Source organism: Miscanthus floridulus, chromosome 1 (genome assembly GCF_019320115.1).
Source record: "Miscanthus floridulus cultivar M001 chromosome 1, ASM1932011v1, whole genome shotgun sequence".
Taxonomy (NCBI): Eukaryota; Viridiplantae; Streptophyta; class Magnoliopsida; order Poales; family Poaceae; genus Miscanthus; species Miscanthus floridulus.
The window spans coordinates 35168165-35239798 of NC_089580.1; the positions used below are offsets into that span (position 1 = coordinate 35168165).

At 44.3% G+C, this 71634-nt stretch overlaps 2 protein-coding genes, 1 long non-coding RNA gene and 1 pseudogene across 3 annotated transcripts; 2 read left to right on the forward strand and 2 right to left on the reverse strand.

Moving 5' to 3' along the window:
- Positions 1-3043: 3043 nt before the first annotated feature.
- On the forward strand, positions 3044-11973 carry LOC136479928 (uncharacterized). Its single transcript, XM_066477654.1, has 17 exons — positions 3044-3478; positions 4638-4740; positions 5769-5838; positions 5930-5968; positions 6075-6192; positions 6275-6332; positions 6421-6485; positions 6592-6598; positions 6682-6742; positions 8791-8850; positions 8943-8962; positions 9059-9124; positions 9316-9483; positions 9563-9820; positions 10258-10470; positions 11004-11275; positions 11353-11973. The coding sequence occupies exons 1-17, from the start codon at positions 3357-3359 to the stop codon at positions 11495-11497; spliced, it is 1845 nt and encodes a 614-aa protein (XP_066333751.1). The 5' UTR covers positions 3044-3356; the 3' UTR covers positions 11498-11973.
- A 216-nt stretch (positions 11974-12189) lies between these two features.
- Positions 12190-26739, reverse strand: LOC136479836 (bZIP transcription factor RISBZ2-like). Its single transcript, XM_066477592.1, has 6 exons — positions 26175-26739; positions 25362-25455; positions 24691-24889; positions 24339-24414; positions 24117-24242; positions 12190-12710 (listed from the first exon to the last, which is right to left on the reverse strand). Exons 1-6 carry the CDS (start codon positions 26547-26549, stop codon positions 12354-12356), a joined length of 1227 nt encoding a protein of 408 aa, XP_066333689.1. The 5' UTR covers positions 26550-26739; the 3' UTR covers positions 12190-12353.
- Positions 26740-30028: 3289 nt separating this feature from the next.
- On the reverse strand, positions 30029-52887 carry LOC136478505 (tryptophan synthase alpha chain, chloroplastic-like; annotated as a pseudogene).
- Positions 52888-61290: 8403 nt separating this feature from the next.
- On the forward strand, positions 61291-63071 carry LOC136478512 (uncharacterized). The gene is made up of 3 exons (XR_010764267.1): positions 61291-61423; positions 61723-62028; positions 62650-63071. It is a non-coding gene; the product is annotated as an uncharacterized lncRNA (long non-coding RNA).
- The last annotated feature ends 8563 nt before the right edge of the window (positions 63072-71634 follow it).

The following is a 71634-nucleotide window of genomic DNA, read 5'->3' on the forward strand; positions in this document are numbered from 1 at the left end:
CCTGTTCCGTTTCCTGATGCATCAAGGAACATAAATACTCACGAATCAACGGCTCAGTGTCCTGTTCCGTTTCCTATGCATCAATTGGTGAGAGGAGTCGGCGTCGATGTCTCTTCTGATTTGGATTTCGAGGAGTCTTGACTCGACAGGGAGAGAAGGGCTAATAAAGTTTGATGACATGGCTTCACCAAATTGCTGAAAAATAAGTTAGTGGGATTCTCCTATTTAGGTATATATAAGTAGATAGTAGATGACGTGGGAAGGCGTCCTGACGGCGGTTGGGTTTGCGGCCATGATAGTTCTCCTCTTCCTTTTTCTTGCACGCGTCTATTCGTCAGAAAAGCACTAGAAGTATGTTTGTTCGTTCATCATACATCGGACAGGAGCCGAGTTTTGTATTCGTTTCTTGCATTATGGCCCTACCAATGCAGTGGCCATATATAATAATACTTCTACTAGTTCTAGTTGTGAGTTTCATTCTATACAGAGTAATAATTATTAGTTAATCTTTTTTATTATACACAAATTAAATATAATATCGAGATTGACCTATGCATATGGGCATGGCCTCTCTGCTCAATCACACGCACGCACACCACGCGCACTTGGATCCGATTCTGCGGTCGTAAATCCGTGATATCCACGTAATATATGCTAGCTATTTAACCCCGCGCAAGCGCAGCAGCAGCAGCTTGATGGTGTCGGTGACCATGAATCACGACCCCGGCCCTAACGTAACACGCAGAATCACACAATCCCTAACGTAAACAGTAGGGTTAAAAGTGGGGTCTAAACTTTAGTCCATCCCTTTTTTCTACTAGAGCAACTCAAAAAAACTTGGTAAAATTAAATGCTAAATTGTGAGATTTAGCCATTATGTAAAATAGAAAGCTTATCTAAAATATAGAGTTTTTGAACAGCTTAGCTAAATTGAAAAATATAGATAGTAAGCAAGACTCGCTTGGGAAATATGGCCAGCGAGAATGGTGGGATAACCAGCTGAAAAAATAGAAAACAATATGAAGAAGCTGTTGGAATGTTTTTTTTAGCACAATAGCTATAAATAACTTCATGAATACATTTACCCAATCTATTGGAGTTGCTCTATATCCCTTCAAGGTGGGCTAAAGATAGCTAAAAATGGTCCTGTAGGCCAAAAGAAGTAAATATACCCCACCCATTCCTATGCATGGCTGTGCAAGGGTATTAGTTAAGGGCAAATGAGTCATAATAGGGTTAATGACTAATCTTTAGTCCCTGGATTCCAACAGCTCCATAACTTTAGACCCTCAATTCTAAAGTATAATCTTTAGCTTTGGGCTAAAATTTAGCCCGGTGAATCTAATCAGCGACTTAGTAATTACCCAACATGCATGTTGGCATACTATATCAAGCTTTCACACACATAGCTAGCGTAACGTACGTACATGTTTACGTGACAACATCTAACTGGACTTGTGTGTATGTAACCTATGAATTCCGAGGGGAAAAAAGGCACCCAATCTTTGTAGCCACAACCACCATCAAACAATGCGCAACCTGACCAGCATTTGTTCAGCCTATTTGTTTCGGCTGAAACGATCGTGGATTATTACTGCTGGCTGGTTTGATATGAGAGAAAAATACTATTCTAACTTATAATCCACGATCGTTTACGACCAAACGAACAGACAGGTGAAATCTCTTTCGTCAATGCAAGCATTCCTTTCTATAGGGTCCGGGGGTTTTGCTACTTTGCCACTTTCGGGTCACAAGTGCGCTTGTGTTGTTGGTGCCCCAGAATCGACATGTCTCTAATGATCAAGCTTTTGCGCATTACTCCAAGCTAACGTGGTCCTCAAAAGAAAGATGATTGAATAAGATATTAGTATTTCATCCATTCTTAGAATTTTGTCAAATTTAAAGTAATTGGAGGATTGGACAAGTTTTTAGGAATGACAAGATTTGAGGAATGGGTGACGTAATTTGACAGGCTTTTAGGAATGGATGAGGTAATACTTGTATATATATTTGGTCAAATATAAAGTGCAATTTCTTAGAAGAAAGTTAGAATTGTATTCTTTGAGGGAGTAACTAACGGGATGATCTGAAAATACCACATTTGTTCTAAAAACTTACCATTCTATAAAAATTTAGAAAGATTAGAGCGGAACTCCAATGGACATAGTTCCCCTGTTTTGTTAAACCATTTCCCATAAAAAAGATTTGTTGTTCTACGTGTGACTTGAATAATTGTGCATGTGGTTATAGCTTAAGAGCCTGCCTGGAGTCATACGATGAGATTGGACAATAGAGGAAAGATGCATGGTTAAGTTGGACCCTAGTAGGTATTTAAAGCCACAATGCTATAAAATTTGAATCCCAGAATGATATGCACGGAGAGAGGACAACATTTTTTCTGGCTTGAAAAGTGCCCTCTACACTACATTACTCCCTTCATTCTTTTTATATGTAATATTAGCTTTGTCATAGGTTATATATTTTTAACTTTAACCATTAACTTTTTAAAAATGAACATGCTAACAACGTAAGATTTATGTTTTTAGATTGACTATAACAAATAATTTCATAAGATATAATTTACATGTTATGAAATTACATAGATTTTGAAAATAGATGACTAAAGATGAAAATATTTGACTTAGGACAAAAAAAAACGATATGTAAAAAAGAACGGATGAAATATTATTATGAGTATTTTATTGAGCACATCGGACGGCGCACGGGCGAGGGGCGACCGACGCTCGAAGCATTGCCAGCAGCTGAGCAGCACCAGATCTTCTGTTTCTATTGGTCGCAGTCACCGCCACGTGGGCCCTGCAAACGTGTCCGCTCTCCCATCCCCAGGGAGCACCCCACAAGTCCACATGCTCGCATCCAAGTCGTGGCTCCCACCACGGCCAGTCCTCAGCTCCCACTGCCATGCGGGCCCACGGAACCCTTAAGTCGACGTGATTAGCGACATTTATTGATAGTAGACGCTATAATGAAGCGCTAAACAATTTCCCGCTTAAATACGGAAGCGGGCTTCTCGCTGCTCGCATCACCCTCCCTGCTCCGTGGCCCCCACCCCGATTTTTTTCCTCTCCTCTTCCGAGTTCCGACCTCGTCGCCCCGCGCCTCCAGAGCTCTTCCCATTCATTCCCTCGCGCCGAAGCAACCCCCGAATCCGCCTGCGCACCAAAACTCTAGCCCCAGATCCCGCGCCTCGCCGCCCGGTGCCCAAGCGGCGGCGGCGTCCGCGCCCGCGCCGGCCATTGCCTTTCGCCGCATTGGGGCGCTTACAGGCGTCGCCTCCGCTCCCGGGGCAGAGATCTGCGTCGAGGAGACCTGGTTGGCTGTGGGCGGCGTAGGGGATGGGCCGGGGGCGGGGGCGGTGGGCCCCGGGGATCTGCGCGGCGGCGCTGATCCTGCTCGCGGTCGCGGCTGCGGCCGGAGCCGCCGCGGGGGATCCCGATCCCGACGAGCTCGAGCGCGCGTAAGTGTCTCCGCTCTACTCCGCGTATCCGTATGGCTGGTCGGTGCTGTGGCGCCATTCCCGTTGCTTGTGTTGGGGCGTCGAACCGAATTTCGCGTTGGATTGCGCGAATGTCGCGTTGCGTCTTTGGCCAGCATTGCTCGTGCTCGTGCGTGCGTTGACTGGTGGAAGCATGCGCCGTCCGCGCCGTGCATGCCCACGCGATGATGAGGTGTTGTAGCGTAAAGGAGCTAAAGCGCTCTGCTTGACTGCTTACCTGTACGATTCTGGTTAAATTTCTCATCTCCCAATCCCGACATCTCCTGTATCGTGTGTCATGAGTTTCTCATGCCGCGCTTGTGCGAAGTTGGTAGAACAAGTTAGGTGAGATGTCAAGGAATAACAGGTGGTTGGTACTTCATGCCTTGTAAATGGAGAAGGCCAAGAGGAATGGTGTTTTTTTGGCATTTTGGTAGTGAATTACTATGTTGTGGGCGCAATTGTTTCAGCTTTCAAGCAGTGTTGAAATTGGGACTACTTTGTCTGCCCTATGGCAGATTGGGTGCAGTATTGTTTTGCAAATGTTTGTGTTTGAATATTTGTGGGTGCTTTTGCGTAAACTGATAATTTGAATAGCTTAAAACATTGTTAAGTCCCAAGCCTTTCAATTGAATGAACGCCCATTTGTCATATATGAGTAATGAGTACCCTATCCAAAGTATATGCTTGTTTCGTAGGTTCTAGTAAAAGTTGCTTCTCGAAATCTTTTTTTCCTTTTTTTTCGACTTCTGCAAATTTTATGTAAAGTTTGTCTAAGCTTATGTTCCCACATATATACAGAAGCTGGTTAGTTTTTGTTTTTTCCTCAAGATTTCTAAATGTTAATAACGCAGTACCTTTCTCTAGAGTGAATATGGGCACTGAATATATGTGACCTCATTGCACACTGATGTATGTGGTATTTAGTTATTGAGTGAGACTGCTTGCTTCTGCCCCCTCATGAAATCTGGCTTCCAGAAAAAAGAGACTATTGTCTGTTACTGTTTTTTTGAACTTTTGATTGGAAATATCTAATATTCATGTTTGTTATTCATGCTTCTGATGGAAGCATTTAATGGGTCATATGATGGAAGATCATTGTGTTAGCCTACCATCAACTATTGACTGTATGTACCTACAGGTTTCCAATAGTGGAGCCAGACCATGGACACACTAAACTTCGCCTCTCAGAACAAGGTCTAGAAGCAATTCGAAGGATCGAAACTCCTATTGCTGTTGTTGGTGTAAGTTTGAACTTGTAGTTCGTAAGAGTTGTATTGTGTTTGGTGTAAGTTTGAACTTGTAGTTCGTAAAAGTTGTATTGTGTTTGTCAATTTTTTTTTTTGAAACGAATACAGCAGGGGAAACCCCCACTGTAATTTTTTTTTATTAAATAAAAAGAGGAAAAAAAGAACAAGTCTGTACAACTATACAACAGCCACCAAAACAGAAAGAGCAACAGGTCTAAGGATGACGGAAGAAGAAACTAAGCTAGGGAGTCTATACAAAGAGAAAGCCGGTCGTTTAGCATCACTGAATCTCAAAGCTTGCAGTTTAGCTTCCTCTATGAACAGCCTCTTCCAAGAACTAAAGGAGGGACGTCCTCTATCAAAAATGTAGTCATTTCTTTGCTTCCAAATTTGCCAGGCTGCGATGGTGAAGATCTCCATGAAAAAAGGGCTCTGAAAGTGCTGCTTTGCCTGTAATAGCATTTGAAAGAATTCATTTGCATAGTTCCACTGGATACCCAAATACTGCCAACACTCTTTACTGAAAGGGCAACTAAAGAACAAATGAAAAGCAGTTTCTTCCACATTATTAGTGCAAAGAACACAATTGTAGTTGTTCCCTTCCAACTTATGTTTTTTCCTCTTTAGAATGTTTCTTGTGTTCAACCTATCCATGAATAGAAGCCATGAGAAAACTCTCAGCTTATTGCAACACTTGGAACCCCAAATCCAAACAAAAGGGGCTGGGGGCTGAGTGTTTTTGTAAGGAAAATTGTAGAAACTAGACGATGTATAGCTGTTGCTTCCCCAGATATATCGCCAAGAATCTTTTGAGTCCTGCTGTACTTGGATTGTTTGAATGTATTCTTGGAGGCTTTGAAATTCCTGATAGGCTTGCTCAGAGAGGGGGAGATGAAACTGAGAGTCCAGGCTGTGTTTGTCATTTTAGTGTATCATGCATTATTGAACAAGACCAATCATGATCTGAAGGATTGCTTATTGCAATATTTGACACCTCAATGACTAACTGCTTGTTAACTCAGGTCATTGGTCCGTATCGATCTGGAAAATCTTTTCTCCTCAACCAGCTTCTCTCCTTATCTTGTGATAAAGGTAGTTAGATGTTGCTTCTGATATTATAAACATGGATTTGCTAGTTTGCATACTAGAACTATCTGAGAATGTGACAATCTTGGCAATGCAGGTTTTGGTGTTGGTCATATGCGAGATACTAAAACTAAAGGTGAGGTTGTTTCCCAATGTCCTGAAACTTTGTATCTTTGTTGCTTGTCTATCTGCTTAATAGAGCTTATGAAGAATTTATTGTACCTTTTCCTATTATATTGCAGGTATTTGGATTTGGGGTACACCTGTTGAGATGGATGTTGATGGTTCCAAAGTTTCTGTCCTTTATCTAGACACTGAAGGGTTTGAAAGTGTTGGGAAATCAAATGTGTATGATGATAGGTATGTGCCTACAAATGAGCCCATTCTGATTTACTTTTCCTAGGATGGAGAATTAACTATTAGAATGATTTTTCTTTGGTAGGATATTTGCTTTGGCGACTGTCTTAAGTTCGGTCCTTATCTACAACCTTCCTGAGACGGTGCTCTATCTCCCCCCCTCTTCCTCTCTTTCTCTCCCTCTCCCCTCAATGGCTATTGGTTGGTTAATTAAATTGTGTGCCATTGCAGGTACGCGAAGCTGATATATCTAGGCTTTCATTTGCCGTTGAAATTGCTGAAGAATTCTATGGAAGGTTTGTTCATTTCTTTTGCACCTTTCCATTTTCATATAATCATTTTGATCTGGAACACTAACATTTATCCTTTTTGTTTTGTTATATGCTGCATGTTTGTGAGCAGAGTGAAGGTAATGATCCATTTTCATGAATTATAAACCTGTAAAATAAGAATATGGATAGTTTTTTTTAATGGAAATGCTTGTTTCTTCAGGGGCAAGATGTTGCTTTTGAGCCAGCAAAGCTTCTCTGGCTTATCCAGAGGGATTTCCTGCGTAAGTTGCTTCAAGAATGGTTCTCCCTATTAAGATGATTTGAATCAGTTCCATTTTGTTTGAGAATGCAAAAGGTCAACCTTTTTACTGGCGTCCTTTATGAATGTTGAAATTTTTTTTGCAATCTGCACAGCATGTAATCTCAACCACATAGAATAGCACGTAATTGATTCCGTTGGGCCTCCCAATGTGTGTTTGTCATTAACACAAAGTAGCTTGCAACATGTGCCGTAGAAAGTAAGAGAGATGGTAGCATGAATAACTTTTAAGGTCTGTAGTTCTTGCTACCTCAGTTTTTGTGTGATCACCTCACCTTTCATTCGTCATAAACATGGCTTCATTCTGCACCTTAACCAATGTTTTTTTAGGCGCTAGGCGGTGACCCATCGCCTAGCGCCTAGGCGTGCCTAGGCGCGCCTAGGCGTTTTCTAGGCGTACAGAGCAGGAAGATAGAAAGGAGTAGCCGAGCAGAGGAGAGAGGAGCAGGGGGCGGGCGGACCTCACCTTGGGGTTCCCGAGAGGTGGGGCGAGGGGCAGCGAGGCAGGTGAGGCGTGGAGCTCACCAGCAGTGGCGGCCCGGCGAGGAGGGGGCGCACGGGAGCTCCAGGGTCGGCGGACGGAGGCGGCGCGAGGAGGCCTGCACGGAGGGAGAAGATGGCCGGTGATGCGGAAAACGGGTCCACGGCGTCAAGTACAAGCTTCGCGCACGACGAATCGGCCGGAGACGTACCGTGGCCGGCGAATCGATCCTTCCCGCGCCGCCGCTTTCTTTCCCGTGCAGCCGCCCGCTCGCGCGCACGCTCTCCTGCCTGCCAAAACGCGCGCGCATCCCGCCCAGGCGCCGCCTCCTCCGCAAACGCGCGCGCCCACCGCCTAGATGCCGCCTCACCCCCTAGGCCCCGCGGGAGGCCTCCGCCCAGCGCCTAGTCGCGCCTAGGCCAGCGCGGAATCGCGCCTTGTTTTTCACTGACCTTAACTGTTTTTTATGAACTGAAAACTAGTGTTTGGTTTGAGGAATGGGGTGGTCCATCATCTGCTCACTCACTTTTTTGTTTGATTTGTGGAATGGAATGGATTCATCACCACCCCATCTGTGACGTGGAGGCACCAGTACCAAGGGCGTCCCAGGGCTCGAGATGCAGCCAGGGCGGTAATCCAGGAGGTGCCAACACAGCAGCCAGTTGTAATCAATGAGAGTTAGTGTTATGGTTGAGAGATTAGAGTTAATGAGAGTTAATGTTGGGGAGAGAAACAAGGAGCCAGAGGCTGGGCGCCTAGGGGCTGAGCTCCTCTATTTATACCCTGTAACCAGTTGAGATTGAATCAAGCAATGAACAACAAACAATCCAGTTACCCCCAAATATTCTAGTCTCCCTCCACGCTGACTTTGCCCGGCCTTCCTCTTGGCAATGGTTATCCTCCCTATCCCCGATATGAACTAAGGTTCATAACACCATCCCTCACAAGCTTATAATTAGTATAATCATTAGTGATGGAGTTGGAGTCGTTCCTCTAAAATTCGTGGGGGTGAACTCATGAAGGATGATCTCGTCTAGGATGGGTTGGTTCCTCAAACTAAACACCCCCTTAATTTGTGTGAAGATAGAACCAATTTCTAAACTGCTTATTTGTCCTAGGTATCTGTTGGAAAAGACGTGTGAAAGGGCAACATGATTATTTCAATAGCTACTGCTACTATATCCAAACTTTGATGTGCTATATTAATGTTTGAACTGTTTGTTAGACTATGTTGCACTAACTTAACCACAGTGGCTGCTAAATCAATGGGCTTGTTAGTCAATAACTGCTGCTTGTTACACTACGTTGATATTTGTTATGTATATAGTTTCTACTTTATTATAATGCGTAATCATCTGTATGTAGATTAAATACATCGTAACATGATGTATTTGTTCTAAATATAAGTTCTTATTTCATTGGAGTCGTGCCCTTATTCTCTATCACTCTCTTATAATTGTTGAGCTATATTTACCTCTGCTTAATACGAAAATTTTCTCTAAGAGTGGTGACTTTGACATTGGTAACAGAAGGAAAATCTGTTCAACAAATGGTCAATGAAGCCCTCCAACGGGTGCCTAATGATGATGGTCAGCTCAAGCAACACTACAGACTTGCTAGTTTTGTGTTATTTGAGCATCTACTAGAAAGGTCTCACTCTTTTTTGTATTTATTTCTGCAGGTGATAAATATATTGATGAGGTATAGTTTGTGCATGAAATCTAGTAATATACACTTTTGAGCCAAAAGTTGTTAGTTCCAAGCTCAGTTACAAAATTTCTTTCTGTGTGTTTTTAGGTCAATCAAATACGAGATTCTTTGGCAGTTATGGGCAACAACAGCACTGCTTTTAGCTTGCCCCAGGTGCATTTCTGATAATTTCCTTGCAACGTCTAACTTGCAGTTATTTAATTTGTCTTTGACTGCTCAACAGAACATTATATATAGTTATGTAGCTGCTACAATTTTTCCTGTACGGTGCCGATTAACGTTGATGCTTTTGGATTGTGCTGTGTAACCTGCAAACCATATGAACACTGATTTTGTTTATGCAGCCACATCTTCAAAGAACAAAATTATGTGATATGGAGGACAAAGAGCTTGAACCCTTATATGTAAAACGGCGGGAGCAATTAAAGCAGCTTGTTTCGTCCATTGTAAAACCAAAAATTGTGCAGGGTAGAACTCTAAATGGGAAGGACTTTGTGTCTTTCTTGCAGCAGGTAAAATACTTAATCTTGTGGTTGCTGATATGTATCTGATCAGTTAGAATTATTAGTAACTTTTCCTCCTGTGTTTCAGATTCTTGAGGCTTTGAATAAAGGAGAAATTCCATCAACGGGATCTTTGGTTGAAATTTTTAACAAAGCCATTCTTGATCGCTGTCTGAAGGTGTACAGGGAGAAAATGGATGGCTTAGGCCTACCAGTACCGGTAGACGAACTGCAGAAACTTCATGAGATGGCAAATGGTGAAGCTAGAATTCTCTTTGATAAGCAGCACTTTGGCAAACATCATGCTGCTCAGTCGGCCCTCAAGCTTGAAGATGAGATTAAAAAGGTTTGTTAATATTTTTTTACTCTTTTTGAATGACCATTTAAGGTTCAGTCTAGCAGTAATGCAGTATCAATGTTTTGGGTTGCATTTCACATTTAAAAACGAAATCCACATGATATGTAAGTTGTTGCATGACAGTAATACTGTGATCGCATCTATGTATGTTCACATGATAAATTATTGTTCTATTTGTTGTTCTGTACCTTGTTATAGAATTACAATTATAATTCCATTACTACAGTTTGAATTTTTTGTGGCATGCTGTGAATAATGTTTTGGTATCCTATATCCTTGATGTGGCTCCTATCTTTCTTTACATTGGAGTTGGAACACCACTGAAACTTTCTGTGGCATCTCTTACATGCCTTGAACCCAACTTACACCTTCTGTCACCTTTAGAAGATAATATGTTTTACATACTTACAGGATGTACTTTGTAGGTGTACAGAAACTTCCTTCTAGCTAATGAATATCAATCGTCAAAGCTGTGTGAAGCTCGCTTTTCTGAGTGTGAAGATAAGATGGATCACCTTCAAGTCTTGAAACTTCCTTCAATGGCAAAATTCAATGCAGGCTTTACTCACTGCAATCAAAGTTTCGTAAAGGACTGCGTGGGACCTGCAAAAGAAAGCTATGAACGTAGAATGTCAAAGGTTTGCCTGTTAATTCTGAATAGAGTTTTTCATGTCAATCATCAAAGGTTTGCCTGTTATTATGCATACATTTTGCAGCCTAGTTGCCCACGACAAACCAGCCTTTTATTCTTATTTTTGGTTGCTGTCATCCCACGACAAACCAGCCTTTTATTCTTATTTTTGGTTGCTGTCATCTTACATTTCATTTCATGTCTACAACTCTACATGATGAAATTCGGTTATTTTTATATTGTTAGTACATCTTCCCCTGTAGAATGATAGATTTGTTTTGGTACCTGATGGCGCTAAGATAATTTTTTATCTGTGAATATTAAATAAACATATAAACTAGTAAAAGATGCACAAACAGTAAGATAATAAGAACCATGTTTGGTGTGGAGGGAACCCATGTTGTAGTTATCCTGTGCATTGATATCTTCTATGGTTCTGCGGTTTCTACTCAAGTCTGTAGGCTGCTTTTACTCTTTATAAAAACTTGTTATGGTTTGCATGGAGCCATGGACTAAGCTCCAGTTTGGTGTTGTGTTCAGATGCTTGCCAAGTCTCGTGCTCTTTTTATCAAGGAGTACAATAACAAGCTTTTCAATTGGCTGGTGACCTTCTCTTTGGTCATGGTGGTCATCGGGCGGTTTGTCATCAAGTTCTTCTTACTTGAGATTGTCGCTTGGGTGATGTTCATCTTCCTAGAGACGTACACGAGAATGTTCTGGTCAGCGGAATCACTTTACTATAATCCAGCTTGGCACATCATTGTTTCTTCCTGGGAAATCATTGTGTACAGCCCTATTCTTGATCTGGACAGGTAGCCTCTTTACTCCATTTAATTGAGTATATATTGGCATGCTAGTCTGTCTGACTTACATGCAATTCTTTGCAAAGATGGGCCATCCCAATTGTCATAATGCTGTCATTTGGGGTTCTTTACTGGAGATGCTTCGGTGGAAGAAGGAAGCGGGGAAGGGGTTCGCTCCTCCCATTGTACAAGAATTCTTACAAGAACTCGAGTCGCCCGAGATCAGACTAGTTATTGGCAAAGCATAAGTTTTCTTTTAAAGAATGGTACAAAATATCTACTTATACAAGAGGCTAAACTGCCCGTTGTGGATCATCTGCCCGTGCTTTTGGATGGGCATATTTTGATGGTGCCCTGCCTATGTATCGCCAATTATTTTTGGTGGATGAAGAGAGGCAGTGAAGCTGCTAGCGATGGGGCACCTGCACAAGCCTCTGTTGTAACTCGTACCAGAGTTCTTTTCTGTCTTCTGTAGCTAGGCTATCCTTACATGTCACGGTCCCAATTCATTGATTGTTGTTCACATCCACCACAATTTTTGCAAGGATTTTGTTTGTAACAAATCATATACAAGGTAGTTGTTAGAGCCCTTACCGTGACAGTCATGTTCAAAATTATAATCTGGTGGTGGAATTTGGAAAAGTGCCTTGTTTATACTGTTATTATACAGTTGATGTCCTCATATATGCTATCCTTTTGGCCAGGAGCTGTGTTTTTGTTTTGCATTGAACGAGTGTGGCACTCAAAAACCTAGTGGTGGCCCGGTGGTGGTCGCTAAGTCGCTGACATACCTTCGACCATTCATTACTGAACTAGCGAAAGGCACTGGGCGTGCTCGTCGATGGAAACTGAATTTGTTCTGCTCACTGCAATGAGCAGCAGATAGCCGTTAGCACACAGGCACCAGAGAGCAGAGATCCACATGAAGAATGCAAAATAAGTCAATAGCACTTGACCCATAAGTCCACAAGGAACGAATGCGCATCGCAGGATTAGCAATGTCCACTACAAAGTATGCTGAAATTGTTAATTTATCATTCTTGCCGTTAGGCATCAGGGTCTTTTTCATATCCAGTGGAGGGGAAACCTAGGAGGTCGACCCGGATGAAGCCGGCCCTCCGCACATCCACTTCTGGAGGTGCTCCAGGCTTGCCACCCGCTGCAGCGGGGCTGTTCTGCCCATCTTGCCCGCAGCCCCATTGACAAAATTGTCGTCCTCTTGAGCCGAGGAAGCTATATCTGGCATGTAATTGTTGTTGCCTCCAATTTCGCTTGGATTGGCGAAGTAACTGTTCGGGTCATCTTGAATGGGGACGCCGGCATCAGAGGCGGAGTCAGAAGGGGAGCCATTGAATGGCATGCTGAGGGACGACATATCAGACACAGCTGGGAACAATGCATTCATGCCTGTTACCCGCTTCACTGAGTCCTCTGCCATCTTCACCTGAAAACATGATGCAGTCCCACATTACATCAGAATGACCAAGTGAAAGTGCATCTAGCTCTTTTGTGGGTTTTGGATGATTGAATAACAACGTGATTAAAGGACTAACCCGTTTGCTAAGTGTAAACAGGTAATAGGTTATCTCACAGGTACTTAATGGAAGCCAAAATGATGTGTTGTTGTATAAACAATCTAGTTCAAGCACAAGACAACAATGCAAATGGAATTCATGTGAAGGCTTATTTATTGTGGGATTTCCATTTACTATGTGAAAGCAAGCTTGTGATTATTAGTTAATGAGACATGAGGGATTGCATATGGAATGGTCTCATATTTGAAGCTTGCTAAATTAAAATGAAAAAGATAACAATACATATGAATGGATGATTCAACACAAGATGTGACTTGATGGCTTGAGATGGTGAAGATAGCAAGGAAAGGCTTCGAGGTACTAAGCAAGGGTGAAGGGCAAGCGACGGCTTGGCGGCCGAAGAACCTAGCTAGGGTGAAGAAGAAAGTACTTGCATTTAGTTGAGGTACTAATCAAGCTTAGATGGTCATATTGATGTGAAGGATCAAATCTATAATGAAGTATTTGATGGAAGTGACTTGATACATTTGGGATTATTCAAACTTGATGAATGGAATCAAGTCACATGCTCAAGATGGCTATGCTCAAGTGAAAAGATCAACATCAACATGTTAGCACCCTTACTTGATGAAGATTGGAAGGGACGGCATCAATTCAAAAGAACAACTCAAGTGGTACAAATTCATATTTCTGTTTATCTTGAGTTTAATAGGTATGCCGTACTATTAAGAGGGATGCATCATGTTGATAGATAATGTTTCATAAGTGCTCAAGCCAACCCATGTGAGTTTTGAGAATTTGAGCGACAAAAGAGCTAACTGATTTGTTGCTGGTCTGGCAATACCGGACATGTCCGGTATTCATACCGGATGTGTCCGGTATTTGTCCAGCAGCTGTAAAATTGTTGTTCTCGGGTTGGTTTGTCGGGAGTTCCGACGTAGGTCGGGAGTTCCGACGATCGGGAGTCCCGGCATAGGTCGGGAGTTCCGACGTGTCGCACTTTAACAGACCTGGAGGGATCACTGTCCTGGTCATACCGGACATGTCCGGTATGCATACCGGACGTGTCCGGTATGGATGACCAGAAGCCAACGGCTAGTTTTCAAAAGCCGTGAGGGTCGGGAGTTCCGACGTATGTCGGGAGTTCCGACGGTCGGGAGTTCCGACATATGTCGGGAGTTCCGACACCTCACTAACTTTAACTCAGTTACATGTTTTTCAAAATTACTGAGGGTCGGGGGTTCCGACTTGAGTCAGGAGTTCCGACGGTCGGAAGTCCCGGCTTTCTTCGGGAGTTCCGATGCCTCACAACTTCACTGTAACTTAGTTACCGTTGGCGCAGTGTGAGTCATACCGGACGTGTCCGGTATTGCAACGGCTATAAAACGGCTAGTTTTTCAAGGGGGCTATAAATACCCCCAAGCCTCCACCTTTGGAGGCTGCTGATTCTGCTGAGTAAGACACACGTTTTTGAGCCTTGCCAACCCTCTCTTAGTGAGTGTGTGATCCAAATTGCAAAATCAATTTGTGGGTTAAGAGAGAATTTGAAAAAGAGAGCAAGCCACCACTTGAGCACTTGTGCATATTGTCAATCTCGTGATTCGCATTTGTTACTCTTGGACTCTTCGGTCCTAGACGGCTAGGCGTCGCCGGAGAGCAACCGAGAGATTGTGGTTGCTTCGGAAAGTTTGTAACGGCCGATTCCGCCGCCTCGGAATCATTTAGTGGAAGGAGGAAAAGGAGTTGGAAAAGACTCCGGCTAGAGTGACCTTCGTGGTACCCTCTAGGGCTGACCTTCGCTGGGTCGCCCGCAGCCACCTCAACGGAGAGTAGGACTCGAACGAGTCCGAACTTCGGTAAAACAAATATCGTGTCTTAATTCACATTCCATTTGATATTTGTGTTGCTCTAGCTGTGCTGCAGGTTCTCTGTGTATATTGTCATCTCTATTAGGTACCTGCAGTTTGGTTTGAAGATAGAAAACGAAAGGAGCAAGTTCGGGGCTGATCTGCAGAAATCGTGTATACCGGACACGTCCGGTATTCATACCGGACACGTCCGGTATTTCCTGCCTGCACTGAAAATATTTATTCTCTGTTCTAACTTGGTGTTGCAGGGTTGTAGCTTCTAGATATATTCTTTATACCTTGTTTACTTTGTGGCTAACTTGTGAGGGGTGGTAGTACTCTTAATTTGGAGTTTCCATTTTGGAAACTCCCCTTTCTAATTGTTTCCGCATTTAAAGGTGTTAATTTTCAGAAACGCCTATTCACCCCCCCTCTAGGCGGCATCCTAGGTCCTTTCAATTGGTATCAGAGCTAGGTTCTCACCTAAAGCTTCACCGCCGTGAGAAAAGGATGTCGACGCCTATCAAGTCGGAACCGGTGCTTCTCCAAAATGATGGTTCAAACTTTCTACCTTGGTCAATTCATGTACTCAATGCTTTTAGACATATTAGTCCTATTGTTGAGCATATTGTGTTTGCAAGCATACCTCTTTCTATAGTTGATTGGAACAACTATAAGAATTTATCGAAAGAGGAAGAGATATGCGTGCAACTCAATGCTCAAGCTATTAATATCATTTTGAGTACATTGAGTGCAGAGGTTCAAGATGAGGCAATATTCAATGGACAACCACCTCCGAAAAGTGCACATCTCATTTGGACCAAACTCGTTGAGTTATATGGAGAATCCAAATGCGATGATGCACTTGAGGTCGAGTCAATGGAAAGTATGTCCATTGTGTCTTCATGCAGCAAAGAAGCCTCACAAGACCTCACGAGCACCGAGCCGGAGCAAGAAGTGCAAGCAGCACATGACGTGATGTCTGCCTGCACATACCGAACGTGTCCGGTATTCCTACCGGACGTGTCCGGTATGGCCGAGGCAGCAGACCAGCAGGCAGCTGTTTGCAGCGATGCTCAAGCCCGATGGCGACCAAGTGATGAGTCAACCTCAGTATCCCATGATACTCATCAGTTGTGTCTCATGGCCAAGAAAAGCAAGAAGAAGAATAACAAGAAAGATCAAGAAAAGGAGAAAGCACAAATAGATGATCAAGATAAGAGTGATGTTGAAGTTGAAGACAACTACAACCTTGATCATCTCAACCATAAAGACAAGTTCATCATCATAAAGATAGTTGAAAAGAATGATGAGCTTGAAGAAGAGATTGAGAAGCAAGAGCAATCGCTTCAAAATCAAGAAAAGTTTCTCATCTCCAAATTGCAAGAGCTAAAGGCAATAAATGAGAGGTATGAAAAATTGTCAATTGAGCATGCTTTAGTTACTAACTCCTCTTCTAGTGTTTCACAACTAGAGAAGGAAAACTTTGAGCTCAAGGCAAGGCTCGATGAACTATCAAGCAAGTATAATGAGCTACAAGCAAATTATGTTCATCTAAAGTGCTCTCATGAGGAAGTAGTAGAATCAAGCATCATGCTTGAGGTGGCTCATGAGGTTGTGATTACATCGGTAAAGTTCTCTCAACCTCTCATACATCCGCTCACTAGTACACCATCTCAATTAAATATTTCTTGTACTAATGAATGTGCTACTCAAGCAAGCCAATCTTCGATTGAGCTAAATCTTATAGAAAACATAGAGCTCAAAGAAGAAGTGCAAAGATTAAAGAAAGATGTGATTCGGTTGAAGGGTAAGGAGAAAGCACAACCTTCTCAAGATAACCGTGATAACATGGTGAAGAAGCTTGAGAAGGGTTCAAACCTTGCTTCCTCCAAAGCCCAACAAAAGAATCACATCTCAAGCAAGGCCAACACAACCAAGAGCAAGAAACATAAAAAAAGGATGTGCTATGGTTGTGGATTGTATGGACATGAGTGGGCTATGTGTCCACACAAGAGTTGGGCCGACAAAGTTGAAGCCGCCAATCAAAAGGCTTCTACCAAGAAATGCCCAATGTACAAAGAAGCAAGAAAGGAAGCCCAAGTTGCAACTAGAAGATGCTATGGGTGCAATGAGATGGGCCACAAGGTTGATAGATGTCCATACAAGCAAATCAAGCATAGAGCACACAAAGGCCGCATATGCTATGCTTGTAGAATAAAGAGGCATCTAAGCTATGAATGCCCAAATGGTAAAACTCCTAAGCCAAACACATTTGTTTATAATGATATGCTTAGGAAGACCACAAATGGAGTTAGCACTAGTAAGGTGATGTGTTCACCACAAACTAATGCTAAAGCCATTTGGGTACCTAAGCACTTGTTGACTAACTCAAAAGGACCCAACAAGAGTTGGGTACCAAAGTGTGCTTAGGTTAATGAAATAGGTACTTGGTGATGAGATGAAGCTATCGGGGTGGTTGAGCAAGCAAATTGACAATATTCACTCAATCTATCAACCAATTCTCATCATAATCTCTTATATGGTTGACCCGAAGATAATTCAATGAACATATCATAGATTTCATCCTCACCATTGGTAACAAGTACCTAAACCTTGTAGGATAGCCACTTTATTTGTTTCGTGTTCTATAGTTCACAAATAGGTACATTTGTGAAATAATGAAAGTGGCTAATTAATTTCACTTGAGATTTATCATGTTTGCCATATGATGCTTTTGATCGTTTTCTAGTAGAGTATTTTATCTGTTGAGATGCTAGTATACAATAAATAATAAAGCTAAACAAAAAAATTACATGCAGTGAATTAATTGGTTCTGTCCTGAACCTATCGGACGTGTCCGGTATTACTTCCGGACGTGTCCGGTATGGCCAGGGACAGAAAGGCAGTGTTTCTGTTCTGTGTATTCCGGACGTGTCCGGTATACTACCGGACATGTCCGGTATTGCATGGACCAGAACACTAATTGTGGTGCAACTGAGTATTCGATCCATACATTTCTTCATATATCCCTAACATACTCAGAAGCTTGTGTTTTATCAAATCTGAGTGGTTTGTGAGCTTCTCTTAAACTCACTTTTAAATATGGCAATCTTATTTGGTTTATGGTCAAAATAAAAATTGGCTCTCAATTTCTTATCAGAATAAAAGTGCTTGTTGAAAGTCATTCAAAATACTTGAAGCACTTATTTAGGGGGAGCTAAATTTCTATTTTGCACCATTGTAGACTAACAAATTTATCTAGCACTCTTTGTAGTCCTTTGGATAAAAAAAATTGAATTTGTATCAAGCATGATTACTTGACAATCAAGGTCAACATAAAGATTATCATGCCATGTGTCTTCTTAGTGGTATTCTTGTGGGCTCAAGGCAAAGGTATGTTTTTACATACATGTATTGTAAGTGCATCTAAGGCCCTTTATATATTAGAATGTGCATTTGTGTGACATTGGAGAGATGTTTTTCAAAATCCCTATCTAGCATGAGTAGGAAGTGTGAATTTGAAAAACTATTTGAATCTTGGTCTTTGTGACCTAGCCTTGCCATGTGATGATTATAGCTCTCCTTGATTGTTTGATCAGCTAATCACACATGACATGGCTCTCTTAAGTCCACAATCTACTATGTCTCACTTTATCTCTCTCAAGCAAGCAAATATTGATTATGCCATTTATTTGGAAAAGAGAAAATAAATTGATGGCATTCGATAAGAAAAGTGATAGTACTCGGTTTGGATCAAGATCATACATCTTTTTGGACTGAGCAACAACAGAGAAAGGGTTTGTAAGAGTGAGAACACATTTTGGAATTATTTGGGCCAGCCCGCGTATACCGGACGTGTCCGGTATGAGCGGGACTATAAAAACAGAGGGTACCCCTTCGGCCCAAACAGACTTGCCTCCTCCAAACCAACCAGCCAACGCCCTTCTTCTCCCCTAAGGCGACCAAGGATTTCACCAAGGAAAAGAGAGAGAGGGAGATTGCATTGGAGAAAGCTTGGATCAAGGATTGAAGGCCCGTGGATTTAGATTTCACATCGCTCTCTCTTCTCTCCTCTCAAGGTACCCTAAATCACGGACCTCGTCCGATCTACATGGTTAATGCATGATTTGGAAATTCCTTCGGTGAATATGCTGCATTGGTGATATAGAAACAATGCCCAAAATTTGGAATTGATCCGTGGTGGTTTGAATCGAGAAACCCCGCTTAGGGTTGCTGGTCGCCCATACCGGACGTGTCCGGTATGGCCCAGCAGAGCAGACTGCCTGCTGATCTCTGACTCAATCCTATCTAGAATGGTTTGTTAGGCTTAGTTTCTTTTGTATCTACGTTTTGCAAACCTTGTGACAATGGTGTGTCGAGGTGATTGTAAAACCTTGGATGAAAGAATCTATGTCTAATTATAAGCTATGGGCATGTATCTAAAATTCTTTGGAAATCTTTGGATACAGGACAGCAGCCATGAGTGGACGACAGGAGCCGAGGTCCAAGCACAGGCATGATCCAGCTCTTGAGAAGTACAAGAAGGCGAGACAGGATATGCATCCTGGATTTCAGCCGACCAGCAGGAGGTCCACCAGGGCTGCCACTAGTGCAGCAGCTCAGTATGCAGAGGGGTCCGGGAGCTCTTCTTCTGACACAGATACTGATGAGTTCAGAGTGGAGTCTAGAGATGAAAGAAAGAGGAAGAGCACTGATAGAGGATCAGATGGTGACAGCTCAGATGAGGAGCAGGAGATTGAGGAGGAGTCAGTTCCTCCAGTTCAGCACCAGCCTGGTCAAGGGATGCATTATGGTCTTCTTGAGACACGTCTGCCCAATGTGCCCTCCTATGTTCCCAGAGTTGATTACAGAGGAAAGGGTATGACCAGGAGAGCTAGAGATGAGCGAAGGGTTGATCCGAGGGGCTTACCTAAGGTTCAGTACGATCACCGCTTCCAGACAGCCTTTCACCTGGACTTCTACTCCAGTGTGATTCTCACCAGGAACCCTGTGATTGCCAGGTCTCAGTGGATTGACTGGCAGTACGTTACAGAGTTGCAGAAGGCCTCAGTTGATCATGCCATTGCCATTTGCCAGCGCACTGGGGTCTATGAGATCATGGAGTTCCAGCATGATTGGAACACAGAGGTTGTAGCTCAGTTCTATGCTACTCTATTTGTTGAGGAGGATGAGCGGCGTATGCACTGGATGCTTGAGGGCCAGTGGTACAGTGTTGACTATGATGTATTTGCCGCCCAGCTTGGTTTCTCTGAGGATGATCTCCAGAGGGACAGGATCCACACCGAGCAGGTGTTACCTCCTGAGCAGCTCGCATATATGTATCCTCCTGGTGGTCAGAGAGGAGCTGTGGGGAAGGTTCTAGGTCTTCACCCTACCTACAGGTACCTGGACAGGATGTTCAGGAAGACTATTGACTGCAAGGGTGGAGACAAGGGCACCATTGCTGATTACTCCAGGAACCTACTCCACAGGATGGCACCTGATGCTCGGCCCTTCAGCGTGTTTGACTTTATTTGGTCCGAGATCAGGAGTGTTGGAGAGAGGCCCCTCAAGGGCTGTGGTTTTGCTCCTTATATCATGCATATGATTGAGCAGGTGACAGGGCACACATTTGAGTATGATAAGATTCACAAGGCCCTGAAGATTATTACAGATTTGCCTGAGACAGGGTTACCTCCAGCAGGACCAGGAGCAGCAGCAGCAGCACCAGAGGCAGATGCACCTGAGAGTGGTGCACCAGCAGGAGCTTCACCTTCACCACGTGCTCCTTCACGTTCTACTTCACGCCGTGGCAGTCTTCCTTCGCCTATCCGTAGGCTTTTCAGCTCCATATTTGGGATGTGCCGTGACATCCAGACTAGGCAGCAGAAGGAGAGGGAGGCTAGGAGAAAGAACACTCGGACTTTGAAGCAAATTGCTTCTAATCTTGAGCTTGATCCTCCTAGGTCTCCTCTATCAGATGAGGCAGCTAGTGAGCCTGAGACTGAGGAGCAGCAGCAGGCTAGATATGATAGAGAGTATGTTGAGTTCATACAGCAACAGCAGCAGCAGCAGGCACCTGAGCACCCTGACACTCTACCACTTCAGGCTCGTGTGCCTACTCACTCTCAGCCACGTCCCAGCACTGCAGACGACTATGCTACAGATTGGTGGAGTGACCTGACAGGTGGTGGTGGCTTCTACGGGTCTGGTGGCTATGACGCGTCTGGTGCGGGTGGTTCTCGTCCAGCCGGTGTTGCACGCTCAGATGATGAGGATGCTGGTCGAGATGATGATGATGAGTGATCTCAGCTTTCCGTGACAGCTTGTAGCCCCTTTGTCCATAGTATGTCATTGTTGGACCTTTGTGGTGATAGATGACAAAGGGGGAGAGAGACTGATTAAAGCTTCACGATAGTTTCATTTGCTTATCTTTGTACCTGAAGATATGTACTGCAGGCTGTAGTTTGTTTTTGAGCTTCATTGATGTATCTTGGATTTGAGATAGATTGTATCATGTGAGAGATGAGACTTACTTGATCTTTATCTATATATATCAGTGGTTTCTGGACTTGAGAAAATTTGTAATGAGTGCTATGTGTGAATTACATGTGTCATATTTATTTTCATAAGGACTATGCATGCTAGAATGAAAATATTTGATGTAATGCCTTTATATTTATTCTTGTATGATATATCATGTCATATGCATCACGGTTTCACTTTGTCACACACACATGCACCCCACGGATGCAATGAATTAGGGGGAGTCTCTTATTTGTTTTAGTATGTGCAATTGAAATGTGAGGTCATTTTGTGGATTCTAATCATAAGCACATATTAAGGGGGAGCCTCTCATAAATCATTGAACCCAAAAGTTTAAATGTTAATATCATTTTGTAAGCTTTAATCAAGTTGTCATCAATCACTAAAAAGGGGGAGATTGAAAGTGCATCTAGCCCTTTTGTGGGTTTTGGATGATTGAATAACAACGTGATTAAAGGACTAACCCGTTTGCTAAGTGTGAACAGGTAATAGGTTATCTCACAGGTACTTAATGGAAGCCAAAATGATGTGTTGTTGTATAAACAATCTAGTTCAAGCACAAGACAACAATGCAAATGGAATTCATGTGAAGGCTTATTTATTGTGGGATTTCCATTTACTATGTGAAAGCAAGCTTGTGATTATTAGTTAATGAGACATGAGGGATTGCATATGGAATGGTCTCATATTTGAAGCTTGCTAAATTAAAATGAAAAAGATAACAATACATATGAATGGATGATTCAACACAAGATGTGACTTGATGGCTTGAGATGGTGAAGATAGCAAGGAAAGGCTTCGAGGTACTAAGCAAGGGTGAAGGGCAAGCGACGGCTTGGCGGCCGAAGAACCTAGCTAGGGTGAAGAAGAAAGTACTTGCATTTAGTTGAGGTACTAATCAAGCTTAGATGGTCATATTGATGTGAAGGATCAAATCTATAATGAAGTATTTGATGGAAGTGACTTGATACATTTGGGATTATTCAAACTTGATGAATGGAATCAAGTCACATGCTCAAGATGGCTATGCTCAAGTGAAAAGATCAACATCAACATGTTAGCACCCTTACTTGATGAAGATTGGAAGGGACGGCATCAATTCAAAAGAACAACTCAAGTGGTACAAATTCATATTTCTGTTTATCTTGAGTTTAATAGGTATGCCGTACTATTAAGAGGGATGCATCATGTTGATAGATAATGTTTCATAAGTGCTCAAGCCAACCCATGTGAGTTTTGAGAATTTGAGCGACAAAAGAGCTAACTGATTTGTTGCTGGTCTGGCAATACCGGACATGTCCGGTATTCATACCGGACGTGTCCGGTATTTGTCCAGCAGCTGTAAAATTGTTGTTCTCGGGTTGGTTTGTCGGGAGTTCCGACATAGGTCGGGAGTTCCGACGATCGGGAGTCCCGGCATAGGTCGGGAGTTCCGACGTGTCGCACTTTAACAGACCTGGAGGGATCACTGTCCTGGTCATACCGGACATGTCCAGTATGCATACCGGACGTGTCCGGTATGGATGACCAGAAGCCAACGGCTAGTTTTCAAAAGCCGTGAGGGTCGGGAGTTCCGACGTATGTCGGGAGTTCCGACGGTCGGGAGTTCCGACATATGTCGGGAGTTCCGACACCTCACTAACTTTAACTCAGTTACATGTTTTTCAAAATTACTGAGGGTCGGGGGTTCCGACTTGAGTCAGGAGTTCCGACGGTCGAAAGTCCCGGCTTTCTTCGGGAGTTCCGATGCCTCACAACTTCACTGTAACTTAGTTACCGTTGGCGCAGTGTGAGTCATACCGGACGTGTCCGGTATTGCAACGGCTATAAAACGGCTAGTTTTTCAAGGGGGCTATAAATACCCCCAAGCCTCCACCTTTGGAGGCTGCTGATTCTGCTGAGTAAGACACACGTTTTTGAGCCTTGCCAACCCTCTCTTAGTGAGTGTGTGATCCAAATTGCAAAATCAATTTATGGGTTAAGAGAGAATTTGAAAAAGAGAGCAAGCCACCACTTGAGCACTTGTGCATATTGTCAATCTCGTGATTCGCATTTGTTACTCTTGGACTCTTCGGTCCTAGACGGCTAGGCGTCGCCGGAGAGCAACCGAGAGATTGTGGTTGCTTCGGAAAGTTTGTAACGGCCGATTCCGCCGCCTCGGAATCATTTAGTGGAAGGAGGAAAAGGAGTTGGAAAAGACTCCGGCTAGAGTGACCTTCGTGGTACCCTCTAGGGCTGACCTTCGCTGGGTCGCCCGCAGCCCCCTCAACGGAGAGTAGGACTCGAACGAGTCCGAACTTCGGTAAAACAAATATCGTGTCTTAATTCGCATTCCATTTGATATTTGTGTTGCTCTAGCTGTGCTGCAGGTTCTTTGTGTATATTGTCATCTCTATTAGGTACCTGCAGTTTGGTTTGAAGATAGAAAACGAAAGGAGCAAGTTCGGGACTGATCTGCAGAAATCGTGTATACCGGACACGTCCGGTATTCATACCGGACACGTCCGGTATTTCCTGCCTGCACTGAAAATATTTATTCTCTGTTCTAACTTGGTGTTGCAGGGTTGTAGCTTCTAGATATATTCTTTATACCTTGTTTACTTTGTGGCTAACTTGTGAGGGGTGGTAGTACTCTTAATTTGGAGTTTCCATTTTGGAAACTCCCCTTTCTAATTGTTTCCGCATTTAAAGGTGTTAATTTTCAGAAACGCCTATTCACCCCCCCCTCTAGGCGGCATCCTAGGTCCTTTCACCAAGAACATCCAATTATGTATGGAAGGTCTGTACTATGTGATGGCCCTGGATTATCTCTAAAATCTAGGGTGTGATTCTGATTCACCTAGTGCTAGCGAATGAAACAACCCTAAGTGCCCAATTCAACAGATGCAGGGCTCAAACAGCGCAGACAAAGCAGCGTACCTTTGCTCTTAAGGTTTCAACATCTGCCTTTAGCACCCTATTGTCAACAGCAGCCTCATTGAACTTCAGATTAACATCAGCAAGTCGCCTTAGCAGCGAAGAGTTTTCAACTCTTAACTGTGCTACCTGTAACAACACATCCACAGATCTAACTCATTAGCCAAGACCCCAAGAACATTTAGAATTTTTCAACACGTAAAACAATAGCATAACCCATCAGACCTGTGCCTCCAGTTCATTCAAGTGAGCTGCCTTTCTGCTTCTCGAACGCCTGGCTGATTCTCGGTTGGATTGCTTCCTGGAAACAGTCAGGAAAACTGGCCTCAACCCCAAGAGTTACATGTGTATGGTTGTGGCACCAAGCCAACACCAGTAATAAGGCTAAAAGTATTGCCAACCTCAAAAACAAGCAGACCACTCTACTTGAGAATTGGTCCACTAAATAATAATATAGCATATAAGAAAACAATGGCAATACAGATTATAATTATCATGGCACAAATATACAACGTGGGCTATAAAGTAAAGTCATGACGCACATACATTTCACAAACAGGGAAAAATAAAAGATCACCTTCTCTGTAGTCTTTGTTGAACAGGCTTTGCATTTCCAGTAGTCTCAGCATCTCCTTCCATGTCATCATTGTCTGACTGCTCTCGTGAGGAAGAGCTAGTGGTTTGCTTAATAGGGATATCGGCATTTTGTACTACATGTGGACCTGATCCCCCACCTGGAGCACCACCTAGCTTGTTTTGAACTAGACTTCCAGTACCTGATACGTGCCCAAGATCCAATCGAGACCATAGTTCAGTCATTCAACCAGATGTCATACATAAGTTAAAAGGCTAGCATTTAAAGTGTGTGCATGTTTACTCAACTAAAATAGCACTATGTCATTGAAATCGTGAGTCGGCTACTTGGTCCAATTGTGAAGCAAAGTGCATAACCTTGCATAGTAATGGATGGCATACCATAAGGATACAACCATAAAGGCCTCACAATCACAATGCGTTTTGTTTTGAAAACTCACAACAGAATATCAAGTTTCCCATGATTTACTAAGTCAACCGCAAATGGATACTAGCAAGCAACCTCACAAAAAAATGAGGCTTACAAGGACAAGGACAGAGGAACTGAAGGTCTGATACCTATTACACGAGTATAGAACACTGAAACATAAGCTCATCTGAGCCATGTTTCACAATCAGTTTGAAGACGCAGCAGAATGATGACTGGATGATTACCTCCGATGGGTTTAAGAGGAGCTGCAGGCGGAACATCCACACTTGACAAGGAAAAACCAGCTGCAGAACGATCTGGAGGTGCTGCACCAGAAGCCTGTGGATAAAATGGTATCAGAAATATTAGATATAAACGTAAACACAGAAAGAGTGCTAGGAGAAAATTGAAACCATGCATATTGGGCTCCCACTCATATTACTGTCGTACTTGATGCTGGGCACAAAAATGGGAAATCACTCGATAACAGACGTTGAGGAAAGATAACTCGATGCTTCAACCATGAAGTTCTGATAAACACATCCAGTAGCTATATATTCTGATAAGCCAGGCTCATATAATTCCCAAGAGTATATAACAACAAAAACGTATAGGAGACAAATCAAGCTGATACTATTCACAATTCAAATAGTGTACAATCACCTATGAACCACTGCACGACAGCAGTTGCATTTAACCACCCACACATGAAATGCCAGGAATCATCAGCTTACAATACTGCAATAACCTAATGTCATATAAATGCACGAATTCTCCACGAATTCCGCATTTCCCTAGTCCTAAAAGCACATGATCACTTGCACCACTATCTCATTGCAAAGGGCTAGGAATATGAGATATTGCGCTGGACTGCTGGCTGTTCCGTGTCCTCTAGATCTCTAGAAATCTCTAAAAAAAACTATGCGGTTGCGCAGCAGTGCAGCACCATGTATATCATAGACTGACCACATAAGAACGCAAACAAGCTACTATAAGCCTTGACCATTCGAACCAAACAGCATTGCAGGTGAGCTGCAGCTAAAGGCAAGTGACCGTACCCTCCATATGGCGACGGCAGCGAGGTCCTTCTCCAGCTTCTGCTTGAGCATCGCGTTGTACTCGACGGGGTCAACAACCGAGCTCGAGGCGGCCGCCGGGGCCGCGGCCCCAAGCGGCTTGCTCTCCGCCGCCTCAGCTCCAGCCCCAACGCTGCCCCTACCGACGCCGGCGACGGGACCCGGGCTGTCGAGCACGGCCTGCTCCAGGAACTTCTGGAAGTACCACTCCGACGGGCACCGGTTCATCGCGCCCGCCGCGTCCCCCACTCCTCCTCCTCCACCTGGTGGAGCAACAGCGCCGGCGGCCGCCGATTGAGGGTGCGGCGGGGCCCAGTAGGGGTTGGGGATCTCCTCCACGGAGAACACGCGCTCCATGCCGGATCGAGCCGGATCGCGACGCTACTCTGGAGAATTCTCCGGGGGTTTGGCTAGGTGTCGAAGGATTCGAGGATTTGATCTGAAATTTGGGAGAAATTTCTCTGGCCGGGCTTGGTTTGGTGGAAGAGAAGAGAAAAAAATGGAAGGGAAGAGCCGAAGAGGGGAAGAAGAGAAGATGGGGTGGGACGGTGGCTGTAAGTAAATAAAGGGGAGAATTCCTTATTTGACACTGGGAAAATGAGTCGTTCCTTTCTTGGCCCTGAAATTTTCTTCGTTCCCTATTTGACACTCACTTCAACTTTCATTCCTAATTTGACACTGCCGTCAAATCCGTTAGCTAACGGTGTTAACTGGCCGTTAAAAAGACGTTTTTGCTCCTAGAAAAAAAAACGGCGAAGCAAATTTGAGAGGAAAAAAAAACATGCGTCTTTTTTTTTTGTAGCTGGGCGCATGCATCAGAGGCGGGCACAGGTTTTTTTTCCTCTCAAATTTGCTTCGCCGTTTTTTTTCTAGGGGCAAAAACGTCTTTTTAACGGCCAGTTAACACCGTTAGCTAACGGATTTGACGGCAGTGTCAAATTAGGAACGAAAGTTGAAGTGGGTGTCAAATAGGGAACGAAGAAAATTTCAGGGCCAAAAAAGGAACGACTCATTTTCCCAGTGTCAAATAAGGAATTCTCTCTAAATAAAGTCAGCACGGTCGGCTTTCACGCCTCTACGCGGGTACGCGCACGCCAGTTTTACTTTAAAAATGTTTGTCCTTTATTTGGACAATGAATCTTTTTTTTTTCCTTATACACGCCTCTTTTCTCATTGGAAAGCTCCTTTTTATCTATATATACCACCATATAGTACTAATAAATGACATGTTGAGGACTGACTCTAGATATCACGGACAAAGGAAAATATATTTTCATAATAAACATATTAAGAGATATAAATCTTAGATAAAAGTTTTTATAAAAAGAAGGCGTATCCAGTACAGAGAGCGTCCCGCTCTGTGCGGGGTCTGGGGAAGGGTGTCAGTGGCAAGTCTTACCCTCGCCTGTGCAATGCGAGGAGACCGCGACTCGAACCCGGGACCTTCCGGTCATAGGCGGTAAGACTCTACTGCTTGCACCAGGCCCACCCTTCTCTCTTTTTTTAGATAAAAGTTTTTATAAATCTATTAAATTTTAAAAAGTTTAGCTTCTTGTAAAGATGTGTAGTTATTTTGGGACGGATGTATATGAAAGTATTAATCTCTTCTCTCTTTTTTTCCTTAAATGTGTAGTTTGTGTCTATTTTTATGTAGAAATGAGAATTTCTAAATGGCATGTGCTGTTTTTTCCTCGCACCAAACAAAATTTGAGATTTTTTTCTTAAATGTGTATTTTCTGTAGAAATGAGAAATTATAAATGGCATGTATTTACTAGTTTATTTTTTTGTACGAAAGAAAATTCAAGAAATTTAGTACTTCCTCCACTCTAAATTATAAGACGTTCTGGTCTTTTTTCGATACGTAGCTTTTGCTATACACTTAGAAATATATTATGTCTAGATATGTAATAAACATAATGTATCAAGAAACACCAAAATGTCTTGTAATTTGGAACGAATGGAGTATCTCCCTGTCATGTTAAGTGTATTTTAGATATTTTAGAATAAATTAAGAGAGAATACAAAAGATACGTGTACCCTTACCTTATTTCCTAGTTGAGTTATCATCAGCGTGATTAATGGAGACGGGTTGATAAATGGTAAGTAATTGTACAATATGTATCAAATTTGCGCTTCTATCTAATGCAAAACTATCTCTTATCCCCTAAAATCCCTTATAATTAGGTACAAATTTTGAATTTTAGATAGACTATATTATAGGACGGACTACGGAGGGAGTAGTTGATATCGAGCCAGTATGAACTATGAACTAGACGGTTGCAACTATCTAAGAGTTTATTTTTGTCGTCTTCTAAATTTTTTCCTTGTGATAAACTATGAAATTATGTATAAAATATCCATTTTACCAATTTAGCTCAAAGTTAAACCAAACCCAAAAAAACTCATAGAACAAACTGTCATCTTCGGGCCTGTTCGGCAGGACTGAAAAATACTGTTCCGGTTGATTGTTGTGAGAGGAAAATACTGTTCTGGCAGGACGTGAACAGTAATTTCGTGAGGTGGCTGGCCAGCCAGCCAGCCGGTTACCAGCCAGCCGAACACTGCCTTCATCTTGAGTGGTTAGTATGCTTAATAAAAAAAATAAAATCTAATGGTGGCCTCTTTTAACACGTGGCGTTCACCAATCTTACATGATCAACCGAATTGAAAGGAAGGATTAGACGAACCTCCAAAATCCAAATGTCAGGACATACTATATGGCGACGGTGACATGGCGTCAATATAGGCGAATCACGATTCGACTACAACGTGACGTGGACACGGTTGATTGCTGCGTGGTCCAAGCTTATTCCCTTTTGCGCATCACTAGCAGGATGAAAACGGTATGGATATTTTCCGACCGTATTCGAAACCGAATCAGTTTAGAGGGGTTGAGATCTGTCCGTATCCGAGTTCGGATATCCAACATCCGATACCGTATCCGTATCCGAATACTCAAATCGCATATTTATGATGTCGATATCCAATCGTATCCTATCCGACATAGTTGACACTATCCGTATTCGAATCCGAATCTGGACAGAAATATGAAAACGAATGTAATATCGGTGATATCCGATCCGTTTTTCATCCCTAACCACTAGTGACATGACCCAAAGCCAAACTGCAGGCATAGATTCTTGGCTGCTCCCCCTTTCCCGTTTGAGACTTTTCCCTGTGTGCCATTATAAAAGATCGTAATTCCTTGTGTGCCCCTGAAAAAATTCAGCGGTCTTCAGCGCCACTACTCCAACTTTTTCGTGTCATCCATGCCACTTCCGTCAGTTTGGGCTCTAACGCCGTTAAACTGCAGGTGTGAAAAGACGAAAATGCCCTTAAGTTCAAATATGTTATTAATTTTTTTGAGCATCTTAACGACTTCAAATGAAAAAACTCAAAACTAGAAAGTTGTAGATCTCGTCGAGATCTATAATTTTCATATAAATTTTTTTTTCATTTAATTTCGCAAAAAAAATAATATAATTTTTCTAAGATATATTAATCATATCAAATTATATTTTTTTTACGAAATTAAATGAAAAAAAAATTTATATGAAAATTATAGATCTCGACGAGATCTACAACTTTCTAGTTTTGAGTTTTTTCATTTGAAGTCATTAAGATGCTCAAAAAAAATTAATAACATATTTGAACTTAAGGGCATTTTCGTCTTTTCACACCTGCAGTTTAACGGCGTTAGAGTCCAAACTGACGGAAGTGGCATGGATGACACGAAAAAGTTGAAGTAGTGGCGCTGAAGACCGCTGAATTTTTTCAGGGGCACACAAGGAATTACGATCTTTTATAATGGCACACAGGGAAAAGTCTCTTCCCGTTTCCGAATGGAGGGATATCCTTGTTATTGTCTGATTTGAGATTTTGTCTCATCCAAAAAGCCGCGCCCTTTAAATCCTTTTCCACGGATAAGGACTCGCTTGCTTGTATTCCCCCGGTTTGCACGCTGCCGGGTCCTCTTTTTCTCTATTGGTTAGAGTCACGACATCGGATCAACACAGAAAATTAATTTCCTTTTCAAAAATATAACCTCAGGAAATTATATGCATATTGATGGATTTTTAATATATATGTTTCCCCACCCTTTTAATCCCACCAATATATGTTTTTTTTGGGATTAAGTGAGAGTATATTAAGTACTAGTATACAAAATAACTCGGGTTACACTTGCACCAAATTGAGTTTGTACTAGAGCTTTAAGTTTTGTTTTTTTAGGGAAATAGTGCTCGAAAATTTTCCCTATTCTTGTGTGCCTGCCCAAACATGTGCCATATCTGAAGCCGTATGTTTCGATAAGAATCCAAGAAAACGCTGGAGTCAAAACTCACATGCTGATCCTAACTGTTCATCATCTTTTTTCCCTCTCTTTCAAGGACCCAGCTTGAGCGCGAGAAGGCAGCGCGTCGCTTCCCGGATCCCGGGTGCGTCTTGGCGCAAGCAATTGACTTTTCATGGGCCCTAGCCGTTGCACTAGTGAGGAGAGCCTATCCAATTTTAGCTGTTCATTCACTCGTCAAAGCACAGCTGCAAAAATGCTATGAAGGGAGCACAAGTCATATGCAACTACCTGTACGTGGACAGTTCAATATCAACACCGCTTCTTCACATCCAGATACGCTTCATGCTGGCATGACAAAGCTAAAGAATTTATTCATCCAACATGTTATTAGTAACATGCATGATATGATGAGCACCGGAAAAGTTTCCATAGATAGGGATTAGAGAAGTGTTAACATCCGGGACTGATTTGACTATAAATATGGGTAGGCTATAAAAGGACCCGACATAAATATAGGCCAGAATTGACTTTCCGTTATCCAAAACACCAACATCTGGGTCCATTGGGATCGTTCTGTCACCCAGCCTGATGGACCTTGAAAGTCTTCCAGAAGAGAGCAAGACGAATTGGCTCAAGGTAATGTCATTTTCAGTGAAGCCAATCAGCCATCACGCTGCCTCATCCATGAACACCAACTGGTGGGTTCAAGCGGAAGACCTGAAGCAAACGGAAAGCCATATAAATCATCATGACCTTATCCTCTCTTATTCCTATCCTCTCAAGAGTCAGGGCAACCTTTCTATCAAAAAAAAAAAAAGAGTCAGGGCAACCTCATCCAACATTCCATCTTTCAGACAAAAAGGATCTGCCTATCATTATGAACTGATATTTCACAATCACCTTTTCATCAGAAATGTCACACTAACTAAGTATGAACTTTTGTATTATAGGCAAAGCTGGACTTTGTTCTCACCTATGGAGAGATACCATGTAGCACTAGTCACTAGATGAATTATGGATGCCAAACCCATGGCCAGAATATTGCTAAAACCAATATTTTGTTATGTCCTAAATATCTTGCCTGTGATGCGAGTGATCATCTCATGGCATAGCAACCTTTATACTCCTGGTGTACTCCTCAAGCCTTTTCAGCCCCTCTTCAGGAGTAGCAGCTTCACACAACTGTCTGACAATTGCGCTGCCAATAATCACACCATCTGCTCCCCAGCCTGCGATCTGTTTACTAATGAACATATCAAAAGGGTGTAACACAGATACCATTAGACCTCATGTCTAGCAAGAAAGTTAGAAGTCTAGTCCACCTGTTTCACATGCTCTGGAGTCGATACACCAAAACCAACAGCTACAGGTTTGTCTGTAACCTGCAAAGTCAGGAAGATAAGCATTCTTGAACACAAATTTCTATAGACATGTTAATGCATTAAAATCCATTCACTGTTTACTGATGACAAACAGGTTATATTTACTAACCTTCTTGATCTCCCTAAGAAGATGTTCTACACGTAAGTTTACGTTTGAGCGTGCACCTGTAACCCCTACAGCACTCACCTGCATAACACACAGGTTAATAATGCCACCAAAACCTAAATATATATTCAAGATCAAAGGTTGACAATGATGGTGAAACAGAAAGGCATTTGTTCCAGGTGCCATAATTTTTACTTAACACCTAAATAATTCCCTTCTAATTTCCATTATATTTTTTCCTAGAAAAACATGTCAGGTGAGATGAACAAGCAGGAGACAAAAAAAAAATCGCTATAACATTTCATTAATGTAGAGGCATGATATTATTGCTTATGTGGTATGTGCTAGTTCAGGATAAAAAAAACCTTTTAACTAGTGCAGACATAAAAATGGGCATATCCAGTGCAGAGAGCTCCCGCTCTGTGCGGGGTCTGGGGAAGGGTGTCAGTGGCAATCCTTACCCTCGTCTGTGCAATGCGAGGAGACTGCGACTCGAACCCGGGACCTTCCGGTCACAGGCGGTAAAACTCTACCGCTTGCACCAGGCCCGCCCTTCTTAGTGCAGACATAAAAGTTACACAAAATATATAAACTATGCCTGGAGCTTTCAACTAGGCAAATAGTTGGGATCTTCTGGACACTCACAAGATAGAGAAATCCTTCTGAAGCTTTTGCGATTTCCTTCATCTGATCTGTTGGTGTGGTTGGTGTTGTAAGCAGCACCTGCAAGCAATCGTGCAAAAATATAAATGATATATGGCTGATACTCAAGATATCTATTCTGTTGATTGGTCCACCATGATTAATAAGCAAAGTTATTATGTTGCGATACCAAACCCAAGATACAAAAAATATATCAAAAAAATGGCCTTGGCGTAACCTATCCTGAATTTAGCTAGACCCGGATCCAAAGGCCCATAAGATCTTTTGCAACTGTGTATTTTTGTAGGCCTGGAATGGGCATAGCCCAAGCTGAAGATTTGATAGGTCCCATCTCGAGTAAGAATTTAGTTAGCACCCAGATAGCAACACAAGTACGCAAAATACAACAAATTTTGTGCAAGTGGTGCATGAAAAGATGAGAGTGGGTATGAACCAGCTCTATGTTGTGCATAATGGCCTCGCTCCTCAGCAACGCTGTCTCCTCCAAAGGAAGATCAGGCACTACAAGTCCTGCGACATATAACAAGTGTAAAACAAAGATCTTATTGACAGAACAACAAAATTTCTGAACTAAGTGTGAATCATATTTATAATAAACAGAAGATGCAAGAACAAGACACCACTTACAATAATAGAAAATATGAAACAACCAAAATGGAAGCTTACCATGTATGCCAGCTTGTTTGATAGTAGCCATGAAGTTTCCCACACCACGTTTTAGAATTGGATTATAGTATGTGAAAAGAACAATGGGGCAAGAAAGCTCAGGTGTAAGAATCGAGTGTAGCGCCTTTCTTAAGTGCCCGTGTTGCAGAAGCCTGAAATGATGTCAATCTAAAACTATAAAATCTGTACCAGACCACATACTATGTTGCAGCTGGTGAGAGAAAATGCCATCACGACTACCTGAATAACTGGTCCATCAGCCAGTGGATCCGAGTATGGTACACCAACCTCTATCACATCCAAACCGCAGGAATTGAGGATCTTCAATGCTTTCGATGTGGTTGCCAGGTCAGGATCATCCGCAGTGATGAACGGGATGAATGCAGTCTGAAAATTCCTAGAGGCAAGATCCCTGCAATTAAAGGTTGGTCTCTGCTGCATCTTATTGCTACTCTGGATACAAATTTCTTAGTGCAGTTCAGTTACCTTGGCTGAGAATGAACACTATGGTACCTAAAGATGGAAACACTGGTTTTGCAAAGACAGATCAGTAATGCACATCCAGCCACTATTGTGCGAGATAAGGCTAGATTTTTACGAAAATTAAGATCAGCACGGTGTGTATTCGACATAAAACCACTATATTTGAACAATTACATGCAAGGAATGCACAGATTGCTCCAATCCCTGATCCATTTCCCTGCAACTAACCGGGACCAACATTGGGCATCGGCTACACGGCGCCAACAATCCAACCCCGCTACTCAATCAGGAATAGCAAGAGAAATGTGGGTGCTCGGGTGAATTGGCCCCAAGGGTTGCGACGAAGCGAAGCGCGAACGTGAGGGTGTTGAAAGAACACGACCTTAGCCGTAGATCTAGTGGGTATATCTTACTATAAATATGATGAACACACCCTAAAACTCTGAACTACTAGATCTAGAGGGAGAGGAAGGGATGAAAAGGGCTGACCGTTTGTGCCCTTAGGAGGAGGATCCGCTCGCGTCCGCCATAGAATCGGTGAAGGCAGTGGTGCCGTGTAGTGGTCGTAGATGACGCAGTCCGGTGGCGCAGCTCAGTGGCGGCGAGGCAGTGGAGCTTTCCGTCACTGGCTGCGCACCCTCTAGATCGGATTAGAGATTTTGGTGGAGAACTGTAGCTCGGTCAACCTCGTGCTCAGAGCCGCCGGCCCCCACCTCTATATATAGCGCAGTGTGACAGGGGCCCTCCAGCCATATTGGGCTGGGTGCCCCCGATCAGGGCGCAGATCAAAGGCCCAACTGGGTCGTTGGGCCCAGTTTGAGATTAGAGATCAATCTAACAATCTCTCCCTTGATCTTCTACCATCTTTCAATTTCATATCATTTACTTTTGTTCATTCCATTACATATTAGCGTATAGAGCATATTGTCAAGTCAGGGCACGTACATACTTGAGCATATTGCAAGCTTTCAATAGCTGAAGCATATGGAACCGTTTTTATTTGATCGATCTCATACTGATTCCTGGGGCATTGAAAATCCCCATATCTGTCGCCCTTGACTATAAGAGCAGGTGAGGGACTATATTTGTGCATATTGAATTTCTTTAAGATCTTTTCTATGTATGTCTTTTGTGACAATCCTAATACCCCTTTACTTCTATCTCGGTGAATCTCGATCCCTAGAATAAAAGAAGCTTCACCAAGATCTTTCATATCAAATTTTGAGGACAAAAACTTCTTTGTCTCCAGTAGTAGACTGACATCACTACTAGCAAGTAAGATATCATCCACATACAGGACAAGGAAGATAAACTTCCCATTCTTAAACTTTACATAGACACAATTGTCCTCTACATTCTCTTTAAACCTAAAATTCCTTATTGTCTAATCAAACTTCAAGTACCACTGTTTTGAAGCTTGTTTTAATCCATAAATGGATTTCTTTAGGCGGCATCCCATTCGTTCTTTTCCTTCCATGACAAAACCTTTCGGTTGTGCCATGTAAACATTTTCCTCTAAGTCTCCATTGAGAAATACCGTCTTTACATCCATCTGATGTAATTCTAAATTATAATGTGCCACTAATGCCATTATGATTCTGAAGGAATCCTAACATGAGACTGTCGATGTTTTACCACCGATAGCCTGCCACAGGGGTACCCGGGGCAGTATGTTCGGGCTTCGGCGTATGCTGAACTCGATGGTTAACGCAAGAGACAGTCGATTTATCCTGGTTCAGGCCCTCGATCGTGGATCGAGTAATAACCTTACATCCAGTCGGCGTTAGCCTTTGCGTTGGATTGATTGCGATATGTTGTGTTGTATAATTGTCGTCTCCTCGTCCAGGAGCCCTGCCCTCCTTTATATAGTCAGGAGGTCAGAGTCCTAGTCGGTTTATAATGAGAGTTACTAGTAGGATTACTAAATAGTACTACTACTAGGATTACAAGGGAAGAATCCTAGTTAGACTAGATCTTCTCTTTTCTTTGTGGGGTATCCTGTGGATCCCGTATCGACAAGCCCCCGAGCACTTCATGGTTGAGCTCTGAAAGTCTCGTTTTGCTCTTTCAGGTCTTGATGAGTAGTAACAAATGTCATCCGAGTGCTTTCTGGAGTGAAACCTTATAGCGCTTCTTAGGACTTTCGAGTGGTGAGTGCTTTTTTGAAGAAAAAGTACATCCATCTGGTTGTAGCCCCCGAGCCTCTTGCTATTTGGAACAAGGAGCTGGAGGATCTTGTCTTGAAGTTGCTCTGATTGTTCGTTGAAGTTTTATAAAAAAGAACTCGAATATGGCTCGTTTCGGGTTCTTTTTGTCGTAATGTCTTGAAGTGGTCTGCGTTGAGGAAGTCTTTTGGTGACGTGCGTTTTTTCGAAGAAAAAGTGCACTCACTGAGTGTAGCCCCCGAGCCTCTTGCTATTTGGAACAAAAAGTTGGAGGGTCTTGAATCTTTATGTTGTTTGAAAATTTATGTTCTGAAGTAGTTCCTGAGAGTTGGGTTATGTCATCATCTGAGTAGTTATGCGGCATCTTTTCGAAGCAGCCCTTTAGTCTTGGATTAAACCATCATCCGAGTAGTTTCACAGCGTGCAGCCTCCGAGCGTATATCCTTATTGTTTTGTTCTGGAAGAACTCGGATACGAGGTCTTGGCGTATTCTTTGATAGTCTACTGTTGTCAGAGGTAGTTGTATGGTGGTGGTTGAGTGTAAATGCCTTTTGTTCACGGGTTGTACTGTGCTGGTATATTCTTTCGAATATGCCCGTCTTCGAGTATTGTTCCCTCTCGCCTGAGTCATCCATTATTGAGTCCTGTCTTTTCACTGTGTCCTTTGTTAGGCTTATTTCGTTGGTACTCCTAGTCCATGTGCGCCGCTCTTTTGATCTATAAATACTGTCCCGAAGTGCTTGTTTTCATCCATGGGACATTCTGTTTAAACCTTCGTGGTCATGAACATGGTAGTTTGTGAAGTAGAGCAGCCCCCGGGCATATTTTGTAGTTCCTTTACGTCTTGTCGTAGTTGGAGGAAGTCTTGTGATAGGGATTAGAGGTAGGCTAATCCCGCGACAGCATTGTGCCAGGATGTACGTGGTGGTAGTTGGAGGAAGTCTTGTGATGTGAGCTTCGTTCCTTCATTTAGCAGTTCTGGGTTGATCCTCATCGCCTGTCTTGAGACTATCCGGTGTAGATCAACACCATATCTAGCATCACATCGGTCTTGGGTAGACAGATGCCCGCCGGCCTTCTCTGCTCCATGTTGTCCTGCCATGCTGCCGATTTCCGCCTTGGATGCACTGCGTCCGTCCTTTAAAGAAAACAGTGTAGCTGATGACGGTTTTTCCTTCCGAGTAGTAATTTGGGACACGTAATCGTTCCAGAGCCTAGCCGTGTCCGTGTTCCTCTTTGCTACTTTGCTTTTCGTGGTACCAAGTTCGTTGGGTCTTGTAAGATTTGTAACCTTCTATTTTTGAAGCCACTTGTAATGGAACGAATCTTGTCTTCTGAGTTGTCTTTTACTTTTCTGCTGTGATCCCTGTTCGTTCATAAGATTACCGAGTTCTTTCTTAAATAACCGGGTTCCTTTGTTCCTTGTGAGGTAGCCCTTTCTTTCTTCTTGGTTCGATGAGTTGTTCTTGTAGCGATCTGATAGCTCTGCCATGGTGTCGGACGGATAAGTCTGAAATCTGCCCGTTGGTTTGTACCGTTGTGTGGATTTGTGCCCTCCGTCGTTTTAGCTGCGTCGGTAAATGGACCGTTGCGTTCTCACACTGTGTTTTAACAGGCCTTGTGGGCCATTTTTATTACTGAAAAATCTATTTAAAGACCTTTTATCTTCCTTTCCCTTGCTGCCTAGCTCTTGCCTTTAAACCCTAGCTTTCAGAAATCCGCCGCCGTCATCGTCGCTGTCACCCGAGCACCATCATCCTAGCTTCATCTTCCCTAGTGCCTTTTTTGCTTCTGCCAGTTCATGGGAAAGAAGAAAACCGCAAGCAAGTCCCAGGCGACCTTCGTGGACGAGGAGTCATCCCTTTCTTTGATCGAAAACCAGGAGTTCGTGGCCATGAGGGCTGCTCAGAAGGTTTGGCCGGCTCCAACAACAAGCGAAGACCAGCTACATGAGCTCGTTAGCGACGGCTTGATCCAAAGCAAAGTCATCGCTGAATGGAGAGTTCCGGGCGAGCATCGGGTTCTAGCTCCGGGTCCTGGTGAGATTGTCCTCTTCGTTTCCTTTGTCCGCGCCAAACTTTGCCTTCCTGCTTCCGCCTTCCTTCATCAGTTTCTTAGTTATTTCAGGGTTAGTCTGAACCATCTAACCCCCAATGCCGTTCTCCATCTTTCTGTTTTCGTTCATCTTTGTGAAGCTTTCCTTGGAATCTCTCCTTCTCTATCTCTTTTTCGCTTTTTCTTTCGTCTGAAACCTCAACCCTGCCGTGAAGAAACCAGCGTTTTTGGTGGTTGCGGGATTCAGTTTTGCCAGGGTCTCAAGATTAAGTTTTTTGACTATGACCTAGTCGATTCTGTAAAAGATTAGCGTGCCGAGTGGTTTTACGCTGCCAATTTGATCCCTTCCCTCGTCGTCCACTCTGGATCTGGTCCTATGGTGAATGACCGATGGGACAAAAAGCTTGAGTCACCCACTGAGATTCAAGTAATCCAGCCACTCCTTGATAGGATTAGCATGCTGAAACAGCAGGGTTTGACCGGCTTTGGTATTGTTTTGAGCTTTCTTCATCGCCGGGTTCAGCCTTTGAAAGAGCGGGAGCATCTTGGCTTTGAGTATTCTAGGGCTGAGGATCCTTCACGCATGGTCCCAGCTCTTGAGCTGACCGGTGAGGAGGTACTCGAGCGTCTCCAGAAGATGCTGAAAGGAGTGAGCGTCATTCCTCCTGCTGTCTCCGAGTTCTCAGCCAACAACCCGCCCCTAGCTGTGAGTTGTCTATCTTTTTGTTTGAGTACTTTATGTACTCTTGCTGCATCCGTTTTTGCTTAGCTTTTCTTTATCTCAGTGTTTTATCCTTTTTTGCAGGAGCTTGGGCAGAACTTTGTCGACCCGATCTCTCTTGATGTTCTCCCCGCCATGGCGGAGACTGGGGATAAACTTGCTGGAACTCCTACAACTAGTAAGTCCCAAACCTCTACCGCCCTTCCTGGGGTTTCTTCCAAATTTGTTGATGTATATGAAGAATATGTTCCTCATCTAGTCCCTTGCGGTCCTCGCAGTGTCCCGAAGAGGGGGCGAACGGATGGGTCTTCATCTGGCCTACCTGTCTCCAAGAAGCCTCGCAAACCAAGTACTCCCTCAGGTACTCCAGTTGTTGCTAGCATGCTCTTAGGTGAGCACATTTAATACTCTTTGTTCCTTTGTTTTCCTGTTTCCCTCTTAAACCGAGTACTTTTTATCCTTTTTTCAGTAGGTGCTCTGGTTTCCTTGGTTGAGGGAGAAGAGGATGATGAAGTACGCCTCATCATGCGGCGGTGAGTTGTTTTTCATATTCCTGTTGCATTGAATTTCTCTTCTTTGTCTTGACTTTTAGTCTTGAACTTTTTGAAGTAATCGGAGGTCGGGTGTGAGTTCTTCCGAGGCTCCCGCGCCGACTTCTTCTGAAGCTCCGGTGTTGAGTTCTTTGGTAGCCTCGGTCCCGAGCTCTACCGCTCCTCTAGTGCGGAGTTCTTCCACGGCTCCAGCCCCGGCTTCTTCCGCGGCTTCATTGTCGGTTATCCCGCTCCCGTCGCCGGGTGGCGGGGACGTTTTCACCGTTGTGGTTCCCCCTGCGAGGCCTTCTTTTGGCTTCGCGAAGAAGAAAGTGGTCGGGTGAGTAAATTCTGGCTTTTATCTTTTTGGCTTCTATCTTCCTTCTTCTGGTTCTTATCGGTGCTTCCTTTTATCACTTTTTAGTGTTTCATCTTCTCTCGTTTCTTCATCGACTTCTTCTCTGCCTCCCGCCGTGCTAACGAGTTCCGAGCCTCAGGACTCACAACATTCTGTTGATGAAGTTGCTGTGGGGGCTTCGGAGCTACCTGGCGAAGTTGCGGACTTGGCCGCTCCGGAGGTGACTATGGCCGTCATGCCGGGTCCTTCTGAGGGTTTGGCTCCGGCTTCCCTGGAGGTTGCTTTGGTCACTCCTTCTTCGCCCCAGCCGCCCTCTCCTTCCCCTTCTCTTGTTTCCGGCGGTCCCTCTTTTTCTGGTGACATGGTGCAACAGTTCGATGCCACCCATCAGTTATCGGAGCTGACCACAGCCTGGGGGAGCTTGTCGACCCTCGCGACTTCTTTTGGTGAAAAGCCCTAGGTAGGTTTTACTGCCACTCCTTTTTTGCGTGCTTGTTTTTCTTCTGTCCTTATGCCTTGTTTCTCTTTGCCTCTTTTTGCTCAGTCTTTCTCTCGTGATCATTCTGGCTTCTTTTTCTCATCTGAAAATGAGAGAAAGTTGTCTTCTGAGGTGGATGCTCTGAAAGCCGATCTCGACCTTCTCTGGGCTGAGTTGGAGACAGAGCGTCAAATGCACCAAAAGGAGGAGAAAACCCTTCGTGCCCGGGTAGTGGAGATGGAGAAGCAGAGAGATGCCGCGGTGGAGTCTGCAAAGAATGAATACAAAGGTGCCGCGGGTTCTGCCTGTTTTTTCTTGTATTTTGACTTCTTTTTTGCTGACTTGTTCTTGGGTGTCTTGTCTAGTTCTCCGAGTTGAGAAGCAGAAGCTCTCGGAGAGTATCGATGAAATGAAGGCTCTTGTCCGCTCTAGTCATAATAAGGCTAAGGAGGTAATTACTCATGCTGAGAAAGAACTCGCCCTTGCTAAGCTGATTAGGCGCGGAGCTGACAGAGATCTTGTGTAGGCCCAAAAAACTATTGAAGGCTTGTCCGGGAAGCTAGCGACGGCTACTGAAAATTGGAACGTTTTGTGGAAATCTTTTTGTTCAGTAGCCGATGTTCTCCGGACTCCAGCGGATGACGGGCAGTCTTGGGCGCAGTTCATTCCCTGGATTCCGACTCATTTCCAAGAGTTCGCGAAGAAGTGTGCTCAAGTATGTACCAAGAATGTGCTGGCCTAGGTCTAGGTCCTTGCTCTAGAGGCGCCTCTATCCAAGATAGCGGAGGAAGCTAAAAGCCAAGAATACCTTGACGCCATTGAGAGGATGGAGCCTGAGGTCGAAGGTTTAGCCAGTAGGGTTGTAGATAGTCTAAATATTGACATTTCCCTTCCTGATGACAATGCCTGATCTGATTGACCAACCCCTTGTAATATTACACTCCTCTTTAAATGAAGATTCTTTATTTTCGTTGATGTATTCTTTGCCTGGGTGTGGTCGAAGTTACTTGACTTGTTGAGTACTTTGTCTCGTTTTCGTCTCTGCTCCGCAAAACAACTCTGTGCATTATCCTGACAAGACCCCTCGATTTGTCAAGTACCTTTCTTTTCTTCCTCTTTTGTGATCCGTCGAGTGCTTTGTCCACGCTATGACTTGTTAGATGTAAATCTTTGTGTTGACAACCTTTCGTCCGCGCTATGTAAAAATGACTCGGCATAGAATGTTGCCATGACGAACTTCGGCATCCGAATGCTTTTTTGAGTGGCGCTTGTGTTTTTCTAAGGAAAAAGTATTCCTATCTGGATGTGGCCCCTGAGCCTCTTGCTTTTCGGAACGAAGAGCTGGAGGGTCTTTTGAAGTTCAATTTCGGTCGACTAGTTTTAGGTGTTAGCTTTTAGCTACCCTCATCGGCGGGCTCAAGCGTGTTTTCAGCCATTTTGCTCTCGGCCGGGATGCTTAGGCATGTTTTCAGCCATTTTGCTTTTTGTTTCGGGAAAACAACTCGTTGGAAGTCATGACAAGACATGCTGTGGATGAATATCATCTTTATTGATCATGAATATAAACTAATACATATGTTGTTGAAGAATATTGTCCTTCGTCGATTGTGAACGTTGGTCCCTTGTGGCTTGCATATCTATTTTTTCTTGAGTTGTCTTTACGCGTAGAATCTTCTTAGCTGGCTGATGTGCCATGTATTGCTGACTTCTTTTCCATCTTCGGTTATTAACTTGTATGTGCCTGGTCCGGTGACTTTTGTGACAATGAACAGACCTTCCCATGGACTGAGTAGCTTATGTCGTCCGTCAGTCTTTTGTATCCTTCTTAGCACTAAGTCTCCGACTTGTAGTGATCGAGGATGGGTACTCTTGTTGTAGTGTCGTCTTAAACCTTGTAGGTATCTGGCTGATTGGAGGGTATCGTTTACTCTGACTTCTTCTGAGCTATCGAGTTCTAATCTTCTTGTGTGTTCTGCTTCTCCTTTATCGTATTGTTCTATCTTTGGTGATGTCCAGATTAAGTCGGCAGGCAGTACGGCCTCTGACCCGTAAACTAGGAAGAAGGGTGAGTAGCCTGTTGCTCTGCTTATTTGAGTTCGTAGCCCCCATACTACTATCGGTAATTCTTCAATCCATTTGGACCCATAGTCCACTAGTTCTTCGTATAGCCTTGGTTTTAATCCGGCTAGTATGAGTCCATTAGCCCTTTCTACTTGTCCGTTGGCTTCTGGATGTGCAACAGACGCATAGTCTATACTGAAACCACAATCTTATGCCCAGCTCTTGAATTCTATAGCTATGAAGGGGGAGTCTAGATCTGTGATGATTCGATTGGGCATGCCGAAGCGGTGCGTAATGTCTTGGATGAACTCGACTGCTTTGGTTGCGCTGTATTTCGCGAGTGGTTTGTATTCAATCCACTTGGTGAACTTGTCGATTGCTACAAAGATGTACTCAAAACTGCCTTTTGCTTTCTTTAGGGGTCCTACTTGATCTAGCCCCCAGCAGGAAAAAGGCCAAGCGGGTGGGATGCAGATAAGATTGTGAGCTGGTACATGGGCTTGTCTTGCAAACATTTGGCAACCTTTGCATTTTCTAACAAGTTCTTCTGCGTCTTTCAAAGCGGTTGGCCAGTAGAATCCGATGCGAAATGCTTTGCCAACCAGTGTCCTTGAGGCGGCATGATTTCCACAGCAACCTGAGTGTATTTCGTCTAGGATCTCTTTGCCTTCTTCAAATGAGACACATTTTAGGAGTACTCCTGATGATGCTGCTCTTCTGTAAAGTCTATCTCCTACTAGAACGTAGTTTTTGCTTCTGCGAACAACTTGGGTGGCTTCTGCTTTATCTGCTGGCAATTTATTTTCTTTGATATAGTCGATGAAAACTTGGCTCCATGAAGTGTTGATTACCAAGATCTGAACGCTTTTAGCCTGAATTTCATGTGTTGTTTCACTGGGTTGTTTGATAGAGGGAACTAATAGCTCTTCTATGAATACACCGGGTGGAACCTTCGCTCTATCTGATCCGAGCTTGGCAAGGACATCTGCTGCAATGTTGGAATCGCGTAGGACGTGTAAAATTTCTAATCCTTGGAAATGTTTTTCAAGTTTCCGTATTTCAGCACAGTAGGCACCCATGTTTTCTTTGGTGCAATCCCAATCTTTGTTGACTTGGTTGATGACTACTGCTGAATCGCCGTATACGAGTAATCTTTTTATTCCAAGGGTAGTTGCCACTCATAGCCCATGGATGAGGGCTTCATATTCTGCTTCGTTATTTGTAGCTTGCCATAATATCTGAAGGACATACTTGAGTTGTTTTCCTTCTGGAGAAATGAGGAGGACGCCTGCACCGGCTCCGCCTAGTTTGAGTGACCCATCAAAATACATCTTCCAGTGGTCAAGGATTGTATCTGATAAAGGCTGTTGAATCTCTGTCCACTCGGCCACAAAATCGGCAAGGGCTTAAGATTTGATTGCCTTCTGCGGGGTGAAATTGATGTTAAGAGCTCCGAGTTCGACTGCCCACTTTGATATGCGTCCCGTTGCATCTCTGTTGTGTAAGATGTCTCCGAACGGGAAGTCTGTCACTACTGTGATCTGGTGGCTTTTAAAATAGTGGCGAAGCTTGCGTGAAGTGATCAATAGGGCGTAGAGTAGTTTTTGTATATGTGGGTACCATATTTTTGATTCAGATAATACTTCGCTGATGTAGTATACGGGTCATTGCACTTTATACACGCGTTCGTCTTCTTCTCTCTCTACGACTACTGCCGTGCTGACCACAGCAGTAGTCGCCGTAATGTATAACATCATATCTTCGTCTTTCCTTGGGGGTGTGAGAATTGGTGAGGATGTGAGGTATGCCTTAAGTTTCTTGAAGGCTTCGTCGGCCTCCTTTGTTCATTCAAACTTGTTTGTCTTCTTTAGTAGTTTAAAGAAAGGTAACCCCTTTTCGTCGAGTCTTGATATGAAACGGTTGAGGGCCGCCATGCATCCTGTTAGTTTTTGTACATCTTTGATACTTCTAGGTGGACCCATTTCTATTATAGCTCGAATTTGCTTGGTGCTGGCTTCAATCCCGCGCTGACTGACTAAAAATCCGAGTAGTTATCCTGAAGGAACTCCGAATACACATTTATTTGGGTTCAACTTCCATCTCCGTCTCTTCAAGTTTTCGAATGTTTGCTCTAAATCTTCAATCATAGTGTCTGGGTTCTTTGTTTTCACCACTACATCATCCACGTATGCCTCCACATTTTCACTGATTTGATCCCCAAGGCAAGTTTGGATAGCTCTTTGGTATGTGGCACCGGCGTTCTTTAGTCCAAATGACATGGTCTTGTAACAGTAAGCACCGAACGGAGTAATAAAAGATGTCTTGCTCTGGTCTTGTTCTTTTAATGCGATCTGATGATATCCTGAATAGCAATCGAGAAAGGATAATAGTGCAGACCCTGCTGTTGAGTCGACTATCTGGTCAATGCGTGGTAGCCCGAACGGATCTTTTGGGCAATGTTTGTTGAGATCTGTGTAGTTGATGCACATACGCCACTCGTTTGTGTTCTTCTTCTGCACAAGGACCAGGTTTGCTAGCCAGTCTGGATGAAGGATTTCTCTGATGAATCCGGCTGCCATCAGTTTTGTGATTTCCTTTTTAATCGCTGCCTTTTTGTCGGGTGAGAATCATCGTAGCCGTTGCTTTATAGGCTTGGAGCTTTCATTAACATCAATTCTGTGCTCAGCCAACTCTCTTGGGACACCTGGCATGTTGGCTGGCTTCCAAGCAAAGATATCTTTGTTGTCCCAAAGAAAGTTGGTGAGCGCATGTTCCTATTTTGCCGAGAGGTGAGCACTGATAGTGGCCGTCTTGGAGGTATCGCCAGTACCCAGGTCGATCTGCTTGACATCGGCTTCTTTCGGTGGCGTGATGATGCTGGGCTTTTTAGCCGGTATTTCTAATTCTTCTTGGCTTATCTCTGCAGCAATTGTGGCTATTTCTTTTCTACTTTGGTCATCTTGTGCTCTGGCTGCAATCTGGATTGCTTGAACATCGCAGTCAAAGGCGCATTTCAAGTCACTTCGAAGGGAAAGTACACCATTAGGTCCTGGCATCTTGAGCAGTAAATACGGGTAATGCGGTATCGCCATGAATTTCGCTAGTGCTGGCCGTCCGAGAATCGCGTGGTATGATGACTCAAAGTCCGCCACCTCAAATTTGATGAATTCCGTACGGTAGTTTGAGGGTGTTCCAAAAGTGACTGGTAGAGTAATTTGTCCGAGCGGCATGGCTGCTTTGCTGGGTACTATTCCGTAAAAAGGTGTGCTTGTTGGTGTGATCATCCCGGTGAGTTGTAGTCCCATCTTCCTTAGTGTTTCCGAAAAGACGATGTTGAGTCCGGCTCCCCCGTCGATTAATACTTTGGTGACAGTCATACCAGCAATAGTTGGATCTAGCACCAGTGGATAATGGCCTGCGTTTCCCATGCTAGTCCATTGGTCTTCTCTGGTAAATTGGATAGGATACTGTGACCAATTGAGATATCTTGGTGTAGCTAGTTCTACTGTCATGATAGTCCGTAGTGCTAGTTTTTCTTGATGTTTGCTTCTGCAATCTGGAGCCCCTGAGAAGATCACTGCTACCGTTCCCCTAGGTTTTTGGAATCCTTTGTCCTCGTGGTTGTCTTCGTCTTTTTTCTGATTGTCCTCTTTGGTGTTCTCCTTATTATCTTTTGTTGCGTATCGATCATTGAAAGTGTAACAATTTTCGATGGTGTGCCTCCCATTAGGGTGCAATGGGCAACGTACGTTTTCAATGTCATTATATCTTCTGGGTTTGGAAAACTTCTTTGATTTGTCGGCCATTGCCACGGTATTGTCTGGTCTACGTTTCCTTTCTTGATGTCTGCTATTTCGATGATTTTGCTTGTCTGGGTTGTCTTGGTTGCTTCTATCCGGAAACCTCTCTTGTGTTTTTTCTTCTGCAGTAATCATCTTTTCCACTATTCGCCTGAATTCTTCATTGTTTCTCAGATTTTCTTTGCAGAAATCTTGAAATTGCCACCTAGCCATGATTCCGTGAGAGAAAGCTTTAACTACTTCTCGTTCGGTAATGTCATGCACTTGAGCCCGTAGTTCGCCAAATCGTCGATAGTAATTTCTGAGACTTTCGCCTCCCTTTTGCTTGAGTCCTTTCAGTTCTGCATGAGTGATTGGGTGTGTAATGATTCCTACAAAATTTTCACAAAAAGCTCTTTGCAAGTCCTCCCAATTTCTGATAGATCCTAGATTTAACTTGTCGAACCATTGGAGGGGCATAGTTTCTAGTGCCATGGGAAAGAACAAGGTTTTGATATCATCGTCTCCTCCGGCTAGTTCAATTGATTGTGAATATATTCTGAGCCGTTGCCTTGGTTCGGTTTTGCCATCATACTTGGAGTGGTTAGACGGTTTGAATTTGTGAGGTAATCGTACTGATGCCAACCTGTTCGCGAAACAGGGGAATCTGTCGTGCGTTCCGGCTTCTTTGAATTCAGATTCGGCTCCTTCTTCTAGCCAAGTGTTGTTTTGATGGGAATAAGTCTGCGAGGCTGTCTGGGTAGGCACCCTACTCCTGGTCTTCCTTAGTTGTTCAAATTGGTGGCCTTGATTATGTTCCTTCCTACTTTCTCCGTTATGGCTTCCACTTGGCCCAAGTCTTTCGAAAGCGGACTTCCTTTGATTTTGATCTTCTTGCCTACGGGTTGTTGATCTGGTGGGTAGTCTCGATCGGGCTCTCTCTTCATGCGTTCTTGGGATCGTTGACCGGAGCAAGTCCTGGAGCTGTTCATACTTCTCTCCGTGATGTGAAGTTGCCCTGAGTTCTTCTAATGCTTCTCGAATCTTATCGTAAGGTGTATTCACCATGCGTCTTTCTTCGGCTTCTTGTTGTGATTTTCTTTTATCGTATTCAGCCAAATCTGACTCGTATATGATCTAGGCTTCTCTACGCTGCCTAGTGCGGTGTTGGCGCCCTTGCTTCAACTTGTTTTTCCTTTCTCTAGCCTATCTCTGACTCTCGGTTTCCCCATCGTAGCCCTGGGCAAAGGGTGATATGTTGGATTCTGATTCATCTGATGACCTAACATCGGGTGCTTCTAGGGGGTTTAATGGTGACCGAGGACGTCGAACCATGAGCACTTCCCGTGCATGAGCCGTTCTGTTATTGGTGTTAGTTTTCATACTATCAGAGTTGCTGATGACTTCAGTAGATGCCTCGATGTCGCAGATCGAGTCTCCTTCTTGGTAAGGTAGAATAGCTGTTATTGTTGTGCCGACTAGTTGGGTTCCGCTATCTTCAGGAATGGAACCTGGCCAGTGGATGATACAGTCTTGCGATGTTATTGTTAGCACGAGACCCTCCTGGGCTCCTGTCAGTGGTATCCCAAGCATTGGATTGAAAGACCTTTCGATCTGTCCCTGATAGGATTTTGCCGTGTTGTCGAGCCCAAATGGAAAAGAACTCGACTTTTTAAAAGAACTCTGAGGGTAATCCGAGTTGTTTTGGGTTGTGCTCTGGAATTCTGCCAAAAGAGAACTCAGTTTCTTGAAAGCACTCGAATAAAACTTCATCTTGGACACGGAGCTTGAATTCGAGTCGAATGCGTGTAGCCGTGAAATCTTATTCGAATCGGATATTATGAGCTGTGTGAATCTTCTGGTGAGCTGATCCGTCGTAGTTGTCGAAATAGGAAATTCTTCATGATGATCCGGATCTTTGAGGAGATGGCTTTGAAGCCTACCGTAGTTGTCCGCCTCACAGATCCATGAGCTGAAGATGAAAGTTGATCCCATCGGGAAGATCATGTTATCGAGGTCCATCGAGCTTTCGGATGCAAAGTCGCCGAAAGTCCCTACCTGGCACGCCAGCTGTCGATGTTTTACCACCGATAGCCTGCCACGGGGGTACCCGGGGCAGTATGTTCGGGCTTCGGCGTATGCTGAACTCGATGGTTAACGCAAGAGACAGTCGATTTATCCTGGTTCAGGCCCTCGATCGTGGATCGAGTAATAACCTTACGTCCAGTCGGCGTTAGCCTTTGCGTTGGATTGATTGCGATATGTTGTGTTGTACAATTGTCGTCTCCTTGTCTAGGAGCCCTGCCCTCCTTTATATAGTCAGGAGGTCAGAGTCCTAGTCAGTTTATAATGAGAGTTACTAGTAGAATTACTGAATAGTACTACTACTAGGATTATAAGGGAAGAATCCTAGTTAGACTAGATCTTCTCTTTCCTTTGTGGGGTATCCTGTGGGTCCCATATCGACAGAGACTGGAGAAAACATCTCATTGTAATCAATCCCTTCTCTTTGCGTAAAGTCTTTTGCCACAAGTCGCGCTTTATATCTCTCTATATTCTCTTGGGAGTCAAGTTTTGTTTTGTAGACCCATTTACAGCCTACTATTTTGGCTCCTTTAGGAATTATTTTCAAGTCCCAAACTTTATTGGCATTCATAGATTTCATTTCATCTTCTATGGCCTCAAGCCACTTTGATGAATTATCATTTCTCATGTCTTCTTCAAATGAGGTGGGATCATCATTCATTTGAAATTCCTTAGTGTTGTATACGTCATAGTCAGCAGAAATAGCTGATTTTCTAACTCTTTGAGACCTTCTAGGAGCCTCCACATTTGGCACATCTTCTGTTTGAGGCTATTGTTGCCCCCCTCATGTGTGGCAATAGGTTCTACAGGATCCTAAAGAACAAGTTCCTCATCGTCATTCATTGTTGTCACAGGCGGAATAACAACAGGTGCTGGCACCATAGTATCTTGCACTGTCGGTGCAGCGATAGCAGGTAGTGAAAAAAATGGCTCATGAATCATTGGAGTGGGTGTATACACCCGCTTCTCTTTAAGGTCAACTTCTCGAGCTACCATGCTCCCCCTCATTATTTCATCATCTAGGAAGACAGCGTGTCTCGTTTCTACAAATTTTGTATGTCTGTCTGGACAATAGATACGAAAACCTTTTAAGTTTTCTAGGTAGCCAATGAAATGGCAACTTACTGTTTTAGGATCTAGCTTCCTAATATTTGGGTTAAAAACTTTAGCCTCATCAGGACTCCCCCACACACGTAAGTGGTTTAGTGAGGGTACTCTTTCTGTCCACAACTCATATGGTGTTTTGGGCACCGACTTACTTGGTACTCTATTGAGAATATGAATGACGGTTTTTAACGCCTCCATCCACAGGCTCAACGGTAAGGTGGAGTAACTTATCATACTGCGCACCATATCCATCAGGGTACGATTGCGTCTTTCAGCTACTCCATTCTACTGAAGTTCGTCCAGTGTAGAATACTAGGCTACTATGCCATTCTCCTGTAAGAACCTTGCAAAAGGTCCCAGAACTTGACCATATGGGGTATGCCGATCGTAGTACTCCCCCCATGGTCGGACCTGACTATCTTAATCTTTAAATTGTGTTGGTTTTTAATTTCTGCCTTAAATATCTTAAATTTATCCAATGCTTCTATTCTTTCTTTGATTGGATAAATATAGATAGAACGGGAGTAATCATCTGTGAATGTTATGAACGAATCATAACCATCCACACTCTTTACAGAAAACGAACAACAGATGTCTGTGTGAATAATCTATAAAATTTCTACGCTTCATTTAGCATCTTTTATAATTTTCTTTACATACTTTCCTTTTATGCATTCTCTGCATTGTTCTAAATCTGAGAACTCTAATGGAGGAAGAATGTCATTCTTAACTAGTCTTTCTATTCTCCCCCTCGAAATATGGCCTAAACGATAGTGTTATAATTTCGACGACGCATCGTGAGCTCTCTTTCATTTTCTGTTTACATCCGCAGACGAGGATACATTCTCATTGTCGCACGCAATGTTCCCATCATCGCATACAACATTCACATCATCACGTAGTGATAACAAATAAAACTCATTTTGTAAGATAGCAAGACCAACACATGCATTATTAATGTTATCTTCCATTTGCCATTTCTAAAATGGCAATCATATCCATTATTGTCCAAACATGAAACACTAATTAAGTTTCTCTATAAAGAGGGAACATAAAGTACATCTCTAAGTAAAAGTGTGAAGCCATCAGCAAGCTCTAGAGAAAGATCGCCAATGGCTTCAACATCTGCTCAGACACCATTTGCAACCTTAACGTGTCTTTCTCTTCTTTGCGTAGTCCTCGTCGAACAGAATCCCTATAAGGAATTAGCAATATGAACAGTTGCACCTGAGTCAATCCACTAAGTAGATTTTGAATACTGTACATACAGAGATTCATTTATGAACGTAATGATGTTCTCACCTTTCTTTACCATGATCATCTTTAAGTAATCGGGATAATCTTTTTTATAATGTTCCGTCTTCTTGCAATAGAGACACTGGTCTTTCTCTACCGTGAACTTGTTATGCTGAGGCTGATGCAGCATGGAACCCTTTCCCTTTGACTTTGAGGAGGAGTTAGCATTATTATTATTTTTCTTGTCGTCTTTCACATAATTGATAGTGCCACTATTAGCAGCTTTCATTCTCTCCTCTTGCACACATATAGTCATGAGCCTCTCTAAGTCCCATTTCTCAAGCTGTATGTTGTAGTTGACAATAAAAGTGTCAAATTTCTTTGGCAAGGAAGCAAAAATCAGATGAATAAGGAACTCTTCCTTGAGAGCCAGATCTATTGGTTTTAGTTTGGATGCCAAATTATTCATCCTTAGTATGTGCTCTCTTATGCACCATTTCTAGAGTACCTCTCTATCACCAGCTACTTTATCAGCTGGGTAGCATATGTCTTTGAAGAGCCAGTGAACTGACTCTTTATTCTATCGAGGTACTTGGTGACCATGTCATACTCTGGAATTGAGCCCACAATTGCAGACTCAATCGTGTTCTTTATCACAACCAAACATTTCTTGTTGGCAGTGACCCATTTCCTATGCTAAAGGTCATAAGATATCTTTTGGGATTCAAAATCCCTCTCTCTAGTTGCCCAAGCGGCATCAGCCTCATTTATTTTCCTCACCGGTGCCACAGGCTCAGTGGGACACGGTAAGGTGACTACCCAATCCACCTCAGCCAAGATAAATGTCAGGTCAATATTTTTCTTCCACTCCGTGTAGTTGTCATATTTGAGAGTGGGGATCTCTTTGATACAACCAATCAAGTTGTATCCGTCTGAAAACACAATTCATATAGAGTGAGAACATAAATAATAACAACAATTGCATGCCTTGATTCCAACGTTGATCAAAATTAAAACATACAACTATTTATACATTAAATCTACATCACCGTTGGATAGAAATAAAAATATTACATAAAATCATTAAAATTACGATATTGTTATTAACAACATTGGTCAGAAAATAACAACATTATAATCATGTCAAAATCTCTTTTTATCCAATTAAATATCACGTTGGTTCAAAATAAATGGAGAATAAATTATTTCTTTAGCAGCGGAAAACCTAAAAAAATTCATTATCTATTTTTCAGAAGCGTTAAATTTTTCTCAAATATTCTCTAAAAAATTATCCCGTTGGTTCAAATTTTAATAGACATATTAAAATAGACAAAATTCATCGAAATCTGCTTTTGAAAATTAAATAAACTCAAAACTGTATTTATTGTTCATTCTGGCCCGGCCTGTAGCCACAGTAACCAGCCCAGCAAAAACAGTGCACAGCCTGGCCTACCATAGCAGCCCACGCACGCTCGCTCGCGGCACCTCCCCGCGCCCAGGCCGCAACCTGGGCCTGGGCCGGCAAAGTCGCCCGCCGCGCTTGCCCGCCTGGGCCGATTTCGGTCCAGTGACTCTCGTTCATTTATCTAGATCCGACGGCCAGGCGATGATTTCGCTTGATCAAAACCGCCCGGCCGACCGATGCCCCCAAATCCTAATTCATTCTTCTCGGTTCTTTGCCGATTGGGGATTATGGTTAGGGTTTCGTTAGGGTTAGGATTAACCCGATTCATTTTTCGTTCACCCGATCTAGATCTAAAAGCCCTAGAAGACCTGACTCCGGTACCATTGTTGAAAGAACATGACCTTAGTCGTAGATCTAGCGGGTACATCTTACTATAAACATGATGAACACACCCTAGAACTTTGAACTACTAGATCTAGAGGGAGAGGAAGGGATGAAAAGGGCTGACCGTCTGTGCCTTTGGAGGAGGATCCGCTCACGTCCGCCATGGAGTCGGTGAAGGCAGTGGTGTCGTGTAGTGGTCGTAGGTGACACAGTCCGGTGGCGCAATTCGGTGGCGACGAGGCAGTGGAGCTTCCCGTCACTGGCTACGCACCCTCTAGATCGGATTAGGGATTTTCGGTGGGGAACTGTAGCTCGGTCAACCTCGTGCTCAGAGCCGCCGGCCCCCACCTCTATATATAGCGCAGTGTGACAGGGGCCCTCCAGCCATAGTGGGTTGGGCGCCTCCGATCAGGGCGCGGATCAAAGGCCCAACTGGGCCGTTAGACCCAGTTTATGATTAGAGATCAATCTAACAGAGGGCTCAAACGCACGCACCTTGCCTTGCTCTCTGAGGCTGGAGAAGGTCACCGCGACGGTGAGCTTGCCGGCTGCAGCGCCGCGGTTGGCCATGGGCGCGGGTGTGTCCACCCTGACAGAGGGCCACCGCCCTGCGCCGCCTCCGTGTGGTCAAGGAGTAGCCGTCGAATAGGAGGCCTCGGCGGCGGCGGGCGGCAAACCGAGGGGCGAGGACACGGAGACGGAGGGGGAGCACACACAGCCTTGATTGTGACCTGCGATTTTGCGAAGGTCACGTGTAACATGTACCCGTGCCCTATCTGTGGCCTGTGGGCAGGTGTCACTTACCAGTCGTCATCTCACTCATTAGGCAATTTTTAGATGTGATCTAACTAAATACTATGTAGGAGATCTGCTCATCATTTTCATTAAGTAGGAAAGCAGTTTGAGAAAATACAGGATTTTGCCGGCTTAACAGTTTGGGCTACATGATGGAAAAAACAACGTCTACTGAAGCCTGAAGGCGCAGTTATCCTCTGGCGAGGTCTGCGAGCCCGGCAGCACCTGCCTCAATCCATCGGTCTGCTTCTAACTTGATTTTTTTTATGCCTGCTTCTAACTTGATTAGCTGAAGCAGTTCGACGATTGGGGCCGAAGCATCACGAACGAATCAATTTTTAGAGTTATTTAAATTTAAATTTAATCGAATTGAGACGATTAAGTTATATGCGATGCACTAGAAGGCGAGGGAGGGAGCTAGGGCAGAAGATTTTAAAAAGAATTGTGTAACTATCTATATTATTAATTGGTTCATATATTAAGGGATGTGTGTTTTTTTAGGTCTTAGAGCATCTTCAATAATTCTCAAAATTTCAATGGGTAAACCAATGAGTTTTCAAGTAGCTTAAAAAAATCAGTTGTTGGATTTCTTTGTTTTCAGAATCTCGCTACTAAAATATAGAAGTTAATTTTGCATCAGGTATTTCTGACCAATTGGAACATTATAAAAAGCACACTTTTTCCTAAGTAAAAGCAAATTGAGAACTTTAAACTACACTCATGTGTTTCTGCCCAAGTCAGCACTTGATTTTTCTTCTCTCTCTCAACATCACACTCCCTTCTACTCTTTCTTTGGCGGATTAGCCCGACGGAGGGAGGAGGAGGTGGTGGACCCAACAACGAGGAGCCACTGGGATGAGGTAGACGCTGATGCTCCCAGCCGAGCTTTGTGAACAAATTAACGGCATGTTTATTTGATCTCAAAACTAAAGCGGTTGGGAGGATTGAGGGGAATTATAAGGCCCCGTTCGGCTTGATGAAACTTGGCCGAATTGGCTGAAAAACACTGTTCTGGCTGAATTGTTGTGAGAGAAAAATATTGTTCCGACTGAAAAAAACAAGCTGAATAGTGTAGATTATAAGGTAAGCCGAACGGGGCCTAAATCCCCTATAAGTCAAAATCCCTCTCAAGTCTTAACCCCCTCCAATCCCCTTAAGAGCTTGTTTGTTTGATCCCCAATTCAAATGGATTGAAGGGGATTGAGGATGGATTGACTCCAATCCACTTGGACTGGGGATGAAAAGAACATACCCTTAGTCCTTTTTTTAATTTTGAAAACAAATGAACAAGGCCTAAAAAAGAAACTGTTCAAGGTTGAAGAAGAAAGGAGAGCTGTCCGGTCATGTTAGGACGGTAGATAAATTCGAGTGCTGATTGCCAAGCTGTTGTAAAACATGCGTGTGTTGCATAAGCAACTTCAATCAAAATCAAGGTGGTGCACAAACTAAGCAACAAATGAACAAATAGACTTGTCTTGCGATATTTAGCAAATAATTCTTAGTCAATTTTACTATCAAAATTTGTGTGTAGACATTTGGACATGGGTTCGGATGTCGAATTCGGTGAAAATTTTTGAGCCAACAATATAATCGGGCAAGGGAGTTGCCAGCGTGTTCGTCTGCTCAAGTTCCAGCTTGTTTTAGCTTATTCTCTCTCAAAGAACACTCTTAAATCATCCGAAATCTACCCCCGAACACGCCCAATCCGAAATGCTACCGTCAACCCAAGACGTAGGGGCCACGATCAAGCCGAGGAACTGCTGAACTAAGGCCACAGTGCTTCCGTTCCCATCGCGCCCATGGCCCATGGCCCTTTTCGGTGGCCTGCCTGCGTCGCCCCTCCTGTGGCTGTGACAGAGCGACGGGGGCCTTTCGACGACGACGGGCCTCGTTTAGTTGGCATTTTTTTTTTAGAAACGGTACTGTAGCACTTTCGTTGTTATTTGGTAATTAGTATCAAATCATAGTCTAATTAGGTTTAAAAGATTCGTCTCGTGAATTTCATCTAAACTGTGTAATTAATTTTATTTTTTATTTATATTTAATGCTTCATGCATACGTCCAAAGATTCGATGTGATAAGAAATCTTAAAAAAATTTAGGAACTAAACACTACCCAAGGAAATCGTGCCGAAAGCACGAAACACGTGAAAAACCAAAGTTTCGAGTCGCGGGCCGGTTTGTTTCTAGAAGCACGACTGACTTTGAGCTACTGGGAGTCTGGGACTGGGACTGGGACTGCGTATGTACTACTGCAGTGTGCAGTGCACGCATCTCCAGTGGCGGATGCGAGGGGGGGGGGGGGGGGGGGGGGGGGGGGGGTAGAGGCGGTTAGGCCGTCGCCGGTTGCCGATCGATGCGGCGGACGCTGCCTGCCGCATCACGCCAGGCCAGGCCACACGTACGTGGCGCCGCCTCCTGGACGCACACGGTGCATGCATGGGCGTGTCGCGTGCGTGCACACACGCGTGCCCGGCAACGGCAAGAATGGGATCACTACATTTGAAGAGTCAATGGTACTGGCCTGATAGTGATAGCTCTAGTTCCAAACAAACTCGCCGTCGTAGCCTCCACCAGACGAGATGAGTAAACTAGGGGTCGAGCTTAACCGACAAATTAAGGCCGGCCGGCCGGGGCCTCTAGCTAGCTCTAGTAGGACACAAGGTACACAGTGGCAATTCTTTGCACGTGGACTGAAAACAAAAGGAGATGGTGACATTAGAAGGAAACCGTGTTTAGGACTCAGGGTCCAGGGAGCATATATATATACTAGGACGATACGCGCGCGCGGATGATCTACGCACCGATGCCTGTGCCGTACTGGCAGTGTTTTCGTCTGACATGTGCATGATGTCAATGCCAGGCTATGTGAGTATGTGTACATAATATATTTAATCATGGTCATGACGTGTTGTAACTCATATATCTAAAAAAGGGGGCCATTGCATAATGTTAAGGTTAAAACGTAAACATATCTTAGGATGGCAGCTGCTAGAACTATTAAGTATGCGTCATGATTCATGAACGTCACTGGGAGTACATTTTTTGTTTATCCAAGCCTTGGATCAGCAATATGGGAACATCATGATCAATGGCAGGCCATGAGGCCATCATATTACGACTCTGTTACACTGATTGCAGACCAAATACCACTGTGATTAGTAAATGTGAGGGACAACACTTTTAATCTTTGCATCAATAACATATCTGTTAATCTGAATCGAATATTCAAATGGTAAATCAAAAAGGCAATGCCTTACAAATGGAAAAAGAAAGAAATGTTGCCACAGATAAATAACATGAGGGGTAGTGAATTTGGATGGTTCTGTGACACCCGATGCTCTGGTTCTTTTTGCTAGCACTTTTCCATGCGGCTTGACCATACCATGTAGTTAGAGCGACTCGTTGAATATAGGCCTGGTTTAGTTTCAAAAAGTTTTCTCAAAAAGTGCTGCAATAGCCATTATATCGAATCTTGCGATACGTGCATGGAGCATTAAATGTAGACGAAAAAAACTAATTGCACAGTTTGGTTGAAAATCGCGAGACGAACGTTTTGAGCCTAATTAGTCCATGATTGAATACTAATTACCAAATAAAAACGAAAATGCTACAGTAGCCAAATTCCCAAATTTCACCCAACTAAACACACCCATAGTTGTCAAAATGTCAAGGGATGAAGAAAATGAATAGTTACGTTTTTCTTATGACGTGGAAAGCACCAACATGAGGAAGTTCTGGATTTACATACCATATGCATGTCGTCGATCCCTGAAGTGCCAACTTTCTTGAGCCTGTATGTGGCACACGAATCCATACAGAATTAGACTATCACAGATAATTGACAACAATTATGTTTAAAAGGGGATGAAGTAATTACCATCAAACATGTGGCCGTCACGGCTCAGGGTATTTACCTAGACAAGCCCGCGGTGGTTTCCCGACAGAACCAACGTCCACGTCGCCTGAATGTTTCCAGCCGTCCGATCCGCGACCGTGTGGACCAGATTTGTTTAATCGGATTCTTTCTGGAACAGCTTCCCGTGGTTGTCGTTGCCTTCTGCCGCTTCTCTGCTTCTCCCGCCGTCCTTTTCTTCCGCCTCGGTTTCTGCCCGATCGGCATCGCCGCCATTATTCCTCCCTCTCCTCCGATCCACCTTGTATGTGCTTCGTCGCCACCGCTCCGTCCTATCGCCGCTCGCCGTCGCTACGTCCCCTCGCTACTGGTGCGCCCTCTCCCTCTCTCGCCACGTGGTGCCGTGCCAGTCAGTGCCGGGCGACGGCTCCCCTGGCCTCCAGCGCCGCGTAGCGCGACTCGCTGCGTCCGCCTCCGCCTCCTCTCTCGCTCCGCCTCCCTCCCTCTCGATGGTGCCCAGCCCGGCGGATGGGTGCGCGGTGCCGTGCGTGGTTCCAGCCGGCCCCTGCCGGCACGTCTTCCCTCAACCCTAACTTTCTCTTCGTTGTCGGTGGTGGTGGCGGCCGCAGTGTCTCAGCTCGGCGGCTTGGTCTGCCGGTACCTCACTCTCTTCTCCTCCCTTGTCTAACGGACTGTCGCAGCCAGCGACACTCCTCCTGCCTCCTGTTGTTGTGTTCCCAAATTCCAGCGGGCGGGGCCGCGGGGGTCGGCTGTCGCGCTATGCCGCGGTACCCAGCCTGCAGCGAATGCCTGTGTTTGCCTGCAGACCCACGTCCGCCGGTGCGCTGTGAACGGCTGGTCAGGCCCGTGCTGCCTGCGGTCGGCTGGGCCACAGTCCGACCCCTGCTTTGGGAATCTCCTTTTTTGGATGAACCAGAAAATCAGAATTGGATGGGGAACCACATCATGCTGTGTCAGGTGATACTCTTGGTTCTCGATGTTGTCTTTCTTTATCAGCTTTACTCTTACTTTTGATTTTGTGACTAACATAAATTTATTCGGAATCATTTGGACGCCTGGTTATTCTGAGACAAATAAACACAAAGGAAATAGCCCAACCAAAAGGTACTATCTGGTCCAGTGCAGTTTAGTATTTTCATTTTGCCTACTGTCATTAGTTTGTTCAGTTATTTGCTATTAGTGTTGCGGCACGATCCTTATCTGGTCAGTATGGATATTGCAGTACAAGCTGTAATGTTGTCATCAGAACTGTTGCCTGAGCTGCAAGTTGAGGAAGCTCTTAATTTAGTGTGAACTATGAAAACCTGTTCCATGTGTTGCTAGCTTCATTTGTTAGCTACCTATTGATTACAATGGACTTGGCGTCATTCCTTTCAAGCTACAATAGACATGATTGGGAGTGCATGGGCCACAAACCCGTCAGGGAACAAATTTTGGTCCTATATTATTGCACAATGCAAAGATACAGGAGCAGGAAGGTCTACCTAGAACAAAAGTAAATTGTGGCCAACGTAAAATGTATAGTCCTTTTACTTCTATTTTATGTTACAAATCCATTACCTATATTTTTGCTAAAATTATTTGATTTCCAGGAATATGGCCACCTGGAGGTCAGAGGCTGCTACATTCTCTAGCCATCTGATGGCAGTGCTTCCTTTAGTAGACGGTGCATTGAGCAAAGTATGTGTTCTTGAGAGACTTCCACATAAAAATTACGCACCTGTAGGCACATTGGCTGGTTTTTTGCCGCACGATTTGACATATATATCTAACCTTGGATATGTATTATCAACCTGCCTTCGCAATGCACTAAGTAAAATGCATGAGCTTAATTGGGCATGCACTTATATAGCCTACACTATTGTTGTCCAGATATAAGATAGTAATATATACCACTGTCATGTTAAGGTTTAAATAGGTGATGACAGCAGGTCAATGAAAAAATGAATTAACTGCAGGTTCCATAATAGTGGCTCTGTTAAAAGGCTATTAGGGTTTTGTCATAGAAATTTAGAATGAGATCCAATCGAGGTTTGTGTTTAATCATCCTCTAATACTGCTACAGATCCTCTAATAGAAATAGCTAATATGTATTGGTAGGGCATAGCAGGTTAGCACTATGCATGAGTTTTTGTTCCCAGAGCCTCTGAAAAAGGACCTAATATACTTTTTTAGAAATGCATATACATGTACTGCATAAAAAGTCTGTAGTTTGAAGGACATATCACTATCTCTAGACAATTGCGAATACTTTGAAACTCCCACTATCTCTAGACAATTGCGAATATTTTAATTAACTCAATTTTTTTTTACTTTGAAACTCCCACTATCTCTAGACAATTGCGAATATTTTAATTAACTCAATTATTTTTTTTACCATATAGACGTTTTGTGGAGATGGAAATATTTCCCTGGGTTTGTACATTACTTTGAAATCGGTAGTATGTCATGCAAACTGCCACTTTCTAGGAACGCTGTAAAAATGAGACCGTTTCATAAATTCCCACTATGAACTGAATATTCACTGCTTGAATGGATGAAATTGCTTCAAGCTGTAAACTCATTGGGCATGCTCTGATGCAGCACATAGGTACTGTTTGGATTCATTTGCAGGTCTGTTGCTATGATAGCCTTGTTCCTTTGGGTTATGACTACATGACTCTCGGATGCGAAACCTATCTATTCACGTCTAGGAGCTTGGTAAATGGTAGAAGATACAGTATGATTGTGTGGTGTTTTTATATGTCCATTCCTGTGTCCAGATTCTTGATGTAGTCGCCTCCATGGCCGTTTGGTTTTCAAGAGTTTGTGAAAGTTCACAGCTCTAAAAAGTCGCTGAGTTTCTATATCTGTGTTGGACAAAAACTTGATTTGGTCAGGTTTTATCTCTGCATGGTTTTAACTCCCGAAAGTGTTCTGGACATGGCCAGCAGCCCCTTGCCCCTTTCTCCATGTGGTTATACAAATTCAGTACTATGTTGGTGTTATATTTTAATTTTTTTTTTCACAATGCTCAAAAAACTATTCCGTTGTAAGTGCCATGTCAGGATGGTAAAAAAGATCAGCTCTTTCGTAACTATTATTTGTCTATAGTTTTAGTGCTACCAAAATAAATGATTGCTGAGTTTCAATATCGGTGTTGGACAACGAATCGATTTGGTCAGGTTTTATCTCCGTGTGCTTTTAACTCCCGAGATATGCCCCGGACATGGGCAACAGCCCTTTGCCCCTTCCTTCATGTGGATATACAGATTCAGTGCTATGTTCCTGTTATATTAAATTTTTTATTCACAAGCCTCAAAACCGTTGTAGGTGCCTGTCAGGGTTCTAAAAAGAGCGTCTTCTTCATAACTGTTATTTGCCTATAGTTTTAATTAGTGGAAACAAAATAGCGATCCCTGAGAAACTTTGTTATCTTTTGTACAAATTTAATAGACTATAAGTGGCATGTCAGGATGCTAAAAAGAGAGGCTCTTCCATAGCTATTATTTCTCCATAGTTTTCATGCTACCTAGATAGCTAAAACTAAACAAGTTTCATGGTTATCTTTTACAGATTGGGATGAAATAAGAGGCAATTAAAATATATGAAGTCCAATTGTTCTACAACCGTCAAGACTTCATGCAGATCGACCCCTCCAAGCTTTGGTCTCTTCATAGATGCACTAGCGATAAATGTATGTTATTGTTTCCAGCATTATCAACCTTCCATTACAACTGTTTCTGTTCAATTTCAGATCGCATATATGCGTCTTCTTATTTATGGGGGCCATCGAATTTCAAATAAGATTTTGCTCAGGTTACATTCTTCTCCTCCTTACAGTTACTATCATAGTTACCATTACAATATATCTTTATGGGCCTCTTAGCCACGTGCGTTGTGTAGGCAGTCATCTAATTATGCTTATTCCATTTGTTTCGATTGACTACAGATTTCACATGTTGTTGCTTCCACTAATTGGACTTCATTCTATTCGCTTTAATGTCCATCAATTTCGTATACGCAAATGCATTATGTGCAGACAAGTTCAGATGTCCTCTCGCTGTGATGGCTGAAGATTCAGCATTTGCAATACCCTATACAACCCATTCAGTGGTTCTCACAGCATGCAGCGCAAAAAAATAAGGTTCGATTTTCCGTTCCCATTAACAATCCAGCAAAAAGAAGAGGTTACGCATTCCTGTAGTGGAGGTGGTCGCTGGCGCGGCTGCCCCCAATGCGGCATCGTCCCGCCGGCTTTCTTCTCCTGTGCTCCATGAAACCCTAGGTGCCTACCTCTTCCTCTCTCTCTCTCTCTCTCTCTCTCTCTCTCTCTCTCTCTCTCTCTCTCCCCCCCCCCCTCTCACTCTCCTTCTCCCTGCCGACTCCCCCTATCCCAGAGCGCGTGGAGGTTCCTCGCGGTGCCGGGGCTTCCTACTCTGGCTGCACGCGGCGGCTGCACCAGGGGATCGATACTGTGGTGCATTGATTAGTTCCAGGTTCGTAGTATCTACTTAGATGTATATTGATGCTGCTGATTTCAATCCTATTGACCTTAGCCCTATCTATTGCAGCAATGGTGTGTGAAGATTGCCATCATGGTGCTTCCTGTGCTCCTTAAGGTACAACTCACAACATTTCTTACGATTTCCTCTCCATCTCTCCTAAATGTGCTCATGTGGAGTATTCAGATTGACTACTAAAACGTCCTTCAGTTTCGCAATACCACATCAGGTGTTTTGGTTAAGCAAGGCAATCAAATAGTTTTTGTTTTCTCTTTGTGAATATACCAACTTCCTTCCCTACCAAATCATTATTGTCTTTGTAACCTCTGTTCATGTCTACTGTCATTCTCCTTTTTAGATTACTTTTACTGCAGGGTTTATAATGATGACCACTTAGCATATGTGCAACTGTGTAGACTGCGATAGAAGTACAGCCACGGTGGTGCAGCGCGTGCAGACGCTGGACATGGCACTGCAGTCGCCGCATGGAATCCTCTTGGGGTCCTCTCTGCTGTTGAAGAGGGGTTCGCTTGACTAGGTGGGGCTCCAGTTCATCTAATTGCTATTGAATGTATGCATCTGTGCATCGATTTTGTGCTCATGGATGTGATCTAGCACCTGTCCTATCGCTGCAGCAAAAACAACGTTTAATCGGCATGCTTACACATTTTGCTGCTACCTATTTACTTAGTGCTTTAGTGCTTTTCCCCCTACTACAATGAGTTACGGTCTTTCTGCCCCTCAAAATTAAACTAGCTAAAATCATTAAAATAGATTTTGATTATTTGGAAATGTTGTGCACAGCCATGTGGTGGATTCAATCTATATATATAGAACCTCATAGGCTAAGGCATACATTATTCTTATTTTCAAAATGGTTAGCTCAACAATTTCAGAACTTATCTATTTTTTTTGGATATGAATGCTCATATTTTGCAAAGATGGAATATTATTGTTCTTTGAATGATGTACGCCATTCAGAGAAGTAGGATTTTAATTACCTGAATTCACCATTCAAAGAAGAATATTTTTGTGGCGGCCACAATTTTGATTTACGTGCCTTGTTTCAGCTGCCCAGGTGATGTCAAAAATATTTCAATAATTCTAATGCCCAAAAAATGAAGAATAACTGCCTACAAACTGAATCATGCTCATGCATTCACATATTGGATTTTGCTGTCATGATTACCTCAAAAGAAAAGATGATGTCCTTATTTTCACACAATGTTTTAGGCTTCTAAAAGAGGTCATATATGTGGATTGAATTACATCTTTCCCCATTATCCTTTTATGTTTGGCCATTATCTGTGAATTGAAGGGATTTCTGGTGTCATTGGTTACAGCAGCGTTGAAGGTGAGGCATGCCAATGGAGGCCCTTTAGCTCCCACAAGCATGCACGGTCTGGGAAAACAAACAACCAGGTAAAGAGCTCCCAGGCAGGAGGGCTAGAGTTTCCATGTCGTGTACCTTCTTCAGCTCTTAACTAAATTAGTTAACGGCCTCTAAACTTGATAGGAGTACATTATGCCATGTGTTTTCCATTTTCAGCAGATTCATGTTGAAGCTTACGACCCCATTCCCTTATTTGTAGTTAGTTTGCAACGACAGAGAAATTGTGTTCCTGCTGGCCTACAGCATACTAATTTCTTCCCCTTTAATACTGTATTTTCTATTGCTTGAATTGCAGTCTATTTGTTTGTTCAAATACAGTAACTCGACCAGCTCTATCCATTGCTTAGGATGGTTATAGCTAGCAGCTTGATACATTATTGTGTCTACAGATTGAAGCCTGCTCATGCATCCACGTATTACATTTTGCTGTCATGATTATCTCAAAAGAAAAGATGTCCATATATTTAGACAATATTTTAGCCTTCTAAAAGAGGTAATCCATTTTGTTTCTTCATGTAATCCCATTGTAACACATGATGATATGGTAGTCCCTGCGATTAATTTGTTCAAAGCCTTTTGAAAACTTTTTTTTTCTGATAGCCTGCTATTTCTTCTTTTTAATCGCTTTTGACTGACCCTCCTCCCTATAAAATATGTTGTTGGATGTCGCACCCCAGAATTGGAAATTTTGGGTTGTGCATAAAAAAAACTAAAAACATAATTTGTTTTAATAGTTTCATAAATCTTTTCAGGCTTAGTTTAGTTTAGCACAAAATAGTTGTAAAAAAATGTGGATTTTCAAACTTTTCCGAACTAATATGACGGGCTTGTGCTTTCTTCTATCCCTGCCACGCTTTCTTCGTCCACGCGCGCAAGGACGCGCGCTTTCTACTAGTTTCTCAACAAATAGAAGGAACTCCCCAGCAGATTTGATGGACCTCATGAGCTATTGCCCGTTGACGACGTCAGGTACTCCACCATTGAGTTTGTGAATCCCCAAAGGGTACAACTTCTTGGATGCACAGTGTCCACTGCAAGGAATAAGGACCGGAGCGATTTAACAAATAACTATTGTGTAACAGCTGCTGTTCGTTGAGCATCCCCAAAGTTTTGCGAATGTTACACGTGTAATACCTCTCCTCTAGTACTGGCTGCGATTGCTATTGCCAGATTCTTGTTGTTTGCAATGATTACAAACATGTCACATCAGTTCATAGGGGTATTTTTGTAATTTTCTATATTGCATTGGTATCTGTGTCTACTCCTCCTATTGCATTTTTTGGTGGAACAGAGGGAGTAGACAGGATAGGAAATCCTAGTTTTGTCCTTCATGACAAAGAAATTGTCGAATTACCTTCTTCCAAACAAAATAATAAATTAAAGAAAAATCAGAAACTGGCCTAATAATTTTGTTAATGGCCCCACCTATTTTGGTACTATCCCCACCAATTTAGTACTTATGAGTTCTTTCATATGGGTACCTCCTATTTTAGCACCGTCCGATCTTGCCCTACGGACGATCCATATTTTTTCCAACCATTGTAAAATTTCTCTAATATTAATATTTTTTATATATACTTGGTCAAACTTTGAATTCATTGACTCCTCGAAGTGCAAAATGTGCACTTATTATAGGACGGAGGGAGTAGTTAAGAACTTTTTCTTTAAAATATAGTTGTGATGGGACTTTATTTGTCTTTGGATGGCATTTTATTTGAGTCCAATTTTATTTGTGGTATTTTAATTTGGATAGTTTGTATTAACTACGAACTATAGTTTGGAATCATATGGTGCCAATAGATAGAATATATAGAACTTGAGAGAAAAAAGAGAGAAGCAAAAGTAGAGACTTCCATTTGATAGTTATTTGTTGGAGTTGAATTAAAAACAAAGTCTCTAAAATTACTAAATTAGCCCTTCAAATATGAATCTTAGTTTAAGTGCTCTAACAACCATTGGCTATGACGACTTCGCCGAGCAGAAGTAACGACCCGACCAACACTTGCACCATAGCTGGCAGTATACTCAGTACTTCTTTCGTCCACAAGAGAACGTGCTGGTCAAACTCGTTCTAGTTTGACTACCTTTATAGTGAACAATATTAGCTTTTGTGTCTCAAAACAAATTTATTATAAAAATATATTCTATAACTAATCTAATGATACTTATTTTGTATCATGAATTGTTGGTGTTCTAAACCACTGACTAGTAAATTTAGTGGATGCCCGTTTAGGCTCGGATGGTTGAGCGTGGTGGGCATGAGAGGTTTATACTGGTTCGGGCAGAATGTCCCTAGTCCAGTCGCGACGCTTGTGCTACCCACTCTGTGTTGAGTTTGCAGTGGATGTTATAAACGGGCAAGAGAGGGAGAGGGCTCCCAAGTCTCTGTTGTGTGGGAAGTGTGTGTGTGATCGAGGATTGTTCGGATAGATGTGTGCTCGAAAGCGTCTCTCTCGGAAGGGGTCCCAAGCCCTCCCTTTTATAGCTCAAGGGAGGAGCACTGGGTTACATGGTGAAAAGAGAAGAGGGAGAGGAAAAGAAGAGAAAAGCAGAGTGATATAGCGGAAGAAGCTTCAGTAGCAGCGCCGTTCTTCTCCCACGGATGGCCCCCCTGGCCCGGTCGTTGATGGCGGAGACGGCCCCCCACGTCGTGACCCTGTTCGCTACTGTGGCCATAGTGGCGTGCCGTTCGCCATGGTGGTAACAGCAGCACGCCGTTCGCCTTGTCATGGCGCCGCGCGCGTGCAGCGTGGCTTGCGGCGTGGTCCACGACCTTTCTGACTGGCACCGTACGTGGCTTAGACAGCACAGTGCCGGTCCGCCTGGCACTGTTATGGGCGTGGGCCCCTAAGTATGGCCAGACGTGGCCTATGGCCTACGGGTGACACAGGGGCATTCCTACTCCTATACTGCGGCATGACGCCATAGTACGAGTCCCACGCTCGGAGTGGTTAGGGGAATAGCTTGGGCCCTCTGCGGGTCCAGGCACTTTTCGCCAGACCCTTGGACCCGTGTCGAGTCGTCGGGCGAGGCGGAACCTCTCCTGAGGGGCTAGGCGAAGCGGAGCCCACGCCACTGCCATTGGGCAAGGCGGAGCTCGCACCCAGGGGCCACATGAGGCGGGACCCATGCCCCAACCATCAGGCGAGGTGGAGCGTGCGCCTAAGGGGTCGGGCTAGGCGGAGCTCGCTCTTTGTCCCTCAGGCGAAGCCGGTCCCATGCCCGAGGGGTCGGGCGAGGCGAGATTTATGTCTCAGCCGTCGGAGGGGCCGGGACCGATATATGGGCCGTCGGACAAGGTGAGGCCTCTTTCAAGGAGGCCCAGATAAGATCTTGGTTGTATTCTAAGCCCTTGTTTAGTTCGCGAAATTTGGATTTTGGGGCTACTGTAGCACCTTCGTTTTTATTTGACAAATAGTGTCCAAACATTGACTAATTAGGCTTAAAACGTTCGTCTCGCAATTTCCCACCAAACTGTGCAATTAGTTTTTCTTTTCGTCTACATTTAATGCTCCATGCACGAGCCGCAAACATTCGATGTGACAGGTACTGTAGCAACTTTTTGGATTTTGGGGTCCAACTAAACAAGGGCTAAGTTGTCTAGTGGCTTTGGCGGCCTATTAAGTCCTTTTGTTCGGGTCCCTAATATTGGTACCCAACATGAATGTTAGTACTTTTTTTTAATATAACTTTAGTCAAATTCAATCTGTTTAACTCATCGGAAAACAAGAATTAGATTTTGGGGACGAAGAGAGTGTGCAATATCTACATTCCCTACACGATTGCTTCTATAGTCTATAGAAGTAGTAGTATGACTTTTCTTGCTGCTATAGGTCAATAGCTGTGTGGCTGTGCTAGCACCAGCAGCAGTTGTTATTGCTACTCCGGAAGGACACCGGAGGCTTGACGGCTGCACAGTCAAATGCGCGTGCTGCGCTTTGACTGTCGTTCTGACAGCGAAGCACATCGTCTACATTCACAGTTCCTTGAATGCACCTGGACACACCTACGTGACGCATTCGTATATTCTTTGCTACACCGGTTAAACGCTAAAACGTCAGTCAAAGCGGGATAGAGAGAGTATGCACGAAAATGTACTGTGTGATGGTGTGATGCCCTGCAGTTTTGCAGCTTGTTCGCTGGTTGGTTTTTAGGCTGGTTTAAATTGGCTGGTGCTGGTTTGTTATGAGAGAAAAACACTATTGGCTAACTGATTTAGGCTAGCTGAAACCAATAAACGAACAGGCCGTTGAGCAGCAGACTTGCCTATCAATAATGTCTGTGTTGCAAGCAACGCTGGCTGCTAGCCTGCTACGCGTGACTGATTTTTACAATAGTTTCTATTTATTTCTAAGAGCCGTTAATATTTTTTTAGAAAATGTGGTAAAAGCTTTGCCGTAATTTTATTAGACGATAAAAAAGGAAAAAAAGAGCTACACATGTAATTTACAACACTCGGAACAAGATCTGCCGCCCGACTCAAGAATAAAGTCACCGACCGACTCAAATTGGACGTAGGGCACGTTGCCTGAACCCACTGTTCGTCTAAACGGTCGTTTAGCCCGTTTAAACACTGTGTAAACGCTACACACTGGTGTGCCGTTTCCGTTTAATCACCCGTTTACCCCGTTTAATTGGCCGTTTAGCCCGTTTAATAGAACGTTTTGCCGGAATAATGGCTAAACGGTAGGTGACCGATTGTTTACCGTTTAGCGTTTAGGAAAACACTGCCTGAACCAGTATAAATCTTGTGTCATTGAGTGCTAGGCCACCTCTGATCACAACGTACAACAAAACTATAAATATTTACGTGTTGGTCACTTTCTGCACCGACAGTTGGCGCCGTCCGTGGAGAAGACGTTGTACGTTCAACATTTTTTGGTCATCGGATGGCTCACTTTTCCGCCACCTTCACCATGGCGGGCTCAAGCGATACGACTCGCTTCGACTTACTGGAGTTTGCCGCACTCCCACCTTTGGGGATGTGGGGTCCACCCGTCTTCGAGCCATCCTAGGTCTTCCTCTTCGAAAGCCCGGACTTCGTCAACGACCGACTCGGCGTATTACACCTCCGCGAGGAGACACTTGTTCCAGCACCAATCGGAGGCGCGCCCTCCATCGGCTTCGGGATGCACGACGACTTCAACAACGAGGCACCTGCGCCTCATTCCGAGCAAACTCTCTGCTCAAACCCCACTGTGAGTAATGCGCATACTATTGTTTACTCTCTATTTACTATCTCCCGCTGATTATCCGGAGGGACCGTATTGTCCGCACCGCAAACACCGTACGACCGGTTCCCCTGCGGCCTCGTGCCCCCTCCGGACGCGGACGCTCGGGAGCTCGGAAGGACGTTGGCGCCGCCTCCTCTCACATCCGAATTCGTGGGAATGGCGAGCTATGCTCCCACCACTTTCCACGAACTCCTGGATGATGGGTTGAGAGCGACGGCTCCAGCATCGGTGACATGGCACCTAGCCACCATCCGTCCCGAGAATGCGTTATGGCGGACGATCTGGGATAGCCGTCGGTGGTTGCAGAGTCTTTGCAGACTCACACCCCTCTGGACCCGCGCGCTCACATAAGAGCACGCAGTGGAGCTACGACAACGGCGGCAGAACCAACCGCCGCCTGGCCCGGCACGCTCGGTGCAGCACGTTGCGCCCCATGCGCGTGACCCGACAAGCGGCACCCGAGGTCACGCCTGCCAGGTCCAGCGTGACATCATGAACGAGGGGAATGACCCCCCATAGTCCGCTCGTGCTAGCCAGAACATCGCCGCTGCGGCAATACTTCTGCGCGGTGTTCCCGAGCCCGTCGACCCCCCAGGAGCGAGCGGTCTACCGGAACCTCCGGGTGCTGGTAGAAGTCGCCGCCATTCAATAAGCAGAAAGCTCTGCATCACGACTCCGACTCGCGCCCTCTCTCCCCACTAGGGGAGTGGGGATGCACCAGACGGATCGCTCCACTCGCTCACCGCTACAGCCGCCAAGTGTGGCTCGGGAGGTCGCGGCTACGCCGCGGTCTGACCTGGTGCCTGCTCCACACCGACCGCCGGTACATGAACAGCTCGGTCCGCACCAAGACACCCGCAATGTCATCAGCAACCGGCATCAGGCCTGGTATGATGATGATGTCCTTCGGGCGGCGGCGAGGACAAGCGACGCGGGCCCCGGCCGGACCATCGAGGGGGCGGTGAGACACGCCCTAGGCATGGTCACCGGCTAGACGACCAGAGTCCCAGCCCGATGGTCTAGGACCACGGGCCTTTGGCCGGTGTATCTAGAGAGCGTCGTTCCCACATCGCTTCCGACCACCCACCAACATCGCCAAGTACACCGAGGAGACGAACCCCGATATTTGGCTCAAAGATTTTTGGCTCGCCTGCCGAGCCGGAGGGGTGGATGATGACCATTTCATCATTCAATATCTCCCTATCTACGTGTGGGAACACGTTCGAGCGTGGCTTGAATTCCTCCCACACGACAGCATCCGCAACTGGGCGGACCTCAAGAGGGTCTTCGTCAGAAATTTTCAGAGGATGTATGTCCGCCTTGGTAACTCCTAGGGCCTCAAGAGCTACCAGCAGGAGCCTAGCGAGTCCCTATGGGAGTACATCCGTAGGTTCTCCCAATGATGCAACTCCCTCCCTGATGTCATCATCGTGGACATCATCAGCGCATTCCTCTCTAGGATGACCTACAAGTCCTTGATCCACAAGCTTGGCTGCCTGAAGCCCTGTACCACCCGTGACCTGCTCGACGTCGCCACTAACCACACCTCCAGCGAGGAGGTGGTCAGAGCGGTCTTCAACAAAGGCCGAGACAAAGGCAAGGCCAAGCACGCAGACCAAGATGAGGGCCCCTCCATACAGAGGGGCAAGAAGAACAAAAAGGATCGGCGCCGATCGGACAACACCGTGTTCGTCGCCGCAACTGATCACGCGAGCAAGCAGCCCCAGCAGGGCCTGCCTGACCACTTTAACAAGCTCATGGATAGCCCATGCACCAACTACACCTACCTCGTCAAACACCTCTACAAGGACTACGAGCTCCTCAAACATTTCCTACGACAGGTTGGTGGGCCGAAAGAAGGAGACGGCAAAGAGGCGACAGCCAAGAAAGGAGGCGTGGTGGGCAAAGACGGGGATGGCTTCCCCAACCCTAAGGAATGCATCATGATCTTTGGCAGATCCGACGCCACCTGCTCCAAGCACCAGCACAAGTTACGCTATAGGGAGGCATGCACCATCGAGACGGCCATCCCATCCTTCCTTAGCTGGTCGGAATCTCCGATCACCTTCGATCAGAGAGACCATCCCTCCCACGTCGTGAGACCAAGACGCTACCTGCTCATCGTCAACCCCATCATCCACAAGAAGCACCTCACCAAGGTGCTGATGGACGGAGGCAGCGGCCTCAACATCCTCTACGTCGACACCCTCGATGCCATGCGCATCTCCCAGACAGAACTCTGCCCAATGGGCTCTCCCTACCATGGGGTGATCCTGGGAGCACAAACAAACCCGCTCAGGCAGATCGACCTACCCGTCACATTTGGCAACTGAGCCAACTTCTGCTCAGAGGTCCTCACCTTCGAAGTGGTGGACTTCCCAGGGTCCTACCACGCCATCTTGGGGCAGCCATGCTATGCCAAATTCATGGCGATCCCCAACTATATCTACCTCAAGCTAAAGATGCTGGGACTGAACGACGTCATCACCGTGGGCAGCGCCTTCTCGCATGCCTTCACGTGCGACCACGAGCATTTCGAGTTCGCCACCGCGGTCATCAACTCGTCTGAGCTCCTATGGCTTGGGGAGTCGTCGACCCTAGCAGTCCCAGACTGCAACAAACCAACCTCCTCGACGGCCTTCCATCCACTCAAGGAAACCAAGGCGGTGCGGATTGACCCCACTGACCCAACCATGACGGTGCGGATCAGGACCTAGCTCTCGCCCAAATAGAAATGCGAGCTCATCGACTTCCTGCATGCCATACGTGATGTCTTCCCATGGAAGCCATCTGACATGCCAGGCATACTGTGGGACATCGCCGAGCATGCACTGGGCCTCATCTTGGGCTCGAAGCCCACTAAGCAACGCCTACATCGCTTCGACGACCAGAGCCATAGGGCCATAGGCGAAGAGATCACCAAACTCCTGGCAGCCAGATTCATCAGGGAGGTATTCCACTCCGACTGGCTTGCCAATCCTGTTCTTGTTAAAAAGAAGACTGGAAAATGGAGAATGTGTGTTGATTATACTGGCCTCAATAAAGCATGTCCGAAGGATCACTTTCCTTTGGCATGTAGACCAGATAGTCGACTCCACCTTAGGTTACGAGATCCTCTCCTTTCTGGATGCCTACTCGGGCTATCATCAGATCGTGATGAAAGAGTCCGATTAGCTCGCAATCTCATTAATCACCCCATATGGTCCGTACTGCTACGTAACCATGCCTTTTGGCCTAAAGAATGCTGGCGCCACCTACCAAAGGTGCATGCAGTAATGCTTCGCTGACCAAATCGGCTCGCTCGATCAGCCTGATCAAGCCGAGCGGCTAAAACCAACAATTGCCCGTCTATGTTGATGACATAGTGGTCAAAATGGCTCAAGCTTGCGACCTGATCGCAAACTTGGTCGCAATATTCGTGAACCTCCGAAGGTTCAACATCGGATTGAATCCCGAGAAATGTGTTTTTGGGTTCCAAAGGGGAAGCTGCTAGGATATTATGTCTGAGCGCGGCATCAAGGCCAACCCCGAAAAGATCATGGCCGTCTCCAACATGGGCCCTATACGCAATATCAAGGGAGTACAAAGGCTCATCGGCTGTCTAGCTGCCCTGAGCCGACTCATCTCCCGGCTCAGCGAACGGGGGATGCCACTCTACAAGCTCCTCAAAAAGACAGACGCCTTCGTCTGGACTGAGGAAG

Bases quoted from the DNA above. Each gene is read 5' to 3' on its own strand.
- LOC136479836 (XM_066477592.1), bottom strand. From the start codon at position 26,549: ATGGAGCGCGTGTTCTCCGTGGAGGAGATCCCCAACCCCTACTGGGCC. The intron at 25,456-26,174 runs GTACGGTCACTT...TTTTATCCACAG, and splicing joins CTGCCGTCGCCATATGGAGG to GCTTCTGGTGCAGCACCTCC. The intron at 24,415-24,690 runs GTGATCTTTTAT...GACTGTTTCCAG, and splicing joins CAACAAAGACTACAGAGAAG to GAAGCAATCCAACCGAGAAT.
- LOC136479928 (XM_066477654.1), top strand. From the start codon at position 3,357: ATGGGCCGGGGGCGGGGGCGGTGGGCCCCGGGGATCTGCGCGGCGGCG. The intron at 5,969-6,074 runs GTGAGGTTGTTT...ATTATATTGCAG, and splicing joins GCGAGATACTAAAACTAAAG to GTATTTGGATTTGGGGTACA. The intron at 9,484-9,562 runs GTAAAATACTTA...CCTGTGTTTCAG, and splicing joins TTGTGTCTTTCTTGCAGCAG to ATTCTTGAGGCTTTGAATAA.